Source organism: Pelophylax lessonae (assembly GCF_965119305.1).
Source record: "Pelophylax lessonae genome assembly, chromosome: 1".
In the NCBI taxonomy this organism is placed as follows: Eukaryota; Metazoa; Chordata; class Amphibia; order Anura; family Ranidae; genus Pelophylax; species Pelophylax lessonae.
Window position 1 is genome coordinate 400,182,363 of NC_138768.1, and position 72,089 is coordinate 400,254,451.

A 72,089-nucleotide genomic window follows, 5' to 3' on the forward strand; every position below is an offset into this window, starting at 1 on the left:
AAAAAATTTGCCATGCCTCTTACTAAATACTTTGAACTGTCTACTTTCTAAAAAAAAAAGGGTAATTTTGTGAGTATTTGCACTATCCTAGAATTTTAGTGCCTTAAGAAATGAGATAGGCCATCAGTATATCAGGATTGATCAATTTTCAAATATATACAGGCCAAATAATACGCACTGATTTGGGTTACTTTTACCAAAAAAATGTAGCAGACTACATTTTGGACTAAATTTATGAAGAAATATTATTTATTTGCAAGATTTTATAAAAGAAACTAAGAAACATTAAAAATATTTAATTGATATAGCAAATAGTGGTGATTAAATACCATCAAAAGAAACCTTTATTGGTGTGATAAAAAAAAAAAAAAAAAAAAAAGACAAGTAAATAAAAAAATATGCATTCAAATCTGCTATAAAAATTAGGTCCCATTTGTCCTGAAAAAATATGCATAGCACATTAGAGTAAACTACAAATGCCAAAAGGTGTGAAACTGATACATTGGCAAAGCAAAAATAGGATTTAAAGGATAAGTTCACCTTTTGTAAAAAAAAAAAATAAATGCTCATCTTTTTGCAGGTAAAAAAATGTGCATTATTTATTTTTTTACTCTGCAGCCTTTAAACCATTACAGCGGTGATCAGCACATCACGAGTGCAATGCAGGGATCTTGGAGACTCTTAGTAAGCTGCTTACCTGTACCTCCGATAGGGCAGGCAGTTACTGATTGTCAGGAAAATCAATAAACTATGAAAGCTCTCACCAGAACCCTCACAGTTTATTGAGAATTACAAGCCCTCAGCCACAATGACTGATGGCACTTGTAGTCTAATTAATTCACAGGTAACTGTGAATGATGTGTCCATGTGGGTGGAGCCCCGCATGGCCGCTCTGTTTTCAAATTGTGAAAAGATTCCCTGTCCACTGTCACAAAGCGGGGAGCGCTAGCGGCAGAAGGTTGCGGCATAGGAGCATGTTACCTTACCTTAAATATGGGTATAACATGTAACATGTTCCTAAAGGTGAACTTTAAGGAGAAAAGGCCCAGTTACTCAAGTGGTTAAAACTTTTACTACCCCCGTCTCTTTCTCCTTCTCATTCTTTTCCCTGTTTTCATTTTCTTTTGCTTTTCTGTCCTTGTTGTAATTGGTCTTTATAGACTACCTACAACCTCTGGCCTATTCATAGTGATGCTTAACACTCTATCGCTTTCCCCTAATAAATTTGTGAACTACGCAAGCTAATGGCGAGTTGTGGGCTACTTTATAACTACAGTCATCAGGTTTTCCTGTTGTGTTATCTCATTGTCAGATTGTTACAGTTTATTGTTTCTTTGAGCTGTCTATGTCAACTAGTTTACTCATTCAGTTCTGATGACTGATTATACATAAGTAGAGAATAAGAAAAAACAGGTGTGGTGGTCATCAGTCTAGTCCAAATGGATCAAAGGCTGATAGTCCATCACCCTGTATGGTTGGGATTTTAACGGCTAAAGGGTAGTCTGTAGTAATAACAATTAATTTAATATAAAAATATTCCTTTATTAAAGTACATGACAATACATATTAAAAGTTAAAATATACTGCGTAAGCATGTACAGAATTGTTAAATGTAAAATGCATCAAGGATATGTAACAAAAAACATGTGAAAAAGTACAGTGTGTCTTGGTGGGTCCTACATGTTTCACCGAGGCTGAAAAGCTCTCATAATGGCTTCTTCAGGGACAGGATGATGAAGTCACACCACTGTTTCTAGATACTATATCCAGAAAATGACAGAGACAAAAGGGAGAGTTATGCATACAGTCATAGAACCAGGACCGTTATACACACAAAAAAAAGTCCACCTATATTTCTGTATACAAGTTGTAATATTATGCTTACTATTTTATGTATATCGCAGAGCATGCTGAACATAACAAGGTCCCATGCCAGAGGAACATAGACAGGGATGTTATCCCAGCGAAATGGGCAACCGGGGAATACCAGTGTCCAAACCCTGGCATACCCACAGGGCGGGCACTGGACCGAGTCTATAATCCACGGAAAGTGTTGCCGTGACCATGGAATCAAGGAAGGGGCATGTGACTGTACCTATAACATTTAAAGAGGAGGGAAGAAGAGAGACAAGGGGAAACAGAACCCCTGTAAGTGATCCTAATGAATGTGGCATACAACTATATTATAACTAATTAAGGCCATAGCTAGATATATGCTAGATATATGGCCTCATGCCCTAGATCCCCGGATAGAGCTTCCACCAACTAAGGGGGGAGTGTCATACCACAGTGAATAGGCAGGAAGGGTAATAAAGTGCTTCAGTTTCCAATTCCTCCTCAAATAGAGATCTAATAGGGGAGGGAAAGTAGCAGACGGGAAACAGATAAATTCAGGATACAAACCAACTGATGGCAGCAAAGAAGAAAAGGGGGTCAGTTTATTTATGCCCACTATTTTATAATAAAGGATCGCCAATGAAGCCTACCTAGTTGTTTGGTGCAGTTGGTCACAGCCGCGCCTTGCATTAAGGTTCTTATTCCCAATTCCGGCATGTAGAGGGAGCCATGTCTAGCTTCCTGCACCACCACGGACTTTAAATAGACCGTCCCACACGGGAGTGAATGGGCCGTAACCCGGCCCCCATACGTCACTTCCGGTGCGGGCGCCATCTTGCAGCCTATGCAAATCAGCGTGAACCACAGAAGGTACTGCAGAAATGTTGGGAGGGGCCGCAGAACAACCCGCGCCGTATACACGGGTGGGCTCGGAGTGTATCTAGGGGAGGGCTTAAGATGGAATCGCGATCCCAACACCGGCTGGGCGTCTGAGTGCACACCAAAAAATGGGTGAAAACATCTTAGCAGTCACTGCTCTACCGCCATCTAGGGCCAAGGTTCAGCATGCTCTACGGAAACACAATCAACGACAATTGCATTTAACCATATAACACAGAAGAAATGCCACTTATGTAACACAGATATAATCAACATATAACTAAATATTATGTAAAATATAAAACAGACAACTGATGTTAATATATATATATATATATATATATGAACAAAATAAAAAATACATATATTATGGAACAAGAGGGTTGCAAAGCCACACAAAAAAAAAAAAAATCTAAGTGAAAATAATAAATATTTGTACATTTTAAATGTTGCCTTTATGCGAAATGGTGAAAATCAAACCTATGCAAAACTGTAAATAAACAAATTTTTCTAAAAATCTGGAGGTTTTCATTTTTCACTTACAACTTTCAGAGATTTTAAAAGACCCCCCAAACCATATATTTTCTGAAAGCACATGACCAGTAGAATAAAAATAGGGTGCTACTGATTTTTAGGGCCCCATGATATTTGCGCATGTGTTTCCCAAAACAATCTTTTTGCTAAAATTATACTAAAATCATTACTAGCAGATACAAACACAGCAAATGTTACAAATTCCTGCTGAATTATTACTAAATATAAAAGTTTAACCTGTATTGAGGTAATAAAAAACAAATATTTGTACATTTTAAATTGCGCCTTTTTGCAAAATGGTGAAATTCGAATGTACACAAAACTGTAAATAGGAATATTTCTATAAAATCTGGAGGTTTTCATTTTTCCCTTACAGCTTTCAGAGTTTGAAACCATACATATATACCATACATATATACTGAAAGCACATTAGCACCAGTAGAATAAAAAGAAGGTGCTACTATAAGTACACAATAGTTGTGCAGAGCAAATGTTTATCAAATTGCTGGTTTAACGCAAAAAAACACTAAACTTCTTATTAGCATACAAAACACAACATAGCTTACAAAATTCCTGCTAAATCCTTGTTTACATGGGGTGTACTAAAGAGTATGCCCATCGAGGGCCCTATGAAAAGCCATGTTTACCTGCACAGGGATGCACAGGTGCTCTGTGCGTCCATGTGCAGGTAGTCCCATTCATGTCAATTGGGATGTAGCAGCTGTAAGGACAAATATGACATCTGTTCGGGTGTTGGTGCATGGCCTCAAACGCAGACACCCTCACGGATGTCAAGTTGGGAGCAGTGGCTGTGCTCATACATCCGCTGTGTCCCAATTGACATGAATGCATGGAACACCTGTGCATTCCTCTGCAGCCACTGTATCCCAATTGACATTGACGTGACTGCCTGCATGGGAGTGCAGGGAACACTTCTGCATCCCTGTTCACCTAAGCACAGCCTTTTTGTAGTATGTTCCACGTGAAAGAGGCCCTAGGCCTTGTTTAGACTTTCAGTTGGGGAGGTGGCAAATATTTGCTGTTGAGCTGCGTTTCTTCCACCATCCAACCTTCCCCCCTTAAAGTGGAGACCAGCCTGGGGGAAAAAAATTAAAAATTAGCAGCTATGACTACTGTAGCTGATGACTTTTAATATAAGGATACTTATGTCAGCACCCGAAGCTGACCCGCCCATCGGCTCAGAGTAAAGGCACCGGCATCCTTACTAAGAGAAACAGAAAGTGAAGCCTTGCAGCTTCACAGCCTGTTTCCTACTGCACATGTGTAAAACGCAATGTACTTTCTGAATGGTCCCGCTGTCTTCTGGGACCAGTGTGAGTCTCCCAGAAGGCAGCGGGGGGAAGGTGGAGGGGCCGCAAATTACATAGGTCGCCGCGGCACCCCTACATGGAAGTGGGAGCGGGTACCTGTTTTTGACATGTTTAGCAGCCCCCCGCTTTCCATCCTGACACCACTCACCGATCTCCGGGCAGCAGCTGCAGCCGGCAGGATGGGGTGTAGGGAGAGCCGGTCTGCAGTGCTGCATTTACCCCTGGCACCGGTGATTGATGAGGGGAGGGATGCTGCAGTGAGGGGGGGTCACAGTGGGGAGGTTCTCTTGTAAATGAGAAAAGACGGCTGGTAAACACATTACCAGCCCCCCCCCCCTTAATCCAGGCCATCACCGATCCCCTGAGAAGCAGCCGGCGGGAGGAGGTGGAGGGGGAGGCAGTCAGCAGCACTGCATGAATGGGGTGCCAGGGATTGGTAAGGGAGGAGGGACACTTCAAGGGGGTCACAGTGGGGGGGGGGGGGATTGGTGTACAGCTTTTTTTTTTACAACTGTGGCCGGAATGAATGCAACTGTCGGCAGGAGAGGTAGAAGGGGGAATCCCTGGCCAGTCATTTTTCCCGCCACTCCACAGGCAGATGCAATTTTAAAGCATGACATGTTAGGTATCCATTTACTTGGTGTAACATCATATTTTACATTATACAAAAAATTGAACTAACTTCAATGTTTTTTTTTTTATTCATGAAAGTGTTTTTTTTTTTCCCCAAATGACATAAAAAATTGCAACACATGCCATTTTATTCTATAGGGTCTCTGCTAAAAAATTTTTTATAATGATTGGGGGTTCTAAGTAATTTTCTAGCACAAAAAAAGTAGGTTTTTACATGCAGGAGCGAAGTGTCAGAATAGGCATGGGAAGGAGGTGGTTAAAGAGATAGCGCACTTTTTTTTTTTTGAGTATTGTCAAGTATATTTTGTATTGACATATTGTTTGTGTGCAGCTGTAATTTGCTTTATACACTTAGCGCAGAACTTCTTTTTTGTTTTCCCCAGTGTACATGGCTGGGGATTCCTTAATGAAGTATTAAACCAAAAAACAAAAATGTATTAAATTGCCGCTTACCGATTCTTAGATGTGGAGGCTACATTTTTCCTTTATTTACACCTGGTGATCTGACCAATTAGTCTCTTATTTTTCAACTTACCTTAAGAGACCAAGTTGTCCAGACAAGGTAGCAGTTGGAGGGTTGGAACAAACCATTTACCACTGACAAGGGTGCTCACAATGATCAGCTTTTATTCATTTATGTAAAATCTTTATTCTGAAAGAAAAAAAAAACTGTTTGTTGTAACGGCTTATAACGTGTTAGCTCAGCTTAAATTTTTTAGTCAAGGCCATCTAAATCTGCTAGTCTAACAAAACCCTCTTCCCAGACTGACAATGCTGCTGCCCAAAGGTGTCTGTTTTACTACTTCATTCAGAATGTAGACACCCTGAGACAGGAAGTGTGTTACTGGCTGGATCACCAGGTGAAATATATATATAAAAAAAAAGCCTAAAAAGAAAGATAATACAACCACCACATTTAAAAAATCTGTAGACTGCAATATATACCTTTTTTTGTTTTTTGGCTTTATTACCACTTTTAGGAGGCATCAGGTGCTGGCACCCACTGCTTCCTTAACCACTTTACCACCGGAGGATTTTGCTGTCTTCCGTCCAGGCCACTTTTTGCGATTCGGCGCTGTGCAACTTCAACTGACAATTTCGCGGTCGTGCGACGCCGTACCCAAACGAAATTTGCGTCTTTTTTTCCCACAAACAGAGCTTTCTTTTGGTGGTATTTGATCACCTGTGCGATTTTTACTTTTTGCGCTATAAACAAAAAAAGAGTGTTTACTTTGAAAAAATAACAATATTTTTAACATTTTTTTATACGAAATTCCCCCCAAAAAAGATGTAAAAACCAATTTTTTAAAAAAATTTTGGCCAATTTGTTTTCTGCTACCTATGTTTGGTAAAAAAAATCGCAATAAGCGTATTTTGATTGGTTTGCGCAAAAGTTATTGCGTTTACTAACAAAGGGAAAGATTTCTGTCATTTTTGGTGTTTTTTATTTTAACGCGTAATGGCGGCGATCTGCGATTTTTTTTGCGGGACTGCGACATTGCGGCGGACAGATCGGACCCTTGACTGACATTTTTTTTTTTTTTTTTTTCGTTTCAATAAATTTTTATTTAAGTAAGAAAAGAAAAATACAAGCATGTATAAACACATAGCCGTAGATCCATATACACAGGATAAGAACTTTACATAAAATAACAGAAACAGTCACAGTAGGTCGTTTACGGCATATCAGGGTTATACAGAACATCAACATTATGCAATAAGATTCTTTCAATAGCTTAAGAGCCAGCGATGGGTACTTTGTTACCGAATATAGACATCTAAACTGGCTATACAGTAAATGACTCAACTGTCGCGGGGCAGTTGATTGATAGTATAACATATAATCCAAAAAAAAACCAAATATAGGAACTACCGCTCTTACCTATTTCCTCTGGGCGGGTCTACCTGAGTGCACTTAAATGCCCAAAGCCCTCACCCCTAACGGGTGCAAACTGTGAGGGATTGGACCAGACTTACACCACACAGTTGTATAAGTGTCGCCACTACCTATACAAGAGACCTCGGGCCGAGGAGTTATGACGTGGAGTTTAAGTAGGGTTTGGGGGAGGGGAAGATAAGGGGAAGTAGTGGAAGGGGGGGGGGCACTTCCAATATGCTTAGGTAAAATTCACATTTACATGTATATTATCACATTTATCAGAGTAGCTATAATATGTTAGAGGAATGATTTAACCAAACCTGCCATTGTTTCAGAAAGGTGGCCGCTCTGCAGTTCTTAAACGCCAACAATTTTTCCATCTCACATTGAGTGGACACCCTGTTTTTAATTGCTGTCAAGTGGGGAGAGGATGCTTCTCGCCACTTAGCAGCAATTGTAATTCTTGTTGCCAATAGAATATGAGCCAGAACTTTTCTGGAGCTAGGAGGGAGGTCCTCTAGACCCAGGCTGAAAAGTGCGAGGGCCGGGGAAGGGGGGAGGTTGGTTCCCAACAATGAAGATGCCCAAATGAAGACCTCTTTCCATAATGGTTGAACCACTGGGCAGCTCCAGAAGACATGTAGCAGATTTCCTCTTTCCTGACATTCACGCCAGCAAAGGGGAGAGCACTTTGGGTCAATGGCATTAAGTCTAGTAGGTGTCATATAGTACCTATGTAGAAGTTTCTGTGAGTTGTCCCAGTGGTCCACACATGCCGAGGATGCATAATTGGTTTTAAAAGCCCTCAGCCATTGTGCAACCGAGAAAGATTGTTGTAAGGCATCCTCCCATCTCAGAATGGTAGGGGATTTACGGAAAGGGTGGTGGTAATTGTAAAAGCGATAGCAGACCGAGATCCCCTTCGCCTGGGAATTGCCTTTATTTAAGAGATAGTGCCATAGTATTTTCGGGAACAGGGTATTCAGGGATTTGTGGGAGCGATCAAAAGCAGCTATCTGATATTCGGTCAGCAGGTCACTAGCAGAGTCGGGGTGGGTAGGGTTGCCAGGAAATCGGAAGCCACGCTTCCTCCAGTTGAGGGTCGACACACCTGGAATCAGGAGATCATAGGCTGCTAGAGGGGTGGGAATATGCACACATACTTCTTCAGTAAAATCAGTTTTTATAATTCTTGTCCATGCCAGAATGGTGGCTTGAACCGTAGGGAAGGCAGGAATGTTCACATTGTGGCGTTTGGTGGCCGCACACAGCAAGGCGTATAGATCATGACCTGGGGTGAATTTACGTTCTATTTGGTTCCATAAATTATCCTCTTGTGCCGTTAACCAGTATCGCGTCTGCGATAGTAAAGTTGCATTGTAATAGGCTTGGGCATTTGGAAGACCTACTCCACCAAATCTACGGGGTTTGTATAATGTAGACATGGCTATTCTAGGAGGTTTGCCGTTCCAAATGAACTTTCTTAATGACGAGGCTAGTTTATTAAAAAAGATTTGTGGCACAGGGATCGGAAGGGTCCTGAAATAGTACAAAAGCTTTGGGAGAACCTGCATTCTATATGCAGCGATCCTTCCTAACCAGGAGAGGTGTACTTTTCCAATGTGGGAGAACTCTTCTAATATTTTAGACAAAAGTGGTAGGAAATTGCATTCATATAGTCTAGATACCGGAGATGTAAGTTGGATACCCAAATACGTGATGGAAGGTGCTTCCCAATTACATGGAAAAACTGATTTTAGCTTACATACTTCGGAAGCCGGGATTGAGATCGGAAGAGCAAAACATTTGCTTGTGTTGACTTTATAGTAAGATACATTTCCAAACCATCGAATAAGGGATTGAAGCTCATTTAGAGATGCAAGGGGAGATGTCATAGTGATAATTATGTCATCTGCAAATAGTCCTAGTTTATGTTCCGTCTGACCTATTTTAATGCCTTGGAGGTTGGGGTTGCTCCTAATTGCTTCCGCCAGTGGTTCAATTACTAGGGAAAAAATTATCGGGGATAGCGGGCAGCCTTGGCGAGTGCCGTTTGAAAGATCAAAAGAGTCAGATAGGATTCCATCCGTTAATACTTTCGCCGAAGGGTTAGAATACAATGCCATGATTGCAGAGTGGATGAAGCCTCTGAATCCGAAAGTAGTCAAGGTTTTGTCAAGAAATCCCCAATGGACCCTGTCAAAGGCTTTCTCAGCGTCCAGGGCTAAGAAAACCGTTGGAGTTCCTGACCCTTCAGCAGCAGTCAGTAGATTTATCATACGTCGAGTACCGTCAGGGGCCTGCCGGCCCTTCACGAACCCGACTTGATCTAGACCCAAAAGATATGATGTGCAGTATAGGAGTCTATTTGCCAATATTTTTGCATAAATTTTTAGATCAACATTGAGTAAAGAAATAGGCCTAAAGTTTAGGGGGGAGTCTGTCGATTTCCCTGGTTTGGGTATAGTGACTACTGTCGCCTGTAACATTTCTTTTGGAAATTTGCCTATTTTGGGAGCGTCATTGAATAGTCGAACTAAGTGCGGGGTGAGGATGGGGGCCAGTAATTGGTAGTATTCCGAGGAGAATCCATCAGTGCCCGGAGATTTATGTAGAGGAAGAGATCTTATGACCTCTAGAACTTCTTCTGGGGAAATAGGGGCATTCAGTGTTTGTAAAGAGTCTTCGTCGATGGAGGGAAGTTTCAGGGCATGTAGAAAGGAGTCAATGTCATTAGGTGTTGGCTTGTATGTGTCAGGGTCGTCTCTTAGATTGTATAAGGAGCTGTAGTAGTCTTTAAAGACGTTAGCCACTTCTTTCGGATTACAAAAGGTTGCGCCCGTCTTGTGATGTTTAATGAGTGAGATGTGTGATTTTACACGTTGCTTTTTAAGTTGAGAAGCTAAGAGTTTGCCTGCTCTATTGCTTTGTGAGTACCAAGACATTTTTAATCTCTTAAAGTAGGTGTCGTAATCACATAGAAGGGTATTTTTTAAGTCATTTCTAAGGTCTGTGAGTCGTTTCAGGATATCTGTTTGTGGAGATGCATCTTTTTTGTGTTGCTGTTCCAGCTGAGCTATTTGGGATTGTAGGTGGGTTATGTGAGCAGTTTTCCTCTTCCGATCTCTAGCCTTCTGTTGGATTAATAAACCCCTAGCCACCGCTTTATGCGCGCACCATGTGATTTCAGGAGACGTAGACCCATTATCATTAAGATTGAAATACTCCGCAACTTTCACTTTAAGTTCCTCACTATATTCCGGATGGGCCAGGACAAAGGTGTCGTTGCGCCACACCGGAGCACAGTTTCTGACCGGACCATCCACCACATCTATCGTGACCGGGGCATGATCCGACCACGTGATGGAGTGGATGTCCGCTCTAGGAATCTTTTGTAAAAGAAATTTGTCAGTCAAAAACATATCAATCCTGGAATAGCTATTATGTACTGTAGAATAAAAGGAGTAGTCCCTTTCAGAGGTGCGGAGAGAACGCCAGGGATCATATAGCCTCTCCTCAACACAGAGGGGGCCCATGTTAGGTCTACGCCTCCGTCCCGCTGAAGAGCAGTCCATGTCTACATTCATGACAGCGTTGAAGTCCCCACAAAATATCAAATTTCCCTTAGCCAGTTTCCTCGCCCATGTGATGGTTTTCCGCACAAATTTCAAGGGATGTTTGTTTGGAGCGTAGATATTTACTATAGTGTAGAGTTTACCATTCACCTCAGCAATCAATAGCAGGGTTCTACCTATAGAGTCTTCTTCCGAGGCAATCAGCTTAAAAGAAACAGTATCTCTAATTGCTATCAAAACCCCGTTTCTTTTAGCAGTATGATTCACAGAAAAAACATGCGGGAATTTCCGATGGGAGCAGTTCGGGGCTTTGCCCTTCGCAAAGTGGGTTTCCTGGACACAAATGATGTCGCATTTGTGTTCCAAAGCCGTTTTCCATAGAGATTTACGCTTGAAGGGGCTGTTGAGTCCTCTAACATTTAGTGACATTAGTCTAATGGACATGGCAGTGGAAGAAGATGCTGGCATAAATAACATTGGAAGTGCCGGGGAGGGTGAGGGAAGGGGAAGCCATCAAGGGGGTAAGGAGACCAAGACCAGGTCCAGTGTGAAAAACTGTATTCAAGGAAGTTGTTCTAGACCTGGGGGGTTCAGTGAAGAAAGACTGCAAGAGCCCAAAAAGGGGCCAAACCAAAAGAAAAATAAAAGGAAACAAAAAAGGAAAAGTTCCAACAAGTATGCGGGTCATCCCGCACCGGTTCCAAGGGAGGGAACAAAACCAGTGAACCGCACAGCGGGCGTGCAGTGGCCCTGCCAGAACATAGGTGTGGTCCAGTGGGCGACTCCGGAAGCAAGACGTAAAAGCCAGTAGAAGTCACCGGAGGGTGAATATGGGTGGTTATGTACCCCATATAAGGGGTTCTCATTTAGCCGCAGTATGGGAAGTGGTTGGTCTGCTTGAAGGGCTACGCTGAGGTAGAGGTGGCGGGTCGTCTTCGCGGGGAAGGTAGCCCCATTGTCGGAGGAGTTCCAACCCCTTAGGGAGGGAGGAGATGGTGTGCGATACATTATTGACAGTCACTGTGATCTTGGCTGGGAAGCCCCATTTATAAAGGACTTTATGATTTCTGAGAATTTTTGTGATAGGCACCAAGGTGTGTCTGGCCGCCAGGGTAGCTTGAGACAGATCCGTGAATAGGGAGATGCCAGCGAACGGGTCTGGGAGAGCTGGGTGTTGTCTTGAGAAACGCATAAGCTGGTCTTTTACGTGGTAAAAATGTATGCGAGCTATCACATCTCTAGGGACCGCTTCTGGTATGTAGGACGGTTTGGGCAGTCTATGCGCTCTGTCAATGATGAGGTCCGAATGAGTCAGGGAGGGAAGTGCAGTTTGCATAAGGTGTTGCAAGTAAGAAGATAGCTCCGCAGGCTTAACAGATTCCGGGACCCCCCTGAATTTTACGTTGTTCCTGCGGGATCTGTCCTCTATGTCTGCCACTTTCAATTTCAGTTGTTTAAGCTCCTCCTCTAACTCAAAGTGAGCGTCCACCAGATCGTTATGTGCTGCTGTAAAGTCTCCCATTTTGCGTTCTGTGTAATCCACTCTGTCCCCCAGCTTATCAATCTGTCTGTTAGTGCTTTTCATGAAGGCATTCATGTCCTGCTGAAGTGCCCCCCTGAGAGTTCTCATCATCTCCTTCATGGCTGTATCAGTGATAGCTTGGCCAGTTGTGGGGTATGAGTCTAGCTGCTGCCCATACGAGATGGTCTGCTCCATAGCCTCCCCCTCCTCAAGGAAGGAGTCCTCCTGACCTTGCTCTTCCCCATTCTCTGTCAGCTTTCTACGTTGTTTTAGAGGGCTTGTGAAAGGGGATGGACGTTCCTGCTGTGTCAGGATGTGATTATCTCCTACCTCCTCCGATGCCTGTGAGGTCCGATCGGCAGCTGTGTTCGCCGAGGTGCTGGCGTGGGACCAGGTGCCGGCGCCATCTTGGGAGGAACGGCCTGCGGCTGGAGAGAAGAATTCGGTCAGTTTCTTCGGCCGATCCTTTTGCTTTCTCTTGCCTGTTTGCGACATCTTGTCCTCCGGAGTCTCGGGAAGGGATGTGGCAGGTTGAAGGAGCTGAAAGTACGCTGTGTGCTGCTTAATTTAGCCCGCTGAGACAGAGCGATGGAATCACACGGCCATCCGCTCTGGCTGCCGGCTCCGCCCCCTCCCTTGACTGACATTTTTGACACTTTTGGGGGTACCAGTGACATTACTGCAGTAATCAGTGCTATATATATGCACTGTTACTGTAAAAATGACACTGGCAGGGAAGGGGTTAATTTTATTGGAGAGGGAAGGGTTAATGTATGCCTGGTGCTTACTGACGTGTAGGGGGGGAGGTGACTGTGTGAGTCATGGACAGATCGGATGTCCAGCTATGCTGAACAGTCCGATCTGTCACTCCCTGTCACTATGGAGATCCGCCCGCTGTGTTTACACACAGCGGGCGGATCTCCAGACTCGATCCCCGACGATCGGGTAAGAGCAGCGGCGATCGCCGCTGCTCCTCCCCTGGCCCGACTCCCGCTGTGAATGAAAACAGCAAGCGCAAGCGCCGCCCAGAAGGGGGAGTGTCTGACGACGTTAATACTACGTCGTCAGACGATAACGAGCCACTCTGCCGCAGTAGTATTACTGTGAGCAGACGCAAAGTGGTTAACAACCATTGAGAGGTCGGAAGAAGGAGGTTGTCATACAATGTTGTATATAGTAGCAGTAGAAAAACATCTACTAAATATATAATGCTCAGCTTCTGCCAAGTGGGTAAAGGTTCTGCATACAGACAAATGTATTTATTATTATTTATTACAGGTACTTACAGTATATAGCACTGTCAATTTATGCAATGCCTAACACAAATATATTGTACATTAACATTAGTCCCTGCCCTGAAGGAGCTTAGAATCTAAAGCCCCGTACACACGTGTCGATAATTGGCTGTGTATTTTCGGCCAACGTCCGATCGGCCGATTTTCGGCTTGTTAGTATGATGCTTCCGACAAAATCTGGTGTGCAGGCTATAAAATTTTTGTTGGCCGTCAACACAACGGCTGATTTTCCATCAGTCAGTACAGATTTCGGCAGACAAAAATCTGATGAGCAAGACTGGGCATGCTCAGAGAAGAAAAAACACACGGAAAGTAAACCAGCACATGACATCACTTCTGAAGTAGATTTTTGTTGGCCGAGAAAATTTGTGTGCAGTCTAGGCACATTCCAACCAACAAAACACCACTCTGGACAAAAGTCGGCCGATCGGTCGGCCGATAATCGTTGCGTGTGTACGAGGCATAAGGTCCCTAATTTGCATTCCTACATATACATACTAGGGCCAATTTAGACAGGAGCCAATTAACCTACCCCCTCTGAATCTTGACTGTCATGTACCTGCCCTGAGCTTGTGACAGGACAGTAAATGAGAAGCAATATAGTGATGACTTCTTTTTTTTTTTCAATTTGCTTTCTTTTCTGTTTTTTAGCCTAAATATTTCCATGAAGATCTGTCTGATCTCATGAGAATCTCACATTTAAGGAAATCAGGCATTATTGATTATTGTATTGTATTCAATGCAGCTTGGACATACCTTCACAGATATATTTTGAGGTGAAGATAAATTAGCCCGGTTTTAAAACCAATTCACTAATTATTTACCTTTTTTACTTTTATATTGACATTTATTTTAGGAGACATATCATTCCTTTGCCCATGCAGGTCCCTTGATCTCCTCCACAGCCAGCGACACTGCTTGGCACTTATGGGTATGCAACCAAAACATATGGGATCTGCTACCCTCTCACGTTGTCTAGCAGCCAACTGCTAGGCATGTGATTGCTTGAACACAGCACTCCTATTTAAATTATTTCTACATAAAAGCTTTTTGAATAAAATCCAAATCAGAAAGTCCTATTGGAAGTATATTAGCAAAAAAAAAAAAAAAAAAGAAATGAAAGAAACAAATACAGTAATAAGCAAATGCAAAGTATAAATTGTATTAAAACATGATATCAGGGTGCAAAATCAAATCTATTATTTTAGTGCAATTCATTAAAATGTGCACAATATCCTTCTATGACAACCAATGGCCAGTATAATTTCCAAAATTTTGCAAACATTAATTTGTGATAACAGGTAGTAAGTAATACAATTCATAAAGTTTTTCAAGTATCCATCAGTGATAATCAAATACAGTTCATAATATTGTGCCAGTGGTCAACTGGGGTTCACAATAGCAACCAAGGACCATTGTTCAAAATGTCAATATTCTCCTAGGCATCAAGAATGTACAAACTAAATTTACAGGGTAAACTCAACAAAACAGTTTGTCCTTAAAGTGATTGTAAACCCTTACATATACCCAGTGAAGTGACTAGCCTTAGATGATACAAAGAGATGAAGCAAATCCTCCCACATATGTTTTAGCTGTTTATCTGCAGTCTTCTCTTCTCTACAACCCTCCAATACATACCTTTTACACAGCATCTCTCAGCTCTGAAAAGCAGGGACAGGGATCTGAAGTCTCACACTGTAGAGCTCAGTGAGGATAGCAATGGAGGAAAGAACCCCCCCCCCCCCCCCCACAGTACATTGGGAACATGTACAGCTGTCAATCACAGGCTATGTGCTGGAGCTCTCTTCCACCATCACAAATTATCTCTTAGAGTTAGGAAAAGCTGTCAGAAGTAACAGGTAATGAGGCAGCAGAGAGATATTACACTCAGTTTTTTGAATATAGACAACTACAGAGTATAAAACGATATGCTTTGTTCCTATTTTATGTTTGAGGTTTACAACCACTTTAGATCTAAAAGGTCAGAAACTGCTTTTCCCAACTTATGGTAAAAAAAAAATGTTTCTACCTCTGGTTTATGACATCTCTCCTCAATACTCATACATACTCTACATTGACGCAGTAAAAGAAGAAAAGGGAGAATTTCTATAGTGTCAAGCCACATAGTTTATTGAGTAAAAACAATTAAAACTCCACTTACTATAGCACTGAAAATTGTAAATGGATTACTGTATATTTATTGCTTTTACTCAATAAACCAAATGGTATTGCATTATAGAGACTCTTCCTAAAACAATTAAAAATATATTTCTGGGTCTTGCGTCTTATGATAATGTATCATTGAAATGGATTTCTTTAGTTATTCTGTAATACCCAGTAGATAAATAATTAAAGACAAAAAAAATGAAGCACAGATTATTTCCACTGGGCGTAAGCAAGAGTAAAAACTATTTTCAACTGAGTTTTAGAGCATGGTTGCTTTTGTATTTCTGTGTATATCTTAGCATCTAGTTTCTCAGTTCTGATTATAGTAAGATAATTTGCCCTATAGAGATTAGCCCTATAGAGATCAGGTAAGAAACATTTTCAAAATGTATGTGACAATGAAACCTAACTAACATACATTATCTTATTTATTAAAAAGTGTGTATTCTTATGTGCTTATTGTTCAGTGCATTCACCCATAACGACCAATTGCTTATTCTTGTAAAGTCAGATCAGTACAATATGGATTTGATGGCTGCTATGACCTACTACACTTTAAAATGAGCACTTAATAAAGGTCTCTTTACTAAGAAAAGGTCAACCATGCAATTCATTTTTAATTGCATCTTTGTTTTGTGTTTAAAATAATTTCGGGCAGGAAACAACGTGCCAGAACATTCTTTGGTCTATTACTCACAAACCTTTACACATAGTCAACCATTGTATACACCGGAGACATTGGTGGAAGTGACAGCAGAGGAGGAAGAAACGCGTCAGGGAGGAGGCTTAACCGTCACGTATGATCGCTCGTGGTCCGTGCTGACGCCGGACGCGAGCTAGCTCATGAATAAAATACCCTCTATGCTGATTTACCAATCATCTCCTGTAAGTGCAATACTGTTTTTTCATTAAACTGTGTAGAAGATATCACACTATTGGCTGCTTTTGTTCTTCATATCCTATGCTTGTGAACCATCGGCTTTGTGGTCTGAGAGTCACCTTGCTGTAGGCTGGAGATAGCGGAGGAAGTAGTGGATATCATTGAAAAACAAGCGCTTAAGATCCAGAGGAATAAACTTATGCGCTATATTGAGGTAAGCGACCCGATGAATGCTACAAATAGGAAACTAGTAATGGACATGGAACTCCTCCAAGCCAGCAGCTGATTTTGATAGTGTCTCCACGTATCACAGTGATATAAAAAATTAAAAATCAGCGCTAAACTCTAAATGAGGGGGACCACTCTCTCTACCTTCAGTAACCAATGCTAGATGGTCTCAAAAAGCTGACGATCACAATGATCAAGTAATGGAAAATATGTATAGGTGTGTAGGTGAATGACTAACGGAAAATGTGAAGAATAAAAAAAATTATTAATAGTGGAAAAATCAAATACAATATTCTCAAATGAACATCAAATAGTGACTAGCAGTAAAGAACACCCTGCACTTTAATTATTACATTGGACTGTTATTAATTTAAGAGTGATTTTGTGGACAATTTATGCACTTTTAATTTGCACAGCTGCACTTTTTGAATTGTTTACTTCAACATTATTACCTTATACTGTTATTTGCACATCTCTACACTGCTTATTGTTGTTCATCATTTATATGAGTAGAAATCATTCACATATTATTTGTTCTTTACTGCTAGTCACTTGTGATTTTATATGAGCACTTAGATCTGGACTCAGCTGATCGTCCACTATTTGATGTTCATTTGAGAATATTGTATTTGATTTTTCCACTATTTATAATTTTTTTTATTGTTCACATTTTCTGTTAGTCATTCACCTACACACCTATACATATTTTCCATTACTTGATCATTGTGATCGTCAGCTTTTTGAGACCATCTAGCATTGGTTACTGAAGGTAGAGAGAGTGGTCCCCCTCATTTAGAGTTTAGCGCTAATTTTTAATTTTTTAAAGCGCTTAAGATCTGCTGTCTGGTAAGGGACCATTTTAGGTGTTTCACTTGGAGATTGGAAGCACTTTTGTCGGTGGTCATCAGTTGATTTGTATTTTGCGTGCACCTTATTTCCGTCTGGTAAGGAGGAATTTCACCTGGTGGTGGGTTTTTCACACTGAAATTCAAGAATCCCTTTTCTTCACGTTTATCGGTTTGAATTCATCACTATGGACACTCATGATTTATTCATTATGGACTGTTGAAATATATCATGCACATATTATCCTACATTTACAGTTTGATTATTATTGTATTTTTGTTGGATTCGTATACTTGTTTTAGCGCACCCCACCTTTTTCAACCATTGTATAGTACAGTGATGGCGAACCTTGGCCCACCAGTTGTTTTGAAACTACATTTCCCATGATGCTTGTGCACTCTGCAGTGTGTTGAGCATGGGAAATGTAGTTCCAAAACATCTGGGGTGCCAAGGTTCGCCATTACTGGTATAGTACATAACCTGAACCAAAACTGAATACTCATGCATTTGTACACCTTCCAAGCTGGGACTAGTTTTAATTTTCTTTATAGTGACTTGTGATGCTCATTGTTAGGGTCCTACTCCAGTGCAGTGTGGTGTTGCTGACCTACAACGTTTTAGTTCATTTTACCTGTTCTCATCCCATATTGGCTGTAGAAGGACTTATTTGTTGCAGTACATGAAAATGTATTCTTGAAAATTTATTCTTTTTAATTATAACACCACCCAGTCATTTATGTGTTAATAGGTGCAACAAAACTTTTACTTCTACCAGTTTGAATACTACAGAATTTTTTTTTTTGCCTGTCTTTGACTTCAACGCTTTCTGATTTCCTGATCCAAAATAAGCATGTGGACTAGAAAAATCATAGTGAAGTCAGTAATCATGATCTACATCAGGGTTTCTCAACCAGGGTTCCATGGAATGCTAGGGTTCCTCCTGAGGTTGCTAGGGGTTCCTTGGGAAATGGGCAATTTCTGCCTCTCCGATAAGTTTCTAATGACACCATTGTTCCTTTTAGCTATCTGTGAGGGGGTAATTATTCCGAATGATGACAAGAGTAAGGAGCATTCTTCCCACTGACTGTCACACTAATGTGTCATGAGTTGAAGATTTTTCATTTTAGCAGGGGTTCCCCGAGACAAGAAATTTATTTCAAGAGGTCCTCCGTGTTGAAAAGGTTGAGAAAGGCTGATCTACATACTTGTGTAAAGAGAATAGTGTGCTCAACAAATAAAATATACAACAAAGTGCATATATAAATCATACAAAATGATCAGTAATTAAGTTTATACACAAAAATCACTGAACAAAGTCCCCAAGGTGACAAAGTAAAATAATGTACAAATAAAGATAAGTCTCTAATTGAAGAGTCTCTCAAATAACTATACTGTATTCTGTGACTTCTTCGGATCATCAAATGAAAAACCTACACCAGGTGATTCAAATACAAAAAGTGGAGTGGCCCCTTACCAGATTCCACTTCCACTAGAATTTAATGAAGTGACCAAAAGAAATCAAAGTCTTGGTGATATCCCAACATTCCGTGTATCACCCAATGATAAAAGTTACTTCTTACCAAATGAAACTGAAGGTAAGCTTCCAGCTGTACACTTGGTGCAAAGACTCCCAAAATGGATGCTCTCCAGGCTTGGCTCCGACCGAGCTTTCTGGCACATGTTGATACAGAAGAGAAGGCAGGAACCAGAGAGGAGACAAAGTCTGTAGGAAAAGGTTTCAGATTATGCTCATTGCACCAGCAGGGGACTCAGAAACACACAGATCCGCTCTCCTCGCCGTCCTCATCGTCACACCAACATTTGCACATTATTTTACTTTGTCACCTTGGGGACTTTGTTCACTGGTTTCATTTTTTTTTTGTGTATAAACATCATTACTGATCATTTTGTATGATTTATATATGCACTTTGTTGTATATTTTATTTGTTGAGCGCACTATTCTCTTTACACACACATTTAATTAATTTTTTAGTGCAGCTACAATCATTCGCTTTTTGGTTAGCGCACCCCTTATTTATTGATCTACATACTTGTCAGTAACTCCAAATACTAAAAATACTAAAGCCATAGGGTCATTATGACAGCCCAACAACCTTCATTAGAAAGGAGTTACATGTATTTTTCATGATATTAGCCTGACTGCTTGAACATGCCTTAATACCATCCTCCTGTAACCCCCTCTAGAAGAAGAAAGGCTAGCACTCTGAGCAGTTCAGGGCACTATTTTCTACATAGTGCTATCCTTGAACCTTCTTACAAGAGAGGTGATTAAAGAAAACCTCATCAGTGTGTTTCTACTGCATCATCCAATCACAGGCTGAGGCCACTGTAGTACTTTAATGCTGTGTAGTTAGTCTGATCAAAAGACTGGCTGAATAGGAATCCAAACTCTTTGGCAGGTAAAACTGCTTTGGATTTATTTTCAAATGCACAAAAAAAAAAAAGTAACTAACTTGTGTTTCCATAATGAATTTAGGAGCTTCATTGTACCCTGATCCAATATCAGATATTATTTTAAAATAAAATCACTTTTTAGAGTTTTCATGTAATATAACATTTATGTTTTTTTAGAAATTCTTCTTTATCTGATTATTATTATTATCATCAAAATCATCATCACATTCTCATCTTTTTATTTTGGTCCAAAATATATATAACTGTTTTATCGGTTTTACAAATGCTGTATACTGTATGTATTGCATAGCTTCTAAAAATACATTTGTAAAGTATGATTATATAATTTTAATGCATTTATACGGTCAAACTCTTTTAGCATGATTCCTTTCATTTTTTTTTTCTTTTTTTTTTTTTTGCTTCTCACTAATATAATTTTGACCTTGAAAACCATAATATCTGCTTCACAGTGAAGCCTCAGAACAAAGAGATTCATTTCCATTCCATCACTATGGTTACACTTTTTTGGTGTCTAGCAACAGCATTGGAAGTGTTGAATATATAGATTCCCCAAGAGGCTAAGGAGAACTTTGTAGAGCATTTAGTTTTGATTAAATCCTTCAGTGCTGGAGTGGCCTGGAAGACTGCAGCACAGTGAGATGTCTTTCAGACTCTAATTATGTGGCAAACATACATAAGAAATGCAAGGAATACACATAGCAATGAACTGGAATAATATCTATAATTTGTTAAAACATCAGCAAGTCAAATGTGCTGATACACCTCTAATTGTGTAAGACTAAACAATCAGAAGTGATTTTATGAGAGTAAAAAAAATAAAAGATAGGCATTTTAAGTAGAAACCAAATAACTAAATTATAAAGATAAACGTTAATCTGCAGCTTTCATTAACACAGTATAATGTCTGGTAATCCTGCCATAAAGGTAGGTGACAACTGTTACCCAGGTTGAGTTTTTGCATTGTCCCCCTGTCAATAAAATTCTGGCCACACCACACAAATTGCACAGGAGTAGTCCACCTTTGTCACTTTTAGGAAACTGGTCCTAAAAGTGTCAGTTGATACACTACAGAAAACGCATGTAGACAAGAAGTGGGTAAAAGAGGCTAGAGGAGATCAGAAAAACATGAAAACAGAAGTTTATGAAAAAAAGGGACAGTAATTGTTTAGGAAACACAGAAATTTAGAAACCAACTGTCACCTAGTTAGGCTTTAGATCTGCTTTAAGTTAAATATTTAATACTGCACATAAGCTGGCTTTATCCTAGTAGAATTTCACCTGAAATGTTTCATTTCAAGAATATTTGTTTGACCTTCTAATCATTAATGGGGCCAAATTGATGTTCGTTTTTGCCCACAGTTGGAAGAAATTTTGAAGAAGCAGGATGGGAAAGGTTTCTTGAACGAATAAATTTCTATCATTGTGATTTTTATTCAGGAAATTACATTAACCACTTCCCGCCCGCCCTATTACAAAATGACGGCGGGAATGTGGTTGTGTTATCCTGACCGGACGTCATATGACGGCGGCAGGATAACACAGCTCTGGGCGCCCCCCAGGGGCGCGCAGAGCGGCGATCGGTGATGCGAGGTGTCAGTCTGACACCCTGCATCTCTGATCTCGGTAAAGAGCCTCTGACGGAGGCTCTTTACCATGTGATCAGCCGTGTCCAATCACGGCTGGTCACATAGTAAATAGGAACAGCCGTTGATCGGCTTTCCTTAGTTCGTGCCTGACAGGCACGAGTAAAGGAGCGCCGATCGGCGGCTCCCCTGACAGGGGGGGGGTCGGCACTGGTAATCAGATCATTGATTACCAGTGCAGACCCTCGGGGGGGGGGCCACTAGATCCACAAGGGATGCCCACTATGACCCCAGGGATGCCCACTATGACCCCAGGGATGCCCACTATGGCCACCAGGGATGGCAATCAGGGCTCAGGGAGCCCCCCATTGCCCTCCCCATCAGTGCTGCCCACCAGTGCCCTCCCTGTCAGTGCTGCCCACAAGTGCCCATCATTGCCATCCTTTAGTGTCGCCCACCAGTGCCCATTATTGCCCACCAGTGCCGCCTATCAGTGTCCATTAGTGCCCATCAGTGCCGCCCGTCAGTGCCGATCAGTGCCACCCATCAGTGCCCACCAGTGCCACCTATCAGTGCCCATTAGTGCCCATCAGTGCCACCTATCAGTGCCCATCAGTGCCACCTATCAGTGCCCATCAATGCCGCCTATCAGTGCCTAGCAGTGCCGCCTATCAGTGCCCACCAATGCTGCATATCTGTGCTACCTATCAGTGCCACATATCAGTGCCTATCAGTGCCGCATATCAGTGCCGCCTATCAGTGCTGCCTATCAGTGCCACCCCATCAGTGCCACCCCATCAGTGCCTCCTCATCAGTGCCTGTCAGTGCAGTCTCATCAGTGCTCATCAGTGCAGGAAAAAACTTATTTATTTACAAAATTGTATAACATAAACAAAAAAACTTTTTTTTTTTCAAACTTTTCGGTCTTTTTTTTTATTTGTTTAGCAAAAAGTAAAAATCGCACAGGTGATCAAATACCACCAAAAGAAAGCTCTATTTGTGGGGGGGAAATGACATAAGTTTGGTGTAGGTACAGTGTTGCATGACCGCGCAATTGTCATTCAAAATGCAACAGCGCTAAAAGGGGAAAATTGGCCTGGGCAGGAAGGGAGGGAAGTGCCCTGTATTAAAGTGGTTAATTGAAAAGTCAATGTTAAAAGCGGACAAAATTTTGAAGTACTTTAGAACGACATTTGTCCAGTCATCGTATGTACTAAAAAATTTCGCATGACTGTGAACACAACTGAAAACGTCCTTATCAATTCAAAACTACACAAAGAGTTTTGACTTAGGTTTCACTTTAAATAAAGCAGATATCCACCTTTCAGTAATGAAATGTGCATTTTGGACTAAATACTAAGTGGTTGAACGTGTTACTTTCTAGACCAAAATTATTATGAACATCTTGATGACACTAGCATATAACATATACTACATGAAATAGCTGAACCAAGCATAATAAATTCCACTGGGATAGCTAACTTTTTCAGCTGCCGTGAGAGCTATAGAGAATTAAATAATTTGGTGCCCAAAATTAGGCATTTGAAGAATTCAGCACAGGCAGTGTAAGACTTAGTGGCACGGGATCATTCATTGCCAGCATTAATTTGAACAATATGTAAACCCTAACAATGAACTTCTCTTATTTTCTCCCTTGTTGTCTGTTAGGCCTCATGCACACTGAATGTTTTGCCATTTCTCCTAGACGCCTTTCCTCCTGGCATAAACATTTTGGCAGAAAAATGCTTAAAGCTTGAAAAACATGTGTATTGCATTTAGGCATGTTAAGCTCTTGGCCATTAATTTATTTCATTGGTCAGAATAATCATTTATTCTGGCCATCAAAATGAATTAACACTCAAGGGCTAAACACTCCTAGCATTAATGTGCGTTTACATGCATTTATAAGAGTTTTTTGTGCCATAACTCCGCTGCTCCTGTACACACTGACTGTGTCTTTTTATTTTCTACCTCTAAACTCCTCTGATTGCCTATGTGTGCATGGACACATAGGGGTTGATTTACTAAAGGCAAATAGACTGTGCACTTTGCAAAGTTGAGTTGCACAAACAAGTGGTTACTGCCCCCACCTGTAACTGGTCACTGCAGCAAGGAGCATTGGAAGGGCAACGTATATAAAAAAAATCACCTAAAATTTTCGAGCTCAACTTACTAATCAGCCTGCAACCAACCGAACTGCAAGGGCAGTTGCTCAAAAGCTTAGTAAATAAGGTGAAGCTTCTTTTTGCAAAGAATACCCAATCACATGCAAGGACATTTAAAAAAACAGCATTTTTGCTTGCACATGATTGGATGATGGAAGTCAGCAGAGCTTCTGCTCATTTACAAAGCTCTGGAGCAACTTCACTTTGCAAAGTGCACAGTCTATTTGCCTTTAGTAAATCAACCCCAGACTAACATGGAGATGCATTTAGAGGCAAAAAAAAAAAAAAAAAAACAGATTCCCCTTACAGCCATGTAGAAAAACATTCAGTGTGCATGAGAACGTAAATATATAATTGAAATTGTTTTGTTATATCTGTTCAAAAGGTGCAAAAAAAAAAAAAGGCTGTTATTTGTGCCAGAAATCAAGAGTTGGCCTGTGTCTAATTTTAACCTCCTGTGCTGTCCCAAGTAATTAGTCCTTTCACCCACCCTAAAAAGAACACCCATAAGATCCTGTTCCTCTAAAGCATGTTACACAGTGCAGTGCTTGTGCTGTGTAATTTGGTCCCCTGTATGACCTAAAATACTTGTCTGATCCTGTCTGGTTCTGCCCTCACCCCTGTAGACTAACCACAGTTTATCATGGCTGCTGAGCCCTGATACCGTGGTCAGATTACGTGCCTCCGTCATCCGCAGCACTCCCCTGTACTCTCCCCCCGTCTTCTTCCTCTCTGACTGTCAGCTCTCCAATCCTCCGCTCCTGATGATATAATAACAGTGTAAAGTCTCTCCAATCCCCTCTGTTAGATAATGCTATGTTTCCCAGTGTGTGTGATTTTGAAAAAAAAAAAAAAAAAAGCCACCGTGTACCTTATTCCAAAGTGCTGATCAGCACTCACATGACCGCTCAGCCCTCTCCTCCCCTCCTCTCCTGCTCCCGGCTGATGTCACCAGGAGTTCTCTGCCCCTCCCACTGTAGCTGTCAGCTTGGGAGAGTAGAGAGTCAGGCAGTCACGTGAGCGCTATAGAATAAGGTACACAGCGGCTTTTTTAAAAAAAGCCCACACATTGGGGAACATAGCATTATCTAACAGAGGAGATTGGAGAGACTTTACAACCACTTTAACCACCTTAGTACCAGACACATTTACCCCCTTCTGGTCAGGCCACTTTTCAGATTTTAGCTCTGTCACACTTTGAATGACAATTACTCAGACAGAGCTTTCTTTTGGTTGTATTTAATCACCACTGGGCTTTTTTTTTGTTATATAAGCGAAAAAATACGAAACATTTTGAAAAAAAATGCAAATGACAGGTAACTGATTGATCTGCAGTGCGGTTGCTAAAGCGTGCAGGAGGCGCACAACTTGGAGGATGTCCTATGACGGTCACCCAGGATAGGAGAGCTCCCACTCAGCCGTCATTTTGCTATGGGTCGGGCAGGAAGCAGTTAAGTGCTTGAGGTGGATTTAGAGAGTTGGGTAGAGAGTATTGGAAGTTTTAAAATGTAGACAACAGTCTAGGAATTAAATGTTGGGAATGGTTATTCACTTGCTGTCCATAAGTAGAAAAAATGTACAGTATATATGGCCCTGACTTCAAGTGGTTAATACAAGCTCACAGCAGCTGACATGAGCTTGGTGTCCTTTTTTTTTCTTGGTATCATTTTTTTTTAGCCTGTGACCGTGAAGGTGCTGCACCCCCACCACTACTGTCCACTGTGGTCCCTGGACTCTCCCTGTTCCCTAATCTGCTCTGCAATTAGCATTTTCAGAGCTGTTAAACTCCCAGATAAAATGCCAGGTAAATTGTTGATCAAGGTCAGTCCTGTACTTGGTCAGCTGGAGAGGACGGCAAGGGAGACATTAGGTGTCCAATAGATCCCCGATGTCTCTATAAAGAAAACGTGTCACCTGAATGAAAAATTTCAAACTAAATTATAATAAAATAAATTTAAAAAAAAAACAACTTAAGGCAACCCTATTTCCCCATGCACACATGCGAATGCAAATAGATGTGTAGGATGCACACATGCATTTAAACAGCAATTGCGCCACACATGCTAGATATTGCCAGTGCCACCAAAGTCTGAGTAATTTTTTGTGGTTTTATGTAATATTCTAGCCTAAAATTGGGATTTTAACATTTGTTCAAATAAGAAAAATGAATTTATTCTTTTCCACAATGTATTTCAATTATTTCTAGCCTACGAATAATAATTGGAATAATTTTAAAATTTGTAAATATTCTTTATCTTACGTCCTCCGACAGTCGCCGCCTCTTCATATTCGTCACAATGGGGTATTAGACTTTGCTCCGTAGGAGTAGCTAGGCAACAGAATATGTCAATATTAAAACTTTTAACATATCCCACCCCCAGGGGGTGGTCCCCTCAGTCTATACCCTCCAGCTTCCTGTTCCATACCTCAGTTTCAATGTCTAGCTTTCAGGAGTTAGCTGGCTGTTTCTGTGCAGGGGCATTTTGTCTCAGCCTTTATCTTCTTTTTGATTTTATTTGAGTTTTTTTCTCTCTCTTTACTTAGCTGTTACTTTTGTCAGCATTAGTTAGTTCTTCTGATGAAGAGGATCATGCGGGCTGGGTCTCGGGCTGGCCCCCCTGGGCGCAGGTTGTGGGCCAGTGGCTTCCCAGCCTGCCATCGAGCGTTCAGTCAGGTATTTTTCCTGGCACATGTGAACGACCCATCCCTGTTCGCTGCAGGGATGCTATGGTGAGGTGGCTACCTCACTGGACGCCATGCGGTTTCGCACCGCAGTCCTCTTGCGTCCTGGCTGCGACTCTCCCTGTCACATGTGCAGTGGCTTGATCGCTTGTGCGGGTTCCCCACGCCACTCAGCAGGTAAGTGTACTCTGTGTGGGGACCTGTCTGTTTAGTGGGTGTCAGTCTGGGACTGTGTAACCCTGCATGTCTGGTCACACTGTGTGTCTCCCTGTCTGGATGCTGCTGTGGGCTGCAAGGAGGGGGGCTGTGATACACTGTTCTGTGTGCATAACTGTGTGATTTCTCTGTGTGACATGCTATGTGTTGTAGGACATGCTGTGGATCATGTTTTGTGCAACATGCGGCGGCCGCTGCTGCGGTTCGCCATTTTAATGATGATTACAGGCAATGAGGGCTTCTTCTATAGCTGGGAGCGGCGTTTTTGGCGCCAAGCGCCGCCATTTTGGCGGCGATCGCTCCGACCTCATGTAGCACTGCATTTACCTCCTCCCCCGGCGGCCATTTTTTTGTAGCCTTCCATAGGCTTTATAGGAGCGGCTTCTATTGCATCACTTCCTTTTCCCTGGGCACACTGATCAATACAGCAGCAGCAGCAGCAGTGTTCTCTCCAGGTTTTTATCCTCCTTAGTCCTGTTTTCCTTGCCTGAGTTTGTAGTTTTCCCTGTGGGGGTCGCATTGTGCTGGTGTGTGTGTGCAGTGGGCTGCGCTAGCCGCATTTTTAAAGGGGCAGTTACCCTTTTTTTCTCCTGCACACTTCTGGGGGTATGGATTCTCAGAAAAGCAAATTTCCTCCCACCTTACTGGGTGGACAAGGGGCTGCTGCTGTTTCCCCTGAGGGGGGCGATTTGGCCACCATTGTGGCTAACCTGGCTGCTCAGGTGCAGATGCTTGTGGCTGCTCAATCCACTAAAAGGGCCAGAGTTTCAATCTCCTCTGATTCAGAGGGTGAAGGTGATGGGGCTGCTATGGCTGGGGTCCCCTTATCGGGGTCCCGTTCGTCCCTGGACTTTGCAGGGTCGGAGGGGGATGCAGAGGTTGAGGGGGTTGATGATTCTCCCCCTGGCTCGTCTGAAGAGCTTGCAATCATGGATGACGTGGTTGCTTCTATCAAACAAACGCTGCATTTACAGGATGAACCATGTCCACCTGCCATTCTGGCTTCTTATGGGACACAGCGGAGGCGCAAAACATCACAGGTTTTTCCTTGCCTTGAGGATTTTCAGCGCGCTGTTAGTGAACAATGGCGCAATCTCAAAAAGCCTTTTGCTGTGCCAAGTAGGTTCAAGCTGCGTTATCCCTTCACATCCGCCACTGATGAACGTTGGTGTGTGCCACCTCCGGTGGATCACGCGGTGGCGGTTTTGAATAAATCCACTGCGATTCCGGCAGAGGATACCCCGGTGTTCCGGGACACTACGGACAGGAGACTGGAGTCTCTCGCCCGTCATACTTACTCGGTTACCGGTTCCATTCTAGAAGCTATTTTTGCTTCCCTTATGGCAGCTCAGGCTGTTGCGGATTGGACGCAGGTACTCAAGCGCGTCCTGGTGGCTGATTCTGCCCCGCCGACGACGTTGGCTATGGTGGATCAGATCCATCAGGGTGTCATGTATTTGTGTGATGCGGAATTGGATGTAATTCCTTTGGCTGCACGTGTGCACAGTGTGGCGGTGTTGACACGCCGTTTGATTTGGCTAAAATGTTGGTCTGTGGACCAATCGTCTCGCAAGACCTTGGCTAATTTGCCCTATTCAGGATCTCGCCTTTTTGGCGACTCACTGGATACGCTGATTAAGGGGATCTCTGGGGGTAAGAGCACGCTCTTGCCCCAATCTCACAAGGCTAAGGGCGCTCTAGGTAAGAAGCACGCTTCATTTAGGCCCCCTCAGGGGTCCTTTCGTGCCTTTTGGTCGCACTATAAGGGCAAGTCCTTCAAGGGTCAAGGCTCCCAAAAAAAAACGTGGGCAGGTAAGCAGAAGTCCGGCCAGTCCGGGTCCGCTGCCCATAACAACGCGGCCTGAAGGGACGCTGTCACGTACCTGATCCGAAGCCGGAGTGTAGAGAGGGCTCCCCTTGCGGCTAGGTGCAGAGTACCCCTGGAAGTGGGACAGGGAGTGCTGTGCCCGAAGTAGCACGGGTTGCCAGTTGGGATGACCAGGATGGAAGCAGGAACCAACTTGTTGAGAAGTCCCAAGCAGGTCTGGAACACTTTGGCAAGCCAGGCAGTTACAAGGTGCAGACAGGAACAGACTGGGAGAAATACTGGAGCGAAGTCAGGAGCCAAGCCGAGGTCAAGTATTGGAGAAGACAACAGGAATCCGAGAGCAAGCCAAGGGGTCAGGAGCCAGGAGAAGCAAGTCAGACAGTCCGGGTCGGCAACGGGAAGGCAAGATCAGCAGGTAAACAAGGCACAGGGAACACGGGAGGCTGTTGATCATCCAGCAACTAGATGTTGTGGCTGCTGGCTTTAAATAGGCCGTTTGGCGCCAAGCGCCATTACGCATGGCGTACGCGCGTGCGCATTGGCGCACGCACATTCCTAACTGCGTTTGCCCGTGTTTGGGCGCGCATGCGCATTCGCGCCAATGCGCGAATTCGCTGATTCGCCAGGATATTGGTAGTTCCCTGACAGTGCCCCCCCCTGAGGGGCAGCCTCCGGATGCCTAACAGAGCCTGTTTTTCAGGGAATCTTTTGAAAAAGTCACGTAACAGTCTGGGAGCGTGTATATTTCCAGCAGGTTCCCAAGAACTTTCCTCCAGAGAATAGCCCTTCCATTTGATTAAATACTGGACTTGCCTTCCTCGTCTACGGCAGTCCAGGATGGATTCCACTTCATATTCCGTTTCTCCATCTACTACAACTGGAGGTGGAGGCAAGCTATCTCTTCCAGGAAAAGGACCAGGATTGGCCGGTTTAAGCAAAGACACGTGGAAGACTGGGTGAATTTTGTAAGTATCTGGAAGGCATAATTCAAAGGCCACAGGATTGACCATCTTCTTGATCGGGAAGGGACCAATGAATCTTGGACCCAGCTTCTTGGATGGGCAGGCCAACTTAAGATTAAGAGTGGACAGCCACACTTTGTCTCCCACCTTCAAGGCCGGGCTATCCCTCCTTCTCTTGTCGTAGCATTCCTTATAGGCTTCTTGTGCCTTTTGCATGGTCTTCTGTAATAGCAGAAAATTTTCTTGCAGGAAGGCTACCCTATCTTGAACAGCAGGTACTGTAGTCTCAGACACAGGGTTAGGTAAAAAGGATGGGTGAAACCCATAGTTTGCAAAAAATGGAGACTGGTGGGTGGAAGCATGAATTGTGTTATTGTAGGCAAACTCCGCACACGGGAGTAAGGATACCCAGTTGTCTTGCGAAAATGTGGAAAAGCAGCGGAGATATTGCTCAAGGGTTTGGTTGGTTCTCTCCGTTTGACCATTACTTTGGGGGTGATATGCTGAAGATAAGCAGACTTCAATATTCAAGGCTTTACAGAGAGACCTCCAAAATCTGGAAGTAAATTGTACTCCACGGTCGGATACAATGCTGCCGGGTAGACCATGTAGCCTCACTATTTCCTTGACAAAGGTACGTGCCGTGTTCACGGCCGAAGGAGTGCCAACCATGGGAATAAAATGGGCCATTTTGGACAAGCGGTCTACTATCACCATAATTGTGGAGAATCCCTCTGAAGAAGGTAGGTCCACTATAAAATCCATGGACAACATCTCCCATGGTTGTCTTGGGACCGGAAGTGGTTTCAACAGACCCCAGGCTTGGACGTGACTGCCTTTACTCCGAAGGCAGGTGGTACAGGAACTCACATAGTCCTTACAGTCCTTTCTTAGGTTTGGCCACCAATAGGATCGCTGAATTAGCTCTAAGGTCTTTCGGACCCCAAAGTGACCGGCAAGTTGATGGTCATGAAGAGCTTTAAGGACCGTGAGTCTGGCTTCCTGGGGTACAAAGAACTTGTCTTCATGCAAAAAAAAAATTTCCCTGTCTTTTGAGAGTAGCAGTCTCAGGAGCAGTACAGCGGGCAGAGGCCAGTTCAAGGGTGGTCCTAAGATCAGGCTGGAGTAAAAGAAAGTTTTGAGAGGACAGAATTGTACTGGGGGTGACATCCACAGGGGTTTCAGGGAACATCCGCGAGAGGGCATCTGCCTTCCCATTCTTAGAGCCTGGCCGGTATGTGAGATGGAAGTTAAACCTCGAAAAGAATAGTGCCCATCTGGCCTGCCGAGGTCTTAGGCGTTTGGCTGATCTGAGATATTCGAGGTTCTTGTGGTCCTTGAATATCATTATTGGGTGGGCTGCGCCCTCCAGCAAATATCGCCATTCTTCTAATGCGGCCTTGATGGCCAATAGTTCTCGGTCCCCTACATCGTAGTTCTTCTCAGGCTGACTGAGTTTTCTAGAAAAAAAACACTACTGGGTGAAGCAATGCCTTGGGTCCCTGGCGTTGCGATAGGACTGCTCCCGTGGCCACTTCTGAAGCATCAACTTCAAGGACGTAGGGTAAGGCTGGGTCTGGGTGTTGTAGCACCGGAGCACTGGTGAATACAGCCTTGAGCTTGTCAAATGCACTTTGGGCCTCTGGGGACCATTGGAACCGAGTGTTTTGCCGAGTCATTTGCGTAATGGGGGCAATGATGCGGGAAAAGTTCTTAATAAACCTTCGGTAAAAGTTTGCGAAACCCACAAACCTTTGGATGCCCTTTTTGTCAGAGGGGGCAGGCCACTCCAGGATGGCAGACACTTTCTGAGGGTCCATTGATATTCCATCAGTGGAGATAATCAGACCCAGAAATTGTATGGATGACTTCTCGAATTCACATTTTTCTGCTTTAGCATAAAGCCCGTGTTTTCTGAGAGTGGCCAATACTTTTTGTACATGTATTCTGTGCAACTCCAGGGTAGTAGAAAAAATAAGGATGTCGTCTAAATAAACGATGAGGAAATTGTCCAGGAATTCTCGGAAAATATCATTTACAAGGTGCTGGAAAGTGGCGGGGGCATTACACAGCCCGAAGGGCATAACCAAGTATTCGAAATGCCCGAAACGGGTTCGAAAGGCAGTCTTCCACTCATCGCCCTCGCGGATCCGCACCAAATTATAGGCACCTCGTAAGTCTAATTTAGTAAAGACTTGAGCAGAACGAAACCTCTGGAAGAGTTCAGGAACGAGAGGGAGTGGGTACCGGTTCTTTATAGTTATTTTATTCAAGTCCCTGTAGTCCACACATGGCCTGAGAGTGTGGTCTTTTTTCTCCACGAAGAAGATTCCGGCTCCGGCCGGAGAGGAAGAAGGACGAATGAAGCCCTTGCTGAGGTTTTCATCGATGTATTGCCGTAGGGCTTCAAGTTCCGTCTCTGAAAGTGGGAAAATACGGCCAAAAGGGATCTCAGCACCAGGCAACAATTCTATTGGGCAATCATAGGGACGGTGAGGTGGTAGAGAGTCCGCCTTCTTCTTATCAAATACGTCCAGAAAACTATGATAGGCGGAAGGAACGTCTTGGCTGGCATTGAAAACAGGCTGAATGGCAAGACAGCTGGCAGGAGGAGGTATCTCAGGAGTCATACAATGTTGGAGGCAGTACACTGATTTGAAGGATACTTCCCCTTTGGACCAGTCTATCAACGGGTTATGGGCCCGTAGCCACGGAATTCCCAGAATTACAGGAAACATAGGTGAAGGAAGGACGTCAAAGTGAAGAAGTTCCTTATGGCCAGGGCCAGTAGTAGCAAGTACGGGTAAGGTCTCCTGAATGACGGGCCCGGACCTGGGAGTGGTGCCGTCTGCAAGGTGGATTTCCAGTTTATGGCGCTTGGTCTGGAGTGGAATGTGAAGGTTTCTTGCCACAGAGATATCCAGGAAACAGCTGCAGGCTCCGGAATCAATGATTGCTGGCAGCTTGATCTCTCCTTCTGCCACCTGTAATGAAACAAGAAGGACTAGGTGAGCGGGAGAGGGTCCCGGAATTTGGAGATGCAGATGGTTGAAAGCAGCGGGCTTACTTGGTCTCACTGGGCAGTCACGGAGAAAGTGTCCATCTTCCCCATAGTAAAGACATAAGTTCAATTGCCTGCGACGAAGCCTTTCAGCAGGGGTTAAGGCTGAGCGGACCACTCCGATCTGCATAGGCTCTTCAGGAGACATTGGGCTGGTAGCAGTGGGTAGAGGAGCAGGAGATGGTGGCACCTTGGGTAACATCCAAGTAGGCTGATAAGACTGAGCTCGTTCAGACCTGCGTTCCCGCAAACGTCTGTCCAATTGGATGGCGAGTTGAATGAGCTCCTCTAATGAGGTGGGGGTCTCTACTCGTGCCAACTCATCTTTCAGGGTTTCAGACAGACCTAACCGATATTGGTATTTGAGGGCGGCCTCATTCCACCCTGTGTCTGCGGCCCACCTACGAAAGTCCACTGTGTAATCCTCTACAGGGCGTCGGCCTTGCTGTAGCTTATGGAGCGTAGCCTCGGCAGTGGCCATACGTTGTGGGTCATCGTACAGCTGTGCCATAGCCTCGAAGAAAACCTCAACGGAACTGACAGCAGGATCCTTCTGTTCCAGTAACTGATGGGCCCAGGACTGGGGTTCATCAGACAACAGGGAAATAATAAACCCCACTTTAACTGTCTCTAAAGAAAAAGTTCTGGGTTGCAGGGCCAGGTATAACAGGCATTTTTGAATGACTTAAACTTGCGGCGATCCCCCGAGAAGCGTTCAGGTATAGGTACTCTTGGTTCTGGAGGCGGAGCCATCATCGTAGGAGTTGGAGCTGACTGTCCTGAAGTTGCAGGAGCGGAGGTGGAGACTGCAGCGGGTGGATTTGGAGTCGCTGCCAGAGATGGTGTAGTCAGGTACTGTAAACGACCTTCCAGTTGGAAGTACCCATCCTGAAGATTCTTCACCGCCTGGGTTAATGCTGTCACTTGCTGGCACAGGGTTTCCAGCGGGGAGGCACCTCTCTCGGCTTCTGACATGGCTGGATGATACTGTCACGTACCTGATCCGAAGCCGGAGTGTAGAGAGGGCTCCCCTTGCGGCTAGGTGCAGAGTACCCCTGGAAGTGGGACAGGGAGTGCTGTGCCCGAAGTAGCACGGGTTGCCGGTTGGGATGACCAGGATGGAAGCAGGAACCAACTTGTTGAGAAGTCCCAAGCAGGTCTGGAACACTTTGGCAAGCCAGGCAGTTACAAGGTGCAGACAGGAACAGACTGGGAGAAATACTGGAGCGAAGTCAGGAGCCAAGCCGAGGTCAAGTATTGGAGAAGACAACAGGAATCTGAGAGCAAGCCAAGGGGTCAGGAGCCAGGAGAAGCAAGTCAGACAGTCCGGGTCGGCAACGGGAAGGCAAGATCAGCAGGTAAACAAGGCACAGGGAACACGGGAGGCTGTTGATCATCCAGCAACTAGATGTTGTGGCTGCTGGCTTTAAATAGGCCGTTTGGCGCCAAGCGCCATTACGCATGGCGTACGCGCGTGCGCATTGGCGCACGCACATTCCTAACTGCGTTTGCCCGTGTTTGGGCGCGCATGCGCATTCGCGCCAATGCGCGAATTCGCTGATTCGCCAGGATATTGGTAGTTCCCTGACAGACGCCCTCACCAAGTTCTGGGTTGGGGGGTCGTTTGCTCGGTTTTCTTCAACCCTGGCTGGCCCGCGTTCGGGACAGGTGGGTTCAGGAGATCGTTCGATCTGGATACAAGATCGAGTTCCTCTCTCGGCCAGCGAACAGGTTTTTTCCCTCAAACCTTCAACTGTCTCCGGAGCATTTGCGGGATCTGCACCTGGCGGTGCAGGACCTGCGGGCTCAGGGAGTGGTGGTTCCGGTGCCTCATCGGGACAGATTTCGGGGGTTTTATTCAAATCTGTTTACTGTGCCCAGAAAGGAGGGCAAGGTTCGTCCAATTCTGGACTTAAAAGCTCTGAACCGCTTTGTGCGGGTTCGCAAGTTCCGCATGGAATCCCTGCGCTCGGTGGTGGCTGCCCTGGTTCCAGGAGAGTTCATGGCCTCCATCGACTTGAAGGATGCGTACCTACACATCCCCATTTTCGAGGGTCACCAAAAGTACCTTCGATTTGCCATTGCGGAGGATCATTATCAATTTGTGGCGTTGCCCTTCGGTCTCGCTTCGGCTCCGCGGGTTTTCACTAAGGTGCTTGCGCCGGTTCTGGCTTTATTGAGAGCCCAGGGCTTCTCAATCCTGGGGTATCTGGACGACATTCTGGTCCGGTCTGCGACCAGTCAGGGTCTGATGAAGGACCTGTCCGTCATGATGCAAACTCTGTAGGAGTTTGGTTGGACGATAAACTTCCCAAAATCGACGCTGTGCCCGTCGGTTCGTCTTCCCTATCTGGGTATGATTCTGGATTCGGTTCAGGCAAAAGTCTTCCTGCCGGAAGACAAGCTCAAGACGCTTCAGGACGAAGTCAGGTCCCTTCGGGACGTTCCGTGCTCATCCCTCCGGATGGGAATGAGGTGTTTGGGTTTGATGGTCTCGGCTTTCGAGGCGATTCCCTTCGCCCAGTTTCACACGAGGGATCTCCAGGCGGAGATCCTGTCCAGGTGGGACGGGCGACCACAATCTCTGGATCTTCAGATCTCGTTGAGTCTTCATACGAGAAGGAATCTTCTATGGTGGCTGCAGTCCCCGGCGGTGTCGAGGGGCAAGTCGTTTCGTCCGTTTTCATGGACGGTGATCACCACAGATGCCAGCCTGTCGGGCTGGGGTGGTGTTCTGGGCGTTCTGTCTGCCCAGGGTACTTGGTCGGAGGAGGAATCCTCCCTTCCGATCAACATTCTGGAATTGCGGGCGATAAATCTTTGCCTTCAACGTTGGACGGACAGGCTACAGGGCTGTCCGGTTCGGGTTCAGACGGACAATGCCACAGCGGTGGCCTACATCAACCATCAGGGGGGCACCAGGAGTGCCCGAGAGGCTCGGGAAGTGGCCGACATTCTGTCTTGGGCCGAGACACACGTCCCGGCGATAAAGGCAGTTCACATTCCGGGGGTGGAGAACTGGCAGGCGGATTATCTGAGCCGTCAGACTCTGGACCAGGGGGAATGGTCGCTCCACCCGGAGGTTTTCCAGATGTTGTGCGCGAAGTGGGGTCTTCCGGATGTGGACCTGTTTGCGTCTCGTCTGAACAACAAGGTGGGAAGGTTCGTGGCAAGGACGGGCGATCCTCGGGCAGACGCGTCAGACGCGTTAGTGGCTCAGTGGCATCAGTATCGGCTGATGTATGCATTCCCACCAATTCAGTTGCTGTCCCGGTTCCTTTGCAGGTTGTCCTCGGAACCAAGAACGGTGATTCTGGTGGCGCCAGACTGGCCACGCCGGTCTTGGTACGCAGACCTCGTGAATCTGGCGGTCGACGCTCCATGGCGTCTGCCTCTTCGGGAAGATCTTCTGTCTCAAGGACCGATATTCCATCCTGCTTTACAGTCGCTGGCTTTGACGGCCTGGCTGTTGAGACCGAGGTCCTGAAGGATAGGGGTCTCTCTCCGGCGGTCATTCATACTTTGATCAATGCTAGAAAGGCCTCTTTGGGGAAGATATACTACCGTACTTGGAAGGCCTACTTTACCTGGTGTGAGTCCAGGGGGTACTCCCCTCGCTCATATTCGGTTTCGAGAGTGTTGGCTTTCCTTCAAACGGGCGTGGACCAGCGTTTGGCGTTGGCCACGATTAAGGGTCAGATTTCTGCTCTGGCCGTTCTTTTTCAGCGCCCTGTGGCGTCTAATTCTCTGGTTAGCACCTTTGTTCAAGGGGTGCGACACCTGGTCCCTCCTAGGAGGGAGCCTTTGCCTCCATGGGACTTGAACCTTGTTCTGTCTGTGTTGCAACATGCTCCCTTTGAAAAGATCAGGGAGATCTCGTTACCTCTGTTGTCCAAAAAGGTCGCCTTTTTGGTGGCGATCACTTTGGCTCGCAGAGTTTCGGAGCTGGCAGCTTTGTCGTGCAGGTCTCCGTATCTGGTACTCCACTTGGATAAGGTGGTCTTGCGACCTAATCCTTCTTTTCTTCCGAAAAGGATTTCGGAATTTCACCTCAATGAGGACATTGTCTTGCCTTCGCTTTGCGCGAAGCCTAAGCATCCGAAGGAGGTGGCTTTGCATTCCTTGGATGTTGTCAGGGCGATCAGGGTTTACCTGAATTCGACAAAATCCTTTCGCAAGATGGATTCTCTCTTTGTCCTTCCTGAGGGACCTCGGAAGGGCATGGCGGCGTCGGCTTCTACCATCGCCAAATGGATCAGACAGACCATTGAGCAGGCATATGCTTTGAAGGGGAAGGTTCCTCCTATGCCTGTGCAGGCGCACTCTACCAGATCTCTGAGTACGTCTTGGGCCTGTCATCATCGGGCCTCTGTGGCCCAGGTGTGTAAGGCGGCGACTTGGTCGTCCGTTCACACCTTCTCAAAGTTCTACAAAGTGGATGTTCAGGCATCGGCGGATGCTTCCTTTGGCCGCAAGGTTCTTAGTGCGGCAGTACCTTAAGGTCCCTTGTTTTGGGCCCTTGGCTGTTTTGGGATGTTTTTTATCCCTAGGTTATTTGTTCTTCCTGGGTTGTTGTTCCTGTTGAGCAAAGTTTTTCTCATGTTGCCCAGCTGGTTTCCTTCCTTTGGTAAGGTTACTTTCTCTGATGTGGAGACGGCGTTGCCTTAGGCGCGGCTGCGTTTCCCACCCCTCATGTTTGCACTGCTTTGGGACGTCCCCATTGTGACGAATATGAAGAGGCGGCGACTGTCGGAGGACGTAAGAGAAAACGGAATTTTTGTAAAATTTTACCTGTAAAATTCCTTTCTCTGAGTCCTCCGACAGTCGCCGCCCCCGCCCCTCTTTTGGGGTTTGTGTATGTACTCTACTGCTATTCTACTGAAACTGAGGTATGGAACAGGAAGCAGGAGGGTATAGACTGAGGGGACCATCCCCTGGGGGTGGGATATGTTAAAAGTTTTAATATTGACATATTCTGTTGCCTAGCTACTCCTACGGAGCAAAGTCTAATACCCCATTGTGACGAATATGAAGAGGCGGCGACTGTCGGAGGACTCAGAGAAAGGAATTTTACAGGTAAGATTTTACAAAAATTTCGTTTTGTGTATCCCCACACATCTTTGAATTCTGTGACACACATTCACTATACCCTGTGAGTAAGCACTTCTGTGTCATTTATTTCATAAAGCCTGCCTTCTGAACTACAGAGGTGCTGATAAGAAGATTTTTTAGGAGGAGGGGTCAGTACAGGAATCACTGCTTGCAACACAGCACCATGGGATATATAGTCATTAGAGATTGAAAGTCAAAAATGTCTCATATTTCTCTTTGAAAAAAGCTGATCATTAGATGGACTGCTCTCTAGTGGGAACAGCCAAAGATGGATTGAAATTTGGCTGGTCACTGCTAAACCAGAAAAATTTAGATCCATCCAAGGCCAACTTTAGCAAGGGATTCTGCACAATTTTTGTTCACTGTCCAAAACCTTGCTCCCAAACAAAAGGCATTAAACTGAGAGCACCAAAACTTTGATGTGCATATTAAAAATATATAATACTATAATATAATACTATATTATAGTATTATAGATTTAGTTGTTAATATAAAAAATTTTAAGATGTCGTCTTCTGATTATTTGATTTTTATTTTCCTCTCCCATGCCCTCATATATAAAGAAATTACACATTGCTAAGTCGCTCAAATAGAACCTCCTATAGATTAAATCAGACATCAGCTATGAATTCAAATACATGTTGGAGGTGTACAGTAGGGGAAGGAACATATTTGCATGTATGGTGGAATTGCCCAATAAAGTGGTTGTAAAGGCAGAAAGTTTTTAATCTTAATTCATTCAAAGCATTAGGATAAAAAACCTTCTGTGTGCAGAAGCCCTCCTCAGACCAACTAATACTTACCTGAGCCCTATCCTGATCCAGCAATTTTGCACGAGTGCTTCGGACGAACGGTACTCTCCCTTCTGATTGGCTGAGACACAGCAGCGGCGACATTGGCTCCCACTGCTGTCAATCAAAGTCAGTTAGCCAAGCAGGAGAGAGAGGGGTGGGGCTGAACTGTGGCTCCAAGTCTAAATGGACACACAGAGCTGTGGCTCGGCTTGGGTGCCCCCATAGCAAGCTGCTTGCTGTGGGGGAACTCGACAGGAGGGAGTGGCCAGGAGCACTGGCGAGGGACCCGAGAAGAGGAGGATCCAGGCTGCTCTGTGAAAAACCACTGCACAGAGCAGGTAACTATAGCATTTTATGTTTAAAGAAAAAAAAAACTTTAGTATCACTTTAATTAAAAAAATGTAGGAGGAAGTATAGCAGATTTCTAAAAAAGTATTGTTGATAAATCTTAAATGGATCCCAGAGAAGGTATTGCTTTTGGTAATTCCTGGCTCCATGTTTTCAATTAGGATATCACTACAGGATAGACATGAGGAGTTTAGGGTTAAATGGAGCCAGTGGGTTTTACATATGAACAAATGGAATTAGCTTTTGACTTAAATTTATTTGTTTTCAATTGAATTTATTTTGGGTTAAAGAATAAATGGGTAAGCAATGCTGATGAATAATTCTTATATAAAAGCAATAAAAGCGTTATCCCTTTTTTTCTTTTTCTTCTTTTCTGGTTTATGCATTAGTGTATAGGACTGAATTGAGAGAGGGAGCCCAAGAAGATAAAATGGAGTACTGCTAACCACATCCCATAATTAAATAAAAACAATAAGGGCGATTTGTTTCAATATTTCAGTAAAAATCTTTTAATGTTGCAGCATTGGTAATTTAGGGACCATGCTGTTCTCCCTGTCCTGTTTTTTTTTTTTTTTTTCTTGTCATTGAAATATACATTGTGAAGGATAGATCACAAATGGTTGCTTTAGTGCTTGTATTCTTGGTATAACTTATCCTTGTATATGGATTACATGTAATACAGTATTTTCTGTATTGGTTCTGATTTGTCATGTATGACTTTCTTTTGTGCATTATTAGAAAGGATATAAAGATGATAAAAAAGTGAGGAGGTGATGCACACACATTTTTCTGTGGAATTAGACACTTGACTTTAGAGAGTGTGATAAAAAACCATATGAGCAATAATAATGCTGTTAATGAGAAAGGATAATGGCCAGATTTGTTCAGGGTAACCGGAAGTCCACAATTGTTGATACTCCCACTGTAATAATGGTGCACCTAAAGTCATCACTAAATGAAAAGGCTCATAGTTTAGTTATGAAAATACTTACATTAAGGCTAGAGAACACCTGCATAGAAAACTAGGCAATTCAGGCCAAAAATCCAGTTTGCAAATTTAGTAATTAAAGAATAATTCCAGGCATTGGCATTTTTATAAATAGTTACATTGGTCCATCTTGGACCAATTTCTTAGTCCAAGTTGGACCAACTTCAGTGATCTCTGCTTGCCTCTGGGTCTCGCATAGATGGCTATCTGCCTGCCATGTGAACACAGGAGGTCAGCCGCACAAAACAGGTGCAATTTACAGAATTCGGGGGACCTGGAAGCAAGTAGAGATGTTTACTTCAGTGATTTCCAGCTGCCAGGGGCATCAGCCAGCTATATTATATACATAGCTACTTTGGTTCAAGCTGGACCAATGTACCTATGCACAGTGGCAGACTGACCTGTCAGTCACTTCAGCCATGGTCTGAGGGTCCAGCCAAGGAAGGGGGCCCGCCGCCTTCCTCGCATCGTGCACACAGCCCTGTCCAGTCCTCCAATAGCCTTAGTGTTATCTACTATCCCCGTCGTCACCAGCAATTGACCCAAAAGACAGAAAGTGCAGGCGCCGGACTCAGGGGGGAGTGGTTTGCCTGCCAAAGTCCATCATTCTCACAACTGAAGTGAGTCCCAATTGGTAGAGTTTGAGGCTGTATCATCAACACGAGGCTTGTGGCAGCCAATCATATCCCAAGGATGTTTAGGCGAGTCTGGCCAGGGTGTTGGTAAGCCATCGATGCCATGGTACTAGAGACGCTGCCCAGAAGCCTCAGCCAAGCGTCATCTGGGAACATACTGGCTATTTTCTCTTTGGATTTTGTAGCGCTAAATGCAGAAAAGGTCCATTCTGAAAATAAAACAGAGGGCTGTGCAATCAGAAAGAAAACCTGCCATGGAAAAAAATACTAACTTCATACAGCCGACTTTCTGAACATTCTAGTTGCCTGACTGTTGATCTGATTCAACATCCATCTGTCACTCACCCATAACAAGTAACTCAGGAAAGTCAGAGTAGTCAAACGTCCTGATCTGCATCCTTGACCAGGATCAATGACTCACTGAAGGAAGATGATCAGGATGACAGCCAAGCAGCTAACATTTTGAGAAGTGTGTTTCTTTAGTCTGTCTTCACACTGCTGCACTTTTTTTTTTGTTTTGTTTTTATTAGTAATGGCGGTGATCAGCAATTTTTAGAAGGACTGCGACATTGCGGCAGACAGATCGGACCCCTAACTGCCATTTTGACACTTTTTGGGGACCAGTGACATTAATACAGTAATCAGTGCTAAATTGTATGCACTGTTATTGTATAAATGACACTGGTAGTGAAGGGGTTAACACTGGGGGTGATCAAAGGGGCTAATGTATGCCTAACTGTGCTTACTGTGGGGAGGCTCTGTGACAGGCACAGAGAGATCGGAGTTTCAGCTTAGCTGAAACTCCTGATCTCTCTGTGCCTGTGTGAGAGAAGACTCGCCTGCTTTGTTTACATGAGCAGATGGGTCTTCTGTCAGTTTCTCTGATAATCGCAGGAGGCCTGCTTCTACCTTGGCCTGTCCCCCGCTGTGTCTTAACACAGCAGGAGCACAGCTCCGGCGGCACGCACGCCGCCGAGACCGCATACACAAAATCACAAAGATCTACATGATTTTGCGCAGCCGAGCCGCCCTGCCACAGTATATCTGCGTGAGGCGGTTGGCAACTGGTTAATGGGTCAGGAATAAAAAATAGAATATCATCTGCATATGCAGAGAATTTATGCTCTGCAGAGCCTACTTTAAACGTGTGAATATTGGGGTTTTCCCTTATTTTGCATAATAGTGCCTCTATAACCAGTGCGAAAAGCAAGGGTGACAATGGGCACCTCTGTCTAGTCCCGTTCTTTATCTCAAAGGTGGGGGGCACCATTAACCTTCACCCTGGCCGAGGGTTTCCCATGCAAGGCCCTAATTCAGCCTAGCATTTTCAGCCCCAGGCCCACAGCGATTAAGACTTCCTCGAGAAATACCCAGTCTACCCTGTCAAACGCTTTCTCAGTGTCTGTAAACAGGAGTAGACTGGGCATATGTGTTTTTGCAGGGAGGCCCAATGAATCAAGTGTAGAGCTCTTATCGAGTTATTCTGGCCTCCCTGCCTTTAATAAACCCAGTCTGATCAGGGTCAATCAAGGTCAGTAAATGAGGTTGCAGCCTAGAAGCCAATACCTTTCCTAATATTTTAATATCTAAATTTAAGAGACATATTGGACAGTAGCTCGTACATAATGTAGGGTCCTTGCCTTCTTCAGGGATTACTGTTATATAAGCCGTAATGGCCTCTGGTAGAATGTCATTATGATTGGTCAATGAATTGAAGTAGTCCCACATATGCGGGAGTAGAAACAGCAAAAATTTCCCATAATATGTACTGTTAAAACCATCTGGTACAGGGCTCTTCCCTTTAGGTAAGTTCTTAATAATATTTTCCAGTTCTTTCTGAGCAGGGCTTTTTTTTAGTTGGAACTTGGTGGAACTCAGTTCCTCCACCTTTGGCTCAGGCCCTCTGCTCCCTGCTCACTGCTATCACTCGTAAACATAGAGGTCTGACTTCCTGTGTTTTCCAAGTGCAGTATGAGGACAAAGGAGATGCGACTGCCTGGGGTGCAGTGCGGATGCTAACACCCCCACTGGATGCTCTCCCTGCAAGTAAGAGAGGTGAAGCCACCTCCAGTGTGAGGGTAAGTACTAGAGAAGAAGGGTGGTGAAAGTGAAATGTGGATGGGGCATGCAGAGCTAACCAGCTGTGAAAGAAGGATGAACTCTGCACTCTGTGTGTAGCCCACCCCTGAACTCTGTATGCAGCACACTCCTGAACTCTGTACGCAGCACACTCCTGAACTCTGTGCTATATACTTAGCACACTCCTGAACTCTGCACGTAGCACACCTCTAAACTCTGTGCTCTGTGTGGAACCCCACTGAACATTGCACTGTGTACATAATGCACTCCTCGTAATTAATGCCCCTTTAAGACGCTCCCACTGTTAGTGAAATATTGACCAATTTGGGGAGGGGGGTTTGGGTGGTCATGGTTGAGTTCCTGCACCTATTTTCTGAGAAAGAAAAAGTCCTGTTCCTGAGCAACTGGTTTCTCACAGCAAGATGCTAGGTCTGGAGATAGTTTTAGATATTTTACTTCTGCTGGGTAGCTCTTAATCCTATGTTTATACTTTGAAGAAGCATGTAACAATCTATCTGAATATAAGCAGTAAAGATTACTATAAAATTCCTGAAACAGTCTGGCTATTTTGGATGGTTGGAGAATCTGTTGTCAATCCCGCGATACAAGCCTTTGAACATGGCACTTCTCCTTTCCCGTTTTCAAAACATTAGCCAGCATTTTTCCAGGTTTGTTGCCATGTTCATAAAACCTATGAGCCAAAAGCTTAATATTTTCTTGACCTGCTGGTCCAGGAACTGCGACAACCTGTCGTGTGCCTCGCTAAGACAGCTCTTGATTTCCAAAGATTGGGAGCATTTATGTAAATTTTACGGATGCTGTACCGCTGAAACCAAACATTGTATTTCCCCCGATGTTTGATTCTTAAGCCTTAAGAAATCAAAACTCCTCTAATAGCTGCTTTATGCCCTTCCCATATTATTTTGGAATTTTGTCTGTATTATTTATCTCAAAGTATGTTGTAATTGCTTCAGTAACTTCTGCTGAGGCAGTAGGGTCGTCCAAGATGTTGTCGTTCATGCACCATGTCCATTCCCTCTATGTCCCAATGGGAAGTCTAATTGTGATTGAGAGTCCTGGTCAAGCTGGAGAGCTCTGTGATCGAGCTGGATAAAGTCCAAAGAAGAGCAACAAAACAAATTAGGGGATTGGAGGACTTTAATTACGAGGAGCGACTACAATCGCTAAATTTATTCTTGCTGGAGAAAGGACATGATAGCAATTTACCAATACCTCAATGGTGAGCCCAGCATAGGAAAAAAACGATTCAGTCTCAGGGAGTGTAAGAGGACAAGTGGCCAAACAATGAGATTGGAGAAGAAGTGGTTTCACCTTAAGCTGCGTAGGGGGTTTTTCACTGTCAGGGCGGTAAGAATGTGGAACTCTCTTCCACAATTAGTGGTATCAGCGGGGAGTATTGATACAAAGACTCGTGGACGTGCATCTCAAAGAACACAATATACAGGGATCTGGGAAATTATTATCGTCACTGACACACACACACCTACACAGTTTGAACTGGATGGACTATTGTCTTTATTCAACCTTAACTACTATGTAACCTTAGAGAGGTGGAGATCTACCTAAACAAGATAGGAGGAGTCAAAGATCACCAGGTATAGTGTATCCAAATGTAGCCTCTGCATCCACCTGATTTAAACCTATAGTTGCTATAATATAAATGTATAAGTGCTATGCTATTCAGCCACATGTTATCCTGACTAAGTCACAGAGACATTGCTGTAAAGAGTCCATGCTTGTGAAGCTTACATTATTCTGCAGTGTATGCATGTTTTTTTTACATCTTGAACCTGTTTTGCATTATTGCTTCTAACTTTGCACCTTAGCAACCTGCAAGTTACAATTACTCTACTCTGCTAAAACACCATCCTTTCTTACAGTTTCAGCAGTATACAAAGAGACCAGATTCAATTGAGGCAGCTGCAGACCTTAGATGTGCCTGTAATCTAAATTAAAAAAAGAAAAAAAATAGAAAGAATTAACAGAGGTCTGAGTTTGCATTTATCTGTTAGACATTGCATTACAGATATGCAACGATATAGCATTGTACCCATGATGTGTTAGGAATAATTCCTACTTTGTTTCAAAGACTCTTTTTTAAGTATTTTAAGTGTTTCAGGCTGCCCTTACTATTCTTAAAACATAAAACAACTTATGTTAGCATTTTGTGCATCCTATCTGCATTGCCATTTCCTCAAAGGCACAACTGACTCAAGTTAAGTATTAAAATGACATAGAGTCAGAGACATGAGGCTATTCATTTTCAAACTATTGTACATTTGTTGGATATAAAGAGCTTTATGTAGTGGTTGAAAATAAAACAGTGCAGAAACATGGCTGAAAGATGTTTCATAGGAACTCCACTTCTTAAGGCTGGATTTCATAGTAATAAAATAGCAAAGACCAGGGTAATCCTTTAGATAAGTGAGATAATGAATTTGGGGAATCAAGTACTCTAACTGAAACACTGGTACAGTGGGAGGAAGGTTCTGATTAAAATAAAGTCTTTGTTTAAAACCTGGCAACATAACAGACAGTTGATTGAAAATGTAATGCCCATATGGATCCTTTGTTTAGCAGGTACATGACATGAATGGTGAAGAAACATAAAGTAGATGTAAACATCAAGATCCCTTTCACATAAGTGGTCAGGGGGAGGTAAAAACAGGTGACTGGCTGAGCTGCCTTTTTTCCACAAATCCCCTCATGTAAAAGGTAAAATACAGTCAGTGGAATATTTTCACATGCAGTGGCTGTAATGCTTTTCGTCGCATCTACGGTAAATTTAACACAGCGTGCCCAGTTAACAGGCGGCATCACTTGTCAAACTTGGCCAAATTAGTGGGGCTGTGCTGAGGTGCTTGATGTGCCTTAGCCCAACTATAAATTGGCAAATGCAATTCCACTGTGGATCGCTTTTCAGAACTGTGTGAACCAAGCCTATATGAATTACATTTCATTTTCTAAAGCACTGTGTCTAATAAACAGCTGCCTTTTTGGTAAATTATTTGCATTCCTTTTTTTATTTACCCTTTTTTGTTTTTAATATTTGAAATCAGTTGCTGCTGGTCTTTCTGTCTATATGCTTGCACCCCTGCAATAGCTGCATTGCATTTCTCAGGAAAGGTTTCCTCAAAGTAACAACAATGGAACATGCTTGTAATCATCATCAAAAGCTAATGTGACATGATATCAATGTAGAACAATTGGTAGACAAGGACAGAGTGTGCTTATCCCCATAACAGTAACCTTCATGAAAGGATCACCTGGCATATTTTAAGGAACGTGGCATATTTAATAAGATTAAAATGATATTTGAATTTTCATTAATATGTCAAGTATTATATGAGATTTAAGAGTTGAGTTTACGTGTTTTTAATGCCATAATTCTTCGCTCCGATCAGCAGGAGATCTGTGAGCAAATCCCTTGTTGCATCAGAGCCGAACAGGATGAGGTAATTTTTGTTTACGTCTAAGCTCATTCATTTGTCGCCCAGTGGACACAGGCAGACCCATGACAGTTCTATCGACAACCTGGTAGAAACAGACCCGGTTGTCCATTTACATCAGGCTCCCTCCAATTCATCAAGTTTAAATCTGCAAAAACAGAAAAGGCCGCAGAGGTAGTCGGATGTAAATAGACACAAGATGAGACATAAGATGTTTACATGCAGCTGTCTATAGGGCTGCATGAAGCTTCTGTTCAGGTCCACCTAAAAAACTGACAGGCAAACCTGATCGTAAAACAAATACATAAGAACTTTTTACTGTTCTTTTAAAAAATAAATAGTGCAAAGAGTATAAAAAGACAAACCATAAAATTATCACCAACTCAATACAATAATTAATAATCAAAAAAATCTTTTAAAGTCCATATGTGCCCATTAGCATGTAAATTGTATTTATCCATGTGCTGCTTTAGTGTTCCACCACCACCACAGACTGAGGCATACAGTAAACCTGCTTACAACATGAATAGACCCCAAATAAAAAGAGACCTAACAGCACTCAGATCATGCCAGGAATGCCGATGGATACAGTACAGGGACCCCTCGGCCACTTGGTCACAACCAAAATGCCTCAAAGTTGCATCAGTCACATAAAGGAAGAACACAGGAACTCCATAATGTAATATTGTAATCTAATACTTACATTTTTAAAAAGGGAGATATACTCCCAAAAAAATTCAATAAAGACACGCCTGTAACAGCACGCCACCATACTAAGCGAGTGTAATGACATCAATGCTAGCTCCACTGATGTGTTTCATCACAAGGGACATTGTTAAGGGGCCCATGAATATTACTGGCACTACACAGACACTATATAAATGTTAAAATAATAGGTATTGAGAGAGGCCACTCATTCAAACAATTTCTGCCATAAAATTATATAAAATATTTGAAAAGAGGGGACTAACCACCAATTAAAAATCACCACAGGGCCACATTTACAAAGATATTATATATACACGAAAAACCTTTATTTGGAAATTAATCTATTGCCACAGAGACTCAGAAACAGCACCATCTTAGGGTCCAAACTAAAAAGACCTTTAAGATTCCCAAAATATTCTTAATGAAAATGACAAACCAGAGGAAGTGGCTCTGGTTCATAGGATGAACTAAGGCAATACATGAAAGATATACTGTATATTTTATACAAAGGATAAAACATATAAAAAGTAATAATACTTTTTATATAGCTCATTGCTCTTAGTCCCACCCCACACTATAAAAGTTTTCTTTCAATGGCGCCAATTTGTAGTGTGATATCGGCGTGGAGAGAGATAGAACAGGACTCTGTTCAGTGCTACTAGAAAGTGTGATAGTGTGCTATTCTGATTCAATTAACAGTGTAGAATATCAGTTTAGTGTGAATCTACTGATAGTTCAGACAGTGTGAGTGTAGAAAACATTTTTTTTACTTTAGTGTGAATCTAGTGGTAGTTCAATCAGTGTGAATGTAGCGACCTGATCATTCTTTTTTACTTTAGTGTCAGTTTTTTTTGTCAGGGCAGGTTTACTGCATTATAGTTCTGTGCGTTAGTGCGCATTTAACAAAGTATATTTCTGTGCGGTACTGCACGTTTAACGCAGTATGTTTCTGTGCGTTACGTGCCGTTTAATGCAGTATATTTCAGTTTATTATGTGCCGTTTAACGCAGTATATTTCTGTGTGTTAGTGCATTTTTAACTCAGTATATTTTAGTGCGTTACTGCACGTTTAACGCAGTATATTTCTGTGCATTAGTGCACGTTTAACGCAGTATATTTCTGTGCGTTAGTGCACGTTTAATGCAGTATTTTTCAGTGTGTTACGTGCCGTTTAGTGCAGTACATTTCTGTGTGCTATTGAACGTTTAACACAGTATTTTTCAGTGTGTTACGTACCGTTTAAGGCAGTATATTTCTGTGCGTCAGTGCACATTTAACGCAGTATTTTTCAGTGTGTTACATGCCGTTTAGAGCAGTATACAGTAGCTCTTAAAAGTGAGTACACCCCTCACATTTTTGTAAATATTTTATTATATCTTTTCATGTGACAACATTGAAGAAATGACACTTTGCTATAATGTAAAGTAGTGAGTGTACAGCTTGTACAACAGTGTAAATATGCTTTCCCCTTAAAATAACTCAACACACAGCCAATAATGTCTAAACCGCTGGCAAAAAAGTGAGTACACCCCTTAAGTGAAAATTTTCCCTCCCTGGTGTCATGTGACTCATTAGTGTTACAAGGTCTCAGGTGTGAATGGGGAGCAGTTGTGTTAAATTTGGTGTTATCACTCTCATTCTCTCATACTGGTCACTGGAAGTTCAACATGGCACCTCATGGCAAAGAACTCTCTGAGGATCTGAAAAAAATAATTGTTGCTCTACATAAAGATGGCCTAGGCTATACGAAGATTGCCAAGACCCTGAAACTGAGCTGCAGCACGGTGGCCAAGACCATACAGTGGTTTAACAGGACAGAAAGATGATGCACAAGGAAGCCCAAAAACAGTTTGCTAAAGACAAGCAGACTAAGGACTAAGTTGCAGGATTACTGGAACCATGTCCTATGGTCTGATGAGACCAAGATAAACGTATTTGGTTCAAATGGTGTCAAGCGTGTTTGACGGCAACCAGGTGAGTACAAAGACAAGAATGGTGGTGGGAGTGTCATGGTCTTGGGGCTACGTGAGTGCTGCTGGCACTGGGGAGTTACAGTTCATTGAGGGAACCATGAATGCTAACATGTACTGTGACCTACTGAAGCAGAGCACGACCCCCCCCCCCCTTTGGAGACTGGGCCACAAGGGAATGTTCCAACATGATAATGATCCCAAACACACCTCCAAGGTGACCACTGCCAAAGAAACTGAGGGTAAAGGTTGTGGACTGGCCAAGCATGTCTCCATGCCCAAAACCTATTGAGCATCTGTGGGGTATCCTTAAATAAGGTGGAGGAGCGCAAGGTCTCTAACATACACCAGATCCGTGATGTCATCATGGAGGAGGTCTCCACTGGCAACCTGCGAAGCTCTGGTGAACTCCATGCCCAAGAGGGTTAAGGCAGTGCTGGAAAATAATGATGGCCGCACAAAATATTGACACTTTGGGCCCAATTTGGACATTTTGACTTAGGGGTGTACTCACTTTTGTTGCCAGTGGTTTAGACATGAATGGGTGTGTGTTGAGTTATTTTGAGGGGACAGCAAATTTACACTGTTATACAAGCTGTACACTCACTACTTTACAATGTAGCAAAGTGTAATTTCTTCAGCGTTGACACATGAAAAGATATAATAAAATATTAACAAAAATGTGAAGGGTGTACTTCATTTTGTGAGATACTGTACTTCAAAGAGATGGTTTTCCATCCCCATAACCCTTGCAAGTAGTACGTGGCTGGGAGGAGGCTGTTCCAGATACTGTAATCCTCAGTGACCCCGAGGAGTCTGCTTCTCATGCCTCCACAAACTTGCGGTGCATGGGCTCCCTCATGCTTCGAAGCCAGCGAAAGGACCCAAGAATACGTGGTGTCAAGGAGAAGGATGACTATTGGTTGGCAACCCTACTTGACCACTGTTGCAAGGGAAAAGTGTCAGAACTCATCCCATTACCACAGAGGGTGCTGAAGATGAAATCCCTTGAAACTTAATGGAGGGGTTTATCGAATGCTTTTTCCGACTCTGGTATATTACAGTGTCGTGGAAAACGTGGTTTTGAGGCTTCTGTTGGTCAAGAGAGGAGCGATGGAGAAGGGGACAATTGTTTTAGTCCTCGCCACCCAGAGCTCCCAGCTTCCACATCCCATCAGCAGCATCTGCATCAGAGATGAAGAGCTTTTTAGTTGACGATCCACTGGGTTACTGAGTCATGAGAATTGACCACTGGCCAGAACTTGCCCAGTATGCACTTGAGCTGCTGAGCTGCCCTGTATACAGCACGATTTCCGAACAGGCATTCAGTGTTTTGTTACTGATAATAGAGCGCATCTGTCCACATACTCCGTGGACCGTCTGACATTTATCAAAATGAAACAGTCCGGGATTATCAGCAGCTATGAAGCCCCTGATGCCGATGTCACTGATTAAATGTTTTTGGGAAGTGGAATCTTTGCAAGACTTCCAGGCTGCCTAGTGTTGTGGGTGCTGATTTCATCTAGAGGAATGTTTTTGGTGTAGGTTTCATGGGTACAATTAACACCCAAAGACCAAATTTTTCGCACCTGTTTGACAGGTGCATATCATTTACATTTTTGACAGCAAGGCCAATTCTTGCTGTCATCAAGAGGGTTACAGTGTGAAGGCGCCACAGACAGCAAAAGATCAATTTTTTTGCATTTGTTTGACAGATGCATATTATTTACATTTTTCGACAGCAAGACCAATTCTTGTTTTCTTCAAAAGTACCTCTATAGGGTTACAGAGTGAAGGCGCCACAGACACCAGAAGACCAATTTTTCCACACCTGTTTGACAGGTGCAAAGCATTGCAATTTTTGACAGCAAAGCAGTTGTTCCTTTCATCAAGAGTACCTCTATGGGGTTACAGCATGAAGGCGCCACATATACCCAAAGACCAATTTTTCTGCACCTGTTTGACAGGTGCATATCATTTTAAATTTTAACAGCAAGGCAATTCCTGATTTCACCATTCAATAGTACCTCTATAGAGTTAGGGTGTGAAGGCACCTTCGACACACAAAGACCAATTTTTCCGCACCTGTTACTTCTATCCAAAGTCTGCGAAAGAGATGACAGAATTTATCAAAAATTTGGAAAAAAAAACTTTTTTTTCATTGGTACATGTTCCCCAAGGCAGTACCAGGACCCCTATAACCATTGTATGCTCAATTACTAGCATATAAGCCTTAAAAATGTGCACTTTTGATTTTTACAGTTTGGGTCCCATAGACTTCATTGGGGTTGGTTATTCGGTGCTTTCGCAATGTTCAAAAGTTCTGGTGCGAACCAAACAGGGGGTCATTCGGCCCATCCCTAGTCATATCTCTCTAAACTCTGCTTGCCTTTTGACCACAGCTTTTACCCTTACTACTCTCTGAACATTTCCTGCCTTAAATCCAGACTGCCATTGGACCACTCTACCTGTCTGTCAACCGCAAGTACCTATTTGCTGTGCTTAGCTTGAACCTGCCCCAGCGTGGTAGCCAGGCACTATAGCATTGTGTATAAGACCTTGGGGCAACTGGGTACCAGTAGGCCTGTTTGTCTTATGGGAAAAGGGGCTGCCATAGGTGAAGAACACAGAGCCAGCTTTAGTGCCTGACCATCAATGCTAGGGGTAGGCATGACATGTTATCTGTGGTGCTACTGCTTAATATTTTGCATTTCTGTATGTTAATACACTTTATGTGTATATTTATTTGTTATGTATAGCATTATATATGGTTGCTGTGTCCACTTTAAGATACAGTATATACATACACAGTGCCACTGTCAGAAATCATGAGGCCCCATACAGCCTTCCTAATGGGGCCCCCCAACCCCACCTACTCCCTCCCACCATGGTTTAGTGGAACAGCGGCACCAACCTTATCCGTCTACAACCCAAAAATGAAAAAAGTACCTTCTTTGCTCCCACCTCCTGGGCCCTTCTGTTGACCTGATGGGGCATGGGGAAATGCAATTTAAGCTCTAATAAGCATATAGAAGCAGGGGTGTGGTCTAGTAAAATCCATGTATTAATTTAGGCAGAAATGGACAATAAACCTGCCTGGGCCCCCATATTTAGCTGCTAGAGCCTGGGCCCAGTACAACAGGACCAGTTGTACTGCCTTATCAGCGGCCCTGTACATACATGTACAAACCCAAATGCAAAAAAGTTGGGACACTGTACAAATTTTGAGTAAAAAAGGAATGGACTAATTTACAAATCTCATAAACTTATATTTTATTCACAATATAATATAGATAACATATCAAATGTTGAAAGTGAGACATTTTGAAATGTCATGCCAAATATTGACTCATTTTGGATTTCATGAGAGCTACACATTCCAAAAAAGTTGGGACAGGTAGCAAAAGAGGCCGGAAAAGTTAAATGTATATATAAGGAACAGCTGGAGGACCAATTTGCAGTTATTAGGTCAATTGGCAACATGATTGGGTAAAAAAAGAGCCTCTCAGAGTGGCAGTGTCCCTCAGAAGTCAAGATGGGCAAAGCATCACCAATTCCCCCAATACTGCGGCAAAAAATAGTGGAGCAATATCAGAAAGGAGTTTGTCAGAAAAAAATTTGAAAGAGTTTGGAGTTATCATCATCTACAGTACACAATATCATCCAAAGATTTAGGGAATCTGGAACAAAATCTGTGCGTAAGGGTCAAGGTCGGAAAACCATACTGGATGCCCGTGATCTTTGGGCCCTTAGACGGCACTGCATCACATACAGGAATGCTACTGTAATGGAAATCACAACATGGGCTCAGGAATACTTCCAGAAAACATTGTCAGTGAACACAATCCCCCCTGCCATTCGCAGTTGCCATCTAAAACTCGATAGGCCAAAAAAGAAGCCATATCTAAACATGATCCAGAAGCGCTGGCATTTTCTCTGGGCCAAGGCTCATTGAAAATGGTCTGTGGCAAAGTGGAAAACTGTTCTGTGGTCAGACGAATCAAAATTTGAAGTTCTTTTTGGAAAACTGGGACGCCATGTCATACGGACTAAAGAGGACAAGGACAACCCAAGTTGTTCTCAGCGCTCAGTTCAGAAGCCTGCATCTCTGATGGTATGGGGTTGCATGAATGCGTGTGGCATGGGCAGCTTACACATATGGAAAGGCACCATCAATGCTGAAAGGTATATCCAAGTTTGTTTGCAGACTGTTAAAAAAAGAAGAGGGGATGCCACACAGTGGTAAACATGGCCTTGTCCCAACTTTTTTGAGATGTGTTGATGCCATGAAATTTAAAATCAACGTATTTTTCCCTTAAAACTGGTATAGTGCAAATAAGAGTTACCACTGGTAGATTTAATGTGATTACTACTAGTAATGAGAGGGCCTTCATGGGAAAGAACTATATCCAGAAACAGCAACTCCTTGGGGTCGATCACAGATGTAAATGAAAGACCCAAGGAGTTGGCATTACAATGGGCCACGAAGGAGTTGAATATTTCAACCCCCCCGCTCCAGATGAGAACGACATTGTCGATATAACGTCCATAATAGATGATATAACGAGCAAATGGATTATTATTCCAAATGGAATGTTCTTCCCATAGGCCCAATAGTTTTACTAGTGGAGTTTCACAGGCTCCGGAGAAATTGCTCCAACCCGGTGGATTACTGCAATCAGGGTGCCAAAATCGACCCCAAGGAGTTGGTGTTTCTGGATTTAGTTCTTTCCCATGAAGGCCCTCTCATTACTAGTAGTAATCACATTAAATCTACCAGTGGTAACTCTTATTTGCACTATACCAGTTGTCATCATCCGGCGTGGAAGCGCAATATCCCCGGGAGTAAATTTCACAGGCTCCGGAGAAATTGCTCCAACCCGGTGGATTACTGCAATCAGGGTGCCAAAATGATAAAGTGTTTTTCGGAAAAGGGGTATCCTTCACCCCTGGTCAAGAATGCCTTCAAAGCACACTTGGAGCCCGCACAGACTCGTAAACATACTAAGAAAGATAACGTTAATACTGTGAGGTTTATTACTGGCTTCAATGACCAGTACAGGACCATCTCACATATCATCAAGAAACATTTTAGTATTCTTCGTCTTGACAACAGATTGGCCCCAGTTCTGCCTCTCACCCCGCAAGTTACTTTTAAACGGGCATGAACTATTAAAAATATCCTAGCCCCCAGTAAGCTAAAAACACAGTCACGGGTCCTTTATTATATTAGGTCATACTTTGACAACAGCACCAGGATCTTTCAATGTAAAATACAAGGGTGTTTGACATGCCAATCTGTAGTTCACGCATGCACCTCCATTGACAACAAGGGTGACACTTTTTCTATCAAGCACTTTATCACGTGTTCCATGGAGTATGTGATCTATGTGCTGAGGTGTCCCTGTGGATTGTTATATGTGGGGCGCACTATGCGTACTTTACGCAAACGCATAGGTGAACATCGCAGATTTATTCAAAAGGGGTGCGATAAACACAGCGTTCCTCGCCATTTCCTAAAAATGCACAATAAGAATTTCAAACATCTTGAGGTTATGGCAATTGAAACCATTCCAAAGGGCACAGATAGTGAACGCTTTTCCCTTTTGTGCAAAAGAGAGGTATTTTGGATTTATAAATTCAATTCTTTGGCGCCTAACGGCTTGAATGAAGAATTGGAGGGTAATAGTGTGGTCTGACATCCAATATGGATTTGGTCAATATACCTGAAACATTGGAGTAGTGACATGACGTACTTCCCTCTTTTTCTACCTTTATCTTAATTTTTGAATCAAACATCTATACATGGATTGATATTTTATATTTATATATATATATATATATATATATATATATATATATATTTATATTTTTATATGGATTTTATAGGTACCTCATATGACTATTTATTTATTTATTTTTTGTAGATTTTAGATTTAGTGGTTTTTTTATTTATATGAGGGGACACCTACAGGTATACGTGGATATTCAGGCGTGGTATGTATGGGTATTTGCTATGCATAGTCCTCCATATTGTTCACAAGATTTTATATTAAGAACTTATCTTTCCTTTATAATGTACCAATATGATAAGCTTGTGGTAATTGTTATTATTATTTATTATTATTCATTATGTTATTATTTCACATTATTGCCGTCTATGTATTATCCATGGAGTATATTGTATTTTCCATATCTTCTGGGTTGCTTTGGGAATCCTGCACTTCCTGTTTCCTTTTTTGCTTTCTCCTCCCTTATATTTTTTTATTGTGTTTACCATTGGCCGCTTGGTCTAATCCTGCCTATGATTTCGGCTTTATAATGCTTCTGGTTGCCAGTTGCCGCAACTTGACAAAGCGCATGTGCGCGAAACCAGAAGCTTGTGAGTCATCTCTAAGATCCAGCCTGGCTTCCTATCGGGCTCCCGCCATCACTTCCGGTGACGTCACTCACGCACCACTTCCGGTTTCCACGGAGGACTCGGCAATGGAGGACGTATCGGCTCTGGGTCTGTGTAGCGGCCTACCATCACCGCGGTGTTGATTTGTGCTACTCAGGATTGCCCTTCTCCATCTGTCATTACCTGACGTGATTGGATTCCCCCATTACTACCATCAGGGATCCCCACAGCACCCCAAGGAGATTCGGAGGCTCCAGGACTGGTTTGGATGACAACTTATTTTATGTTCATTTTTTCATTATGTCATTAAACTTTCATGGTTTTGTCCATTTTCCACACAGTGATTTTCTTTATGTGCACCACAGATCGCTATAATTCTAATCTACTAATTCTATCCAAATGAAAAATAAGACTTAAGCCTTTCCCTAAATCATTAAAAATGGAAATTTAATTGTCTCAACATAATGTCAAACTCATAATGTTTTATGCCTCAATATCTTTCTAACATTATTAAACAAAATAAAAAGTGATGTCAGCTCTAATACACATTGTTCAGCTGTAACATCGGTATGACATTCGCATTTCTGACAGAAAAAGGATTGACTTTAATAATACAATCATGTTGCACTGAATTTTGTCTGCTTGACACAGCCAAAGATGACATTTCATACAATGTAAAATATATCATCCGTAGCACCTATTAGCTCCTTTTACAGCACCTACAAATTTTACATTTGTAGGTGTTTTATTATTCAATGTTTTAAATATTTTACAAAGACCAAGACATTGGATTTTTGTCTCCAATGTGTTAGGTAGATCAGAATCAGGATGTTCTAGTCTGTATGATAATAGGATTGCTTAGAATACTCCAGATACTTTAAGCTCCTGCTGTGAAATACACAGAAAATTAAAGTCACAGATGAAATGTTTTTAACTCTAAGGTTGGATTATATTACTTGCATAAGTAAGATGAATCTAGAGCGAGTTTGTCATTGACACGTAAGTTAGCCGTTTTTAGTACATAGACATACCTGTATCAACCAGAGTGTTTATTTTAATCTTTAGCATTTTTAAAGAAACCCTGTATCTAAAATAACAATAAAAAAACATATTCATATTTACCTTACTTACCTTTCCTGCCTACCGTGCCACCAATCTGTGCTGTATTGCAGAGACAAAACTGCCTGCCACTACCCACTACATCAATACAGGACACAGTAGTGATACAGGCACAGAAGGCTTGAACTACTGAATGCTTAGAAATGTATAAGATTAGTGTTGGGCGAGCAGTTCAGACCAAGCATAAGCTCAGCCCAAACATTGCTTGTTCGGCCGTTTGGCAAACACCTGAATTTGGGGGGCCCTCAGCAGGATGTTCACCCACTGAGCGCCACACAATGCACTGCACGCTGCACAGTGCATTCTAAGCCCTGATAGGGCAAAGCTTTGCGCCATCAGGGCATAGGGAATAGTTGGTTGTTAAGGAGCAGGCCGGGAAGCCAGCAGCTGTGTCTTTAACAACAGATGAGTCATCAGCTGTCAATGGGTTTCCCCTAAATTAATTATCTAGCCATCTGGACAGAACAATGTGAGGTCATTAAAATTTAACAATGGGACAGGCACAATCCACATTCCAGCTCAATAGATAGACAATAGGAAGAGACTCCAGTATCAGTCTGTCTATCTCCTACATTCCAGTACAAGGAATACACATTATTTAAGAGTCACAGACTTCATGGCAATGGTCTACAACAGTCTAAGTCTCCCAGTGTAAAGTGGGATTTAATCTTCATATTTCTATATGAAGATATTGCTGACAAATATTACTGTGCCATCTGAAGCCATCCAAACCATTCTCTCAGCGTCCCCCGAGTATCTGCCCCACACTCCCAGTGATGGTGAGCACCGTCACATACTGTAGCTTCCCCTCAAAGGTAGACTAACCAGGTACCAGACCTTCAATCGGTCTGTGCCTGAGTTAGTCGGGTAACAAGTCCCAAAGAGTCAATCCATCATGGCAGCTTTCTTGACAAAGTTCCACATAGTTTGTAAGTTTGTCTTGGTAAGGCGCATGGAGCTCTCATAGCCGATTAGTCTGTGGAAGTCTGGTTTGGGTAGGCCAGATTGGTATTCTTGGTCACCCTGTGACCCAAAGACCTAGTGGGCTGAGAGAGGGGTTTTACAACCTCTCTAAGGTAGGCTGTGTTCCACGGGCCCTCCCAATGTCTGCACCCACCCAGTACCCCAAACAAATTGTCCAGAAACTAGTGTTACTCACCGAGCAAACCTCTGCCTCTCTCGTAGAACATACCCGCCACTGTGGATAAGCGCGGACTGGCCCTTCTGCTGAGAGTCCTTTTAGCCGCTGGAGCGAAGACAGGGTGGCGGGGCTCACTTTGTCAGGCTGTTTGGGATATGGGCCGACTGTCCAGCATCCCTGGGATATAAACGTGAAGACTGCAGTCCCATCCACTACCACAGGAATTCCATCTTTTGTATGTTGAAGGCAGAGGCCAACCGCACTCTTATCTGCTGCCAGCTCTTCTGCTGGGTTGGTGTCATCATTCTGGGGCACCAACTGCTGCTGGGAAGGGGAGTCAGCTGATCCATCTTCCTTACCCCCATCTGGCGGTTGGGGCAACCTTTCCCCAGTACAGTCTCCTAGATGTACAGATCCTGGCTGGGGAGGGAATACAGTTTCCTCCTCTCTGACTGACTGTTGGGTAGGAAGGACAACAACCTCCTCTCCCTTCTCACCCTGGGCCTCCAGAACTGCCACAGGTGTGGGGCAGAGGTCATTGACTCTCTGTTCAGCTGCCAGCGCTTCAGCTGGGTATAGAAGTTTCACTTCATCCGCTTGTCACTGGGGCGGGGGCCGATTTCCCCAGCTTCCCTGAACTCTGTAGCTGTTGTGCGTGCTGGGCAGACGTTGGTAGTACTCTGCCCTGTTGCCAGCACTTCTGCTGGGGACTCCATATAATCCTCTCTGGCTAACCATTGGGGAGGGAGACTGGCTTCCTCCAATCCCAGACTGTGGATCTCTCGCTGGGGAGGAGGTATGACCACCTTCTTCTCCGAACTGTGCAGCTGCTGTTGGGGAGTGATCACCACCTTCTTACCCTGGCCCTCTTCTCTCAAGGAAACAATGGCAAGGGTGTACTGGCGCAAAAAAGATTCAGAGGTAACCCTCAATAAACCTACTAAAGGGACATATAGGACAATAAAGGACCTAAAATGATGTCTAAGAAGTCCATAAAGTCCATAAACCACAACAGGTCTGTGAACACTTGAAGGCAGCTCTGTCACAAGTAGAGAAGGTGAACTTGCAGGGTACTAGGAGAAAAGACAAGCGCCACTCTAAGTGTAATATGACTTGGTGTTTATTTGGAAATTCACCATACTAGGTACTCACAATGTGCAAGTAGTAGAACAGCAGTTTATATATATCTCAGGGGATCGGTTGGTCCAGATGCCTGGGTGGAAAAGAACTGGTGCACTCCGAAGATCCGTGTCTAGCCAGTGAGGATCGGCGTTACCCGGACCCTGGGGACACTTGCAGCGCTTCCGGCGGTGGACATCCGGCTTGGGCGTGAAGCATAGACCGCGGGGCGTGATGACGTAGGCGACGCGTTGTTGGAGCATGCGCTCCTTCCTCAGGCCTCTAGCCTACGTCATCACGCCCCACGCTCTACGCTTCACGCCTAAGCCGGAAGTCCGCCGCCGGAAGCGCTGCAAGTGTCCCCAGGGTCCGGGTAACGCCGATCCTCAGTGGCTAGACACGGATCTTCGGAGTGCACCAGTTCTTTTCCGCCCAGGCATCTGGACCAACCAATCCCCTGAGATATATATCCACTGCTGTTCTACTACTTGCACATTGTGAGTACCTAGTATGGTGAATTTCCAAATAAACACCAAGTCATATTACACTTAGAGTGGCGCTTGTCTTTTCTCCTAGTACCCTGCCTCTTCTCTCAAAGAGGCTAAAGTTGCTGTTGGTGTTGGGCAGCACTCAGTGATGTTAGGCCCTGATGCCAGCAGTTCTGCAGGAAAGTAAACTGAAAAGTCAGTGGCCTTGCACACATCTTCCTGGGTCACCAATTGTTGCAGGCATAGGTCAGCAGCACTAGTTCTGGATGCCCGCTCTTCTGCTGTAGGCTCACTGGGATGTTCCTCCTCAGCAGAAAAATCTAAGAAATCCCCATTCTCTGGAACTGCTGAAAGTCCAGGGCATGGGCTGGTGGCACTTGGGCCCAGTGCCAACACTTTAGCAGGTGACTTACCATCCATATCATCATTCGATGAAAAGTCAATTACATCTGTGATCCGTGGTTGGGGAATGAAGATGGCTTCCTCTTCTCCCATACTTGTATCCAGTGGCTGGACAGATGCATTCCTCGATCCCCGCTCATCCTGTGCAGAAACAGGTTCATCCAGATTCTTCTGGATATTCCCAGGCAAAGGGAGCCATGCCCTGGTGCTGAGCAGAGTCTAGCAGCCATCTGTAGGCGATCTCCAGTTCCCATTCCCAACGGCCAGAAACTCCATATCTTCCAGTGCCCAGAGCACTTCCGAGATGTTCAGAATCCTTTCTCTGTAATCCATAATTTTCTCTAACCGCCACTTCAAATCGCTCCCAAAGTTTGGGTCCCCTGACAACTTCTCGTACAACAGTCCCCGGCCGCCATAGCCAAAGCCTTCTGTTTGGCTGTCATCTGCTATCCAAGGGCATGTTTGGGATACATGCCACCAGAGGGCTCTATAGCTCTCTACCAACCGCATCTCTGCCCGGACTAGGCTGCTTAACTCAGCTGTCTGCTCCTTGTGCGGTGTATCTCCCAAAAACAGTTCCCGCAATCCCTACTGTAACCAGTACCTTTTCTGGAAGGAGGGGAGGATTTTTCCCTGGTGGCGCTGCTCACGGGCTAGCATTTCCTTCCAGAGATCCAAGCGTACAGAATCATGCCATCCTAGCAGGACCTGCTCTGACACTGGTCCTCTGTGCTGTATCTGCATCTCTCGCAACCTCCTCACACATTCCTCTCCCATGGTGGCTGATATCTGTACCTCTCCTCTTCTGCTATCCAGACCTTGGATCTCGGTGGAGGTTTGGATGTCCCAAACTGCAGGAAGCATCCCACCGTTTGCCACCAATGTAACAGATCAATCAGCACCCCGACTGGGTACCTCTGTTGACGGGTGCTCCTAGTGCTTCCCCAGGGCTCCAAGCACTCCACCAGACACCATAACCACCTTAGACCCCACAAACTACCACAGCTTGGTTGGGGTCTCGCCATCCCCTACCCACCCTGGACCTACGACAAGGCTCCAGGTTCCAGTGGGTGAACCTCTCTTTCCCCAGAGAGTGAAGCAGGACCAAGCTTTTACAAGAGCTTATTGATTATCCAAGGGAGTATGAAGAGCATAGCAATCCCTTGTAGCAGAATCCCCCAAACATTAGTTGAGACTTCATGAAGGGGTGAAAACAGACTGTTTATTGAACAGACACACACTCAATTTATACATAAATAAGCACATCCCCCTCCTGATCAAATTACTACACATAGGTCAGGGGTTGAATGATTACATTATCATATGCAGATGAAATTGTATACAGAAACAGAATTAACCTAAACTAATTATCTAGCCATCTGGACAGAACAATGTGAGGTCATTAACATTTAACAATGGGACAGGCACAATCCACATTCCAGCTCAATAGACAATAGAAAGAGACCCCAGTATCAGTCTGTCTGTCTCCTACACTCCAGTACAAGGGATACACATTATTTAGGAGTCACAGACTTCTTGGCAATGGTCTATAACAGTCTAAGTCTCCCAGTGTAAAGTGGGATTAAATCTTCATATTTCTATATGAAGATATTGCTGACAAATATTACTGTCCCATCTGAAGCCATCCAAACCATCCTCTCAGCATCCCCCAAGTATCTGTCCCTCACTGCCAGTGACGGTGGGCACCGTCACAGTTGTACACACTGTTCTTTCTGAGGCTGTTTTATTCTCCCCAGTGCATCTACAATATCCTCTGAGTTACAATCAGGCCTGGTTTATAACTAATTTGCATATCTGTGCACTCACATGGAAAACACTGACAAGCCAGTCTTAATGAGAGTCCTGTAAGTATTTTCCCTAAGCTCACACGATGGCAGGGCCTAGCACTGTCATAGTATGTATTACTTTATTTTAGGTAATGACCATTATCACCAAATCAACAAATAAACAAATTGCTCTGGTCCATAAGGTACGAGAGCTGGTTAAGCTGTACATTTTGCATGTGTCACTGTGTGCACCACAAGCTGGTCTGTTGCACTCTAGCAGTATCATGATGCCAAATAAAAGTCCAGCCTGATATATACTTACGTATTTTGTAAGCTTTCAAGTTTCACTACAGTATACCTTTAACAATATATAAAATACATATGCATAGGTCTTGTTTCATTATCAAGTTACAGAACTGCATGCTGCATGCATAACATGGTATAGCAAGTCTTATTATCATATTCATTCATCAAAGAGGGAACATTTTGAGATTGCCAATGTTTGCAATTTTTTCTTGAGAATTTAATACCTATTTTGCAAAGCTTTTTCAGAAGCAAATATAGCAAAATTTGTGTATCTACAAGTAGGTAAAAAACACTATTACATGTTCTTACAGGTTTCAGCCTTTCTCCTGTATATTTTAAAGGAAAAACAATTTAAACAAAAAATGAGAAAAAAAAAATATCCCCAAATATAACAGTCTAGGACATGAATCATACAGAATGGAACATGGCGCAATTAATTGGTACAGAAACACATCGTAATCTGTAAAAATGATAGAAAAAAAAATGATATCAAAAAACATTCATTAAAATCCTGGATAAGTAAAATACAAATTATAAATAACAAATCTCATATAGTCCATGAAATACTATTGCAACACTAGTGGCAGCTCCCTTGAGAGTGAAGCAGTTCTCTGAAAAACAAATAAAGGACAGCAAGGTGCGCCAGACTAAGTGTAGCAGGTAGGATAAAAAGGGGATTTATTAAAAACATCAGCCAAATGGCTACTCACATAGAATAAAGATCAACAAGCATGTAGGTAAAGAAAGTCCATTGTCACTCGGGGGAGCCCTGGGATGTGTCACAGTGGGTTTAGATATGTTCGGGCAGGGAGGATGGATTAGCCGGCCAGGACCCTGCTGCACAGTATGGGAACCAGCGTGAAATGCACTCTGAGCCATGCCGGACGTGACGACGTCAAGACGTATCAGATGACGTTTTTCAAAGCTTCTGCTTTTTCTTCAGATCTTGATGGCTGTTGGGACTGTTAGTCTTATAAAGGCTCACCCAGGACCGAGCCAGAAAAATAATATAGAACAAATGTATGAAGCACGATCAAAGAGGATCATTGTATATGTATGCAAAATAACAACATATTAAGCAGTAATGGGTAAATTACAATATCGATATGCTGATATTCATCTAAAACTATGCTAAATTAAAAACAATGGAGCAATTACAAAAGACCAAAAAACATTATGTAAACAAGAAACTTTTTGGATTTGCACCCTAGATACTTTGGCGCCAAACAGCCTTAAGGAAGAAATTAAAGTAAATACAGTTATTTAAATAGTTTGTATGTCATACTTCATAATTACAGTGGTCTCTTCTGTATAAATTTTTTTTTTCTCTACTAATATTTTTACAAATTTTTCCAGGTGTTTGGACTTTTTTTCCATCTTATGCGATTTCACCACCTGCATCTTGTAGGGTGGTAAGTAAATACAGTATCTCACAAAAGTACACCCCTCACATTTTTGTAAATATTTTATTATATCTTTTCATGTAGCAACACTGAAGAAATGACACTTTGCTACAATGTAAAGTAGTGAGTGTACAGCTTGCATAACAGTGTAAATTTGCTGTCCCCTCAAAATAACTAAACACACAGCCATTAATGTCTAAACCACTGGCAACAAAAGTGAGGACACCCCTAAGTGAAAATGTCCAAATGGGGCTCAAAGTGTCAATATATTGTGTGGCCACCATTATTTTCCAGCACTGCCTTAACCCTGCCTTAACCATCTTGGGCATGGAGTTGAACAGAGCTTCACAGGTTGCCACTGGAGTCCTCTTCAACTCCTCCATGACGACATCACAGAGCTGGTGGATGTTAGAGACTTTGGGCTCCTCCACCTTCCATTTGAGGATGCCCCACAGATGCTCAATAGGGTTTAGGTCTGAAGACATGCTTGGCCAGTCCATCACCTTTACCCTCAGCTTCTTTAGCAAGGCAGTGGTTATTTGGAGGTTGGTGGTGTTTGGGGTCATTATCATGTTAGAATACTGCCCTGCAAGCCAGGGATGGGGATCATTCTCTGCTTCAGTATGTCACAGTACATGTTGGCATTCATGGATCCCTCAATGAAATGTAGCTTCCCAGTGCCAGCAACACTGCAGCCCCAAACCATGACACTCCCACCACCATGCTTGACTGTAGGCAAGACACACTTCTCTTCGTACTCCTCACCTGTTTGCCGCCACACACGCTTGACACCATCTGAACCAAATAGATTTATCTTGGTCTCATCAGACCACAGGACATGGTTCCAGTAATCCATGTCCTTAGTCTGGTTGTCTTCAGCAAACTGCAGGCTTTCTTGTGCATCTCTTTAGAAGAGGCTTCCTTCCGGGACGACAGCCATGCAGACCAATTTGATGCAGTGTGCAGCGTATGGTCTGAGCACCGACAGGCTGACCCCCCACCCCTTCAACCTCTGCTGGCAGAATTTATACGTCTATTTCCCAAACACAACCTCTGGATATGGCGCTGAGGATGTGCACAAAACTTCTTTGGTCAGCCATAGCGAGGCCTGTTCTGAGTGGAACCTGTCTGGTTAAATTGCTGTAAGGTCTTGGCCACCATGCTGCAGCTTAGTTTCAGGGTCTTGGCAATCTTCTTATAGTCTAGGCCATCTTTATGTAGAGCAACAATTCTTTTTTTGAGATTCTCAGAGAGTTCTTTGCCTTGAGGGGCCATGTTGAACTTCCAGTGACCAGTAGAGTGAAAAAGTGAGAGCGATAACACCAAATTTAACACACCTGCTCCCCAATCACACCTGAGACCTTGTAACACTAACGAGTCATATGACACCGGGGAGGGAAAATGGCTAATTGAGTCCAATTTGGACATTTTCACTTAGGGTTGTACTCACTTTTGTTGCCAGTGGTTTAGACATTAATGGCTGTGTGTTGAGTTATTTTTGAGAGGACAGCAAGTTTACACTGTTAAACAAGCTGTACACTCACTACTTTACATTGAAGCAAAGTGTCATTTCTCCACTGTCAATGTTGTCACATGAAAAGATAGAATAATATTTTTAAGAAAATGTGAGGGGTGTACTCACTTCTTTGAGATTCTGTAGCTACAAATGATAAAAGTAATTGTCATAAATAGTTGCTACTAGATATAATGCATTTTGGCCAAGCCATTTAACGATTACATAAACACATATAAATTCCACTAAGGCCCATACAATCCAGTATGAATCACATCATATTTACATACATACTTATTACCATTCTCCCATTTGTTTTATTGTTCTTTTTATTGTAATTTATCTATTCACATCCAGATAGATTGTGTGTTTTTGTTTTTTGTTTTTTAATTAGCTCTTCTCATTCTTTTGTTTTGTGAAAGTTTTTTGGTCTTTTGTAATTGTTCTATGTTTTTTAATGTATCAATGTTTTATATGAATATCAACATATCAGTATTGTAATGTACCCATTACTGTTTAATGTGTAGTTCTTTTACACACATACAGTATATTATGGTCCTCTTGTATCTGCCTTCATACACTTGTTCTATATTATTCTTCTGGCTTGGTCCTGGGCGAGACTTTATAAGATTGACAGTCACAATAGCCATCCAGATCTGAAGAAAAAACAAAAGCTTTGAAACACGTCATCTGATACGTCTTGACATCACGTCCGGCATGGCTCAGAGTGTGTTCCATTCTGGTTCCCATACTGTGCAGCAGGGTCCTGGCTGGCTAATCCATTCACCCTACCGAAACATCCCGGGGCTTCCCTGAGTGACCACGAACTTCCTTTACCTACATGCTTGTTGATCTTTATACTATGTGAGTAGCCATTTGGCTGATGTTTTTAATAACACCCCTTTCGATTATACCTGCTACACTTAGACTGGTGCACCTTGCTGTCCTTTATTAGGACATAAATCATACAAGCTACCATCCTCATGGTTAAAGAGCTAGCAAGAGTGCAGCTCTCATCATGCGCATACAAAAATGACTCACCTATCTTACAACACATACATAAGGAAGGGGATGTATTCCAGAGACAAAACTATAATCCTTCCACTTTACAAATCACTGGTCCGACCACATCTGGAGTTTTCTGTCCAGTTCTGGTCACCAGTCCTCAGAAGGGATGTGTTGGAGCTGGAGAGAGTACAGAGAAGGGCAACAAAACTTATTAGGGGATTAGAGGACCTTAATTACGAAGAACGTTTAGGAGTGCTCAATTTATTCTCCCTGGAGAAGAGAGACGCCTGAGAGGGGACATGATAGCAATTTACAAAAACCTCAACAGTGATCAGAGCATAGAAAATAAACTATTCAGTCGCAAGGAATGTATGAGGACATGAGGCCATACAATGCGATTAGAGGAGAAGCGTTTTAACCTCAGGCTACGCAGGGAGTTCTTTACAGTAAGGGCTACAAGACTGTGGAATTCTTTACCACAAATGGTAGTAACTGCGGGGAGTATGGCTACTTTTAAAAGACTCATGGACATACATCTCAAGGATATAAACATTCAGGGTTATGGGAAATGATCACACCTACACAGGCTGAACTGGATGGACTATTGTCTTTATTCAACCTCAACTACTATGTAACTATGTAACTATGTAACACTAGTGTCCAATGCAGATGTGCTCTTTACCCCCCTCTGTGTTCCATAGGGGGTGTTGTCACTGCTGTTATGGGAATTTATAAAGGGGTCCTTTGTACTTTATATCATTTTACCTATTGCGCAGGTAAAGCACAAATATTACATTTTCTTTTTAAATGTTTAATATAAGTTAAATAACAAAAATGCCACTCCCCTTTGGAGAGTCAAAAAACAAAACTTCAAATAATCAATGTTATGGGGAGAGGAGGAGGCCTTAATGTTTTTTTCACAATTCATTGAGCTCAATTTCTTTTAAAAAAATCCATTCTGTGTAAAAAAAAAACTTCTTTATGTATTTTCCCATTCCTATTCTCATTCTGCAATAAAGAATTTCAACAATGCAGCCTTAGAATTAGTCGTCTGCACTGAGTGAATCCTTTAATAATCCCACAGTGGGTATATTGGCCATCCAGTCACTATAGGTTTCTGAAGTTTTAAAAGTTATCCAGATCTCCCAGATGGGGTAAAAAGAAAAAAAAGTTGAACTGTTCAACAATTCTAATTTCCTCCATCAGGCAGATTTTGGACATCCCCAGCAACTATTCGCCCACCGTAGGTGAATTTGTTGATTTTCAGTGGTTTGGGATTAGGCTTTTACCCACATACTCATTTAATAGGATAACATTGTTATTATATATTTGTAAATATTTTGAGACTGAAATTTGGGTTTTTTGAAACAGAACTACCGACTGATTAAATGGCAGGGAAATTGACATGATCTTGCCCCCCAATTCAAGAATTTGCCTGCGATATGCAGAAATTAGAGGACAATATTATATATTATATATGGTAAAGTGTCCCAATTTTTTTTAAATTACATTTTCTACATAGGGGAGCAGCCTGCTGGCCCCATTTATTTACAAACCCTGCTGTATAGTACCACCTGGTCAGCAATTTATCGTTTCTTTCTGCCCATAGAAGAGTTTGTCAAGATGAATGAACAAGGTTCAATATCTTTCTTGTTTTATCTGGGGACAAATTCTGTTCTACTTCTCTCTCCCATTCGACTATTTATGTAAGAGGGACTGTATGATCAAAAGCAAATATAATTTATATAGAGTTTAGATGCACTGGGTAGGACTGGTGGCATGGACAAATCACTTGGATGTATGTCCTCCACAGACTGCAGTGATTTTGGGAGGTTTCTAAATAAGTCTGAGACTTGAGTCCATCTCCCGAAATCCAGTGGGGGAACTCTCCATTTTGTTTTATATTTTTGTAGGCTAAGGATGGATGTACCTGACATCATGTGATACAGCCTAAGTTTATTATTTGTTTTCCAGTGATGGAATGTGTGCCTGTCTAACCCTGATATAAAGTGAGGGTTAACAGTTAGAGACATCAAAGGTAAATGTGTCACTCATTTATCAGTATGAACATTGTATCCCACAACTTAAAAAGTGCATTTAGTTAATAAGGCTTTTGCTGTAGCATGCTTTCTTGACTATTTCTGTATCCAGAGAAAATTACCCAAGTTCTGACCTGTAAGATACCACTCATTTTCAACCCACAACCTTTTAGTCGTTTCATAATGCCAATCCAGCGTTAGTGTTCTAGATAATATAACTGTCTGGCAATATTTCCTTAAGTCTGCCTAGCCCCTGAAATCCTTTGGACTGGTTTGTAATTAATAACATAGACTGGGTTTTCTTATATTAGCTTTTTAAAGAACTGATAAAGCTTATGAGTAGGGGGGATTAACAACATTTGAAAGAGAAAAAAGAATTGTGGATTTGCCTGTTTTAAACTTTGGACCACCTTATGTTATTCTTAAGAACAATAGGAACAAAACCTGTGTTTTTTATAAGAATCCAAAGTAATAAACTTCACCTATTTAAGACAATATATATCATTATGTTATTGCATACAACATTTACTAACAAAGTAATTATTACTTTATATAGATCTAGTCCACTTTTTAAGGATCACTGTGAAAAGTTTCCTTATGTGTAGTGATCTTTACAGTATGAGTTAAATGAGTGGAAATTGTATACTTGTAGTTTCACAATTAATAAAAGGAAAAATTACATAGTTAGTCTGGTTGAAAAAAGATACAAGTCCATCTAGTTCAATCAATAAAAGGCAAAATAAAATATAATTCTAAATAAACAATCCTATACCCACAGTTGATCCAGAGGAAGGCAAAAAAAAACAGCAAATCATGATCCAATTTGCTCCAGCAGGGGAAAAAAATCCTTTCTGCTCCCCCGAGACAATCCGATATTCCCTGGATAAACTTTACTCATAAATATAAATATTAGTATCCAGTTATATTATGTACATTTAGGAAATAATCCAGCCCTTTTTTTTAAAGCAATCTACTGAGCTGGACAGAACCAGCTATTGAGGGAGTCTATTCCACATTTTCTCAGCTCTTACTTAGAGAAGCCTTTCCATATTTGGAGATTAAATCTCTTTTCCTCCAGTCGTAAAGAGTGCCCCCTTGTCCTCTGTGATGACCTTAAAGTGAATAACTCAACACCATAACATATTCATAATATATTCAAAATATACAGAAAGGTTCTTTTGAGATATTTGTACTATCTGTGTGTTCCTTAAAAATAAAGTATTGAAAAACAAATATATACAGAAGGGATATCCAAAACACAGTGTCTCATTAGCATTATGTGTATTGCCACAACAAAGATCCTCCTCCTTACTCTTCTGGGGTATAGAGAAATACAATTCCCATTGGCACTGCGTTATTTTAATGGACAATTGCAATGCTGTACCTAAATAAAATTGATGTCTTTTTTTTCCCACAAATAGAGCTTTCTTTTGGTGGTATTTGATCACCTGTGCAATTTTTATTTTTTGCGTTTTAAACAAAAAAAGAGCGACAAGTCTGAAAAAAAAAAAAACTATATTTTTCACATTCTGCTATATAACATTCTCAAAAAAAATCTAAAAATCTAAATTTTTTTAGGACGCCAATTTGTTTTCTGCTACATATTTTTGGTAAAAAAAATCACAATAAATGTATTTTGATTGGTTTGTGCAAAAGTTATTGCATCTACTAACTATGGGAAAGATTTATGTCATTTTTATTGTTTTTCTTTTTTTTTTTTTTACTAGTAATGGCTGCGATCTGCATTTTTTTGTGGGACTGCAACATTGCAGCGGACAGATCAGACCCCTGACTGGCATTTTTGACACTTTTGGGGGGACCAGTGACATTACTACAGTAATCAGTGCTATAAATATGCACTGTTATTGTAAAAATGACACTGGCAGGGAAGGGGTTAACTTCATTGGTGATCAAGGGGTTAAGTGTGTCCCTAGGGGCAGTAAATAGACATTAGGCGGTCGGCAAGTGGTTAATCTCCTCTTCTCAAGAGAGAATACATTCAGTTCTTCTAATGTTTTCTTATAGCTGAGCTCCTCCATGCCTCTTATCAGTTTGATTGCCCTTCTCTGCACTCTGCGATTATGTCATCGATCACTGTAAAATAAACTGCATAGGGTGTTTTACCAGACCAATAACCATGAAAATCATGTGTATAGCAGCTACCTATCTTGATAAATAGAAGTTAGGGGGCAGAGTCTTTGTTCTAAATGTTGGAAAGTGGGAATTTCTCAGTGATGGAACACCCATATTGAAAAACATGGGGGAATAGCTGAGAGATATTGTAACGGAACAGACCCACAATGTGCTTGTGTGCTTCCATCAGAATACCGCTTCCTCCAGTCTTGAACATTGATATCAGATATTATGGCCGCCAATATACAAGTCTAGCCGATAATAGCTTGTATAAGATCTGGAAACTATATTGAACAATCTCACACAGAATATTTACCCCACCAGGTCAGGTGAGCCTGATTACATTATCATATGCAGATGAAATTGTATACAGAAACCTAACCTGAGCTAATTAACTAGCCATCTGGACAGAAACAATAGGTGAATGGGAATCCACACCCAGACAATGTTATAATTAACATGCTAATTAACTCAGCACTTAAAGCAGCCTGGGTGACCAGACTGCCAACAACAATGCTAAAACAAAGTACATTACACATTGTCCTAATTATAAACACAGAACACCTTATTAACCACTTCCCGCAAACCGACGTAGCTCTACATCGGCTCAGGGAAGTGGTTGTACCGGGGTGATGCCTGCAGCTAGAGACATCATTCCGTTACCATTATTTAGAGCCGGTAGTCGGCTTTCAGGTGGTACTGGCCAATGCAGCTCAAGAGCCGCCCAGCCGTTACCCCAGCGAGTGGAAGGGGATGCTCCCACCCTCCTGCCACCTTCCGCGGCTCTGCCTGTCTGACAGCTAGTTGGAGTCCCGATCAATTCAAATTCGGCTTTGATTTGGGCTCTGATGTAGTAACCTGGAAGTGGCGTGATGACGCCTTGTCCAGGTTACTGGGCTGCTAAAGGTGCCGAATTTAAAAAAGTGACCGATTTAGGTATTTTGAAAACATTGAAGTGCAGTGGAGGAGTCTGGGGTCTTGTAGACCCCATATCCATCCATAAAGAGTACCTGTCACTGCCTAATACTGTCACAAGGGATGTTTACATTGCTTCTGACAGCAATAAAAGTGATCAGATTTTTTTTTTAACTGTGCTAAAATAAAAAAATGTAATAAAATAAATAGGAATTTTTTTTTAAAGCGCCCCCATCACCGTGAGCTCATGCACGAAAGAAAACTCATACAGAAGTCATGCCATATGTGGGGTATCACCACAATCACCAGAGCGAGAGCGAGAGCAATAATTCTAAAAAAGAGCTGCTCTGTAACTCTAAACTGGTAACCGTTAAAATTTTTTAAAGTGTCGCCTATGGAGATTTTTATTGTCCGTAGTTTGTTGTCATTCCGCGGGTGTGCCCAATTTTAAACCATGACATGTTAGGTATCTATTTACTCAGTGTGACATAATTTTTCACAATATACAACAAATGGGCTAACTTTACTGTTTCGTTTTTTTTAAATGCAGTGAAATTTTTTATTTTTTATTTTTCCCCAAAAAATGGCGTTTGAAAGACCGCTGCGCAAATACCGCATGACAAAAAATATTGCAATGACCGCCATTTTATTCTCCAGAGTCTTTGCTAAAAAAAATATATATATATATATATCTAAGCAATGCTTTGATTATTCAGGAGTCACAGACTTCATGGCAACGGTCTACAACAGGCTATATGGCAAAGCTCATACAATATCCCATTATTCTGATACAGTGTAATTAATGTATCAGAGATTTCTTGAGGGATATTGTGGACAAATAATACTGTCCCATTTGAAGTAATCCAAACCACATTCTCAGTGTCCATTTAGTAGCTGTCCATCACTTTCTCGTTCACCCTATGCTCCTAATAGACATAGGGTGACCTACACATAACAGGGACCTGGGATTTCCCAACCTCACCAAGGTAAGCTGGGTTCCACAGCCCCCCCCCCCCCAACCAAAGTAACTCCCGTCACAGGTATGAAATGACCTTTTGTCTAAAAAGGCCTGGAAATTTCTGCCTGAAATTCAGCTCTAAGATGGAACTTTAAAAAGTGTTTATATTTGGTGCTTTGTTTATTGGGCTTTCATGCTAAAGAAACATGGAAGATGCCATGGTTCATCTCTCTTTTTGAAAATGTTATTTGTCTACTTGTTATGCTTTCTTGTTACAACACCCAAGGCTGAGATAAAGTATGCTGTTAAGGACTTTTCCCTGACTTTCAATGGTTGCATACTTATTCCAGTACAGTGACTCAAACTGTACTAATGCCACTGGGTCAGTATAGCAGGAAGATAGGTAATATTTTCAGAAGGAGGGTAACAATGGTAGCCTTCAAATTTCTATCATGACAGGTTTAGTTTAGTTTCTATTAGTACATAGTAGAGACAAAAAGCATTCTCTCTACCAGCAAATACAATAATTCATTTTGGCTGAAAAAAAAAAAAAAAATGCTCCAAACTGGGCTTGAGGGTCCCCCTACAAAGAGCAGCTGTCTTCTCCACACGCCAAGCCTCAAAGAAGAGAATTTCTCCTTGTAAAGGGAATAAATTATATGAAATTTGTTGACCACTGATGTGAAATGTTGTAAATATTAATATAATGTTGTCTG